The sequence below is a fragment of the Anomaloglossus baeobatrachus genome, chromosome 3 (genome assembly GCF_048569485.1).
Source record: "Anomaloglossus baeobatrachus isolate aAnoBae1 chromosome 3, aAnoBae1.hap1, whole genome shotgun sequence".
Lineage (NCBI taxonomy): Eukaryota > Metazoa > Chordata > Amphibia > Anura > Aromobatidae > Anomaloglossus > Anomaloglossus baeobatrachus.
Window position 1 is genome coordinate 78937278 of NC_134355.1, and position 72089 is coordinate 79009366.

Below are 72089 nucleotides of genomic sequence, written 5' to 3' on the forward strand. Positions count from 1 at the left end.
CTTCTATTGTGGAGACGCTTCACATAACATCTGTCTGCCCTAAACGTGAAAGGAGATTGGCTACTTCTGTTACTGTGGGTTCTTTGCAACCAAAGTTTCTTTTGTCAGTCACATTGATTTGCTCATTGTCTTCCTTTTCTGCATTTGCCTTTGTGGACTCAGGGGCAGCGCTCAATTTGATGGATTTTGGGTTTGCTAGGGATTGTGGTTTCCCCATGGTTCCTTTGCAAGCTCCTATTCCTTTAAGGGGCATTGATGCTACCCTTTGGCAGAAAAACCCCAATTTTGCACCCAGGTGCCTATGAGTTGCACCAGCGCATCAGGAAACTTGTACATTTTTAGTATTGCATAATCTACAGGATACCTTGGTACTGGTATTTCCGTGGTTGCAGACCCATAATCCAGTTCTTGACTGGAGATCCTTGTTGGTAGCTAGTTGGGGTTGTCAAGGTTTGCATCAGGACCTTTCCGTGTCGTCCACGTCTGCTCAGGTAGTTGATGTTCCGGCCTTCTTGTCTGGTTTCCGTGATGTATTTAATGACCAGGAATCTGATTCTCTGCCCCCACACCGGGACTGTGACTGTGCCTGTGCCATTGAGCTGGTGCCGGGTTGTAAATTTCCTAAGGGGCGGATTTTCAACTTGTCTGTGCCTGAACATGATGCCATGCGGTCATACATCAGGGAATCATTGGAGAAGGGGCACATTCGGCCCTCATCTTCTCCTTTGGATGCTGTCTTTTTCTTTGTTGCTAAGAAAGATGGGTCATTGAGGCCTTGTATTGATTACCGTCTTCTTAATAAAATTACGGTCAAATATCAGTACCCTTTGCCTCTGATGTCTGATCTTTTCTCTAGAGTGAAGAGCGCCAAATGGTTTACGAAACTGGATCTCAAGGGCGTGTATAACTCATCCGTATTAAGGAGGGTGATGAATGGAAGACGGCTTTTAATACTCCTGAGGGGCATTTTGAGTACCTAGTGATGCCTTTTGGGAACACTAATGCACCCTCCGTCTTCCAGGCCTTCATGAATGATATTTTTCGGGACCTTATTGGTAAATTTTTGATTGTGTATTTGGATGACATCTTGATTTTTTTCTGATGATTGGGACTCTCATGTTGGCAAGTACGGGCTGTTTTTCAGATACTTAAGGATCATGCACTGTACGTTAAGGGGTCAAAGTGCCTCTTTGGGGTGCAAAGGATTTCCTTTTTGGGCTTCATCTTGTCTCCCTCCGCTATCGAAATGGACCCGGTTAAGGTTCAGGCTATTTTTGACTGGGTGCAACCGACTTCTCTGAAATCCGTGCAGCAGTTTTTGGGGTTTGCTAATTTTTACCGTAAATTTATAGCCAACTTTTCTGCCATTGTCAAACCTCTGACAGATTTGACCAAGAAGGGAGCTGATGCAGAGCATTGGACCCCAGAGGCGATTGTGGCCTTCCAGGAGCTTAAAAGGCTATTCACTTCTGCCCCAGTCCTGCAGCAACCTGATGTGTCTCGCCCATTTCAAGTTGAGATCGATGCCTCAGAGATCGGAGCTGGAGCTGTTCTGTCTCAACGAGGCGCTACTTCGGGTAAACTTAAGCCCTGTGCCTTTTTCTCTCGGAAGTTTGCTCCTTCTGAACGGAATTATGATGTGGGGAACCGGGAATTATTGGCTATGAAGTGGGCATTTGAAGAGTGGAGGCATTGGTTGGAGGGGGCTAGACATCAAGTTGTGGTGCTTACGGACCACAAGAATCTTACCTATCTGGAATCGGCCAAGGTGGGCCAGGTGGGCTTTGTTTTTTACCCTGTTTAATTTTGTGGTCTCTTTTTTGCCGGGCACCAAGAATGTTAAGGCCGATGCCCTTTCCAGGAGTTTCTGTGCTGACTCTTTGGAGGTTGTCGAGCCGTCTACTATCCTGAATGATGGTGTAGTTTTCTCGGCCATTTCGCCTGATCTGCGGTTGGCACTGGCGGAATTTCAGGGGGATAAACCTGAGAGATGTCCTACAGGGAAACTGTTTGTCCCGGACCAATGGAGAGACTGAGTTGTCTCTGAGGTTCATTGCTCTATTTTGGCGGGTCATCCTGGCATTTTTGGTACTCGGGATCTTGTGAGCCACTCTTTTTGGTGGCCTTCCCCGGCCCGGGATGTCCGTCATTTTGTGCAGTCGTGTGGAGTTTGTTCTAGGTCCAAGCCCTGTTGTTCACGTTCTAGTTTGCTATTATTGCCTTTGCCGGTACCTAAGAAACCTTGGACGCACATCTCTATGGATTTTATTTCAGAGCTTCCCGTCTCTCAGAAAATGACTGTGATCTGTGATAATTCTACAAGATGGTCCACTTGGTTCCCCTATCTAAGTTGCCGTCTTCATCAGAGTTGGTGCCTTTGTTTTTCCAACATGTTGTTCGTTTGCATTGTATTCCGGAAAACATTGTTTCTGACAGAGGGGTGCAGTTTGTATCCAGGTTTTGGAGGATTTTTTTTGCTCCAAATTGGATGGTCAGCTGTCTTTCTCCTCGGCGTTTCATCCTCAGACCAACGGTCAGACTGAAAGGGCTAACCACACCCTGGAGACCTATTTACGGTGTTTTGTTTCTGCAGATCAAGATGACTGGGTTTCGTTTTTGCCTTTGGCTGAATTTGCCCTTAATAATAGAGCTAGCTCTACCACATTGGTGTCCCCCTTTTTCTGCAATGTTGGGTATCACCCCAGATTCCTCTCAGGGCAGCTTGAGGCGTCTGACTGTCCAGGGGTGGATTCGGTGGTAAACAGAATGCAGCAGATATGGGGGCAGGTAGTGGATAAATTATTTCCGTCCCAAGAAACTGCCCAAAAGTTTGCCAACCGGCGTCGGACTGTTGGTCCCCAGTTTAAAGTGGGGGACATGGTGTGGTTGTCCTCTAAAAATATTCCTGTGAGAGTTCCATCTCCTAAATTTAAGCCCAGATTTATTGGACCTTATAAGATTTCGGAGATTATCAACCCGGTATCTTTCCGTTTGACTCTGCCTGTGTCATTTAAGATTCACAATGTCTTCCATAAGTCCTTGTTGAAGAAACATGTGGAGCCAACCGTTCCTGCAGCAGCGCCTCTTGACCCTGATTTGGTACAAGGGGGTCTGGAGTATGAGGTTGAAAAAATTCTGGATTCCCGTCGCAGTAGGCATCAGCTTCAGTACCTTGTGAAATGGAAGGGTTATGGGCAGAGGATAACTCTTGGGTTGTGGCTTCTGACATTCATACGGACAGGTTGGTTCGCACCTTCCATCATGCTCATCCCGAGCGACCCGGTGGCGTTGGTGAGGGTTCGGTGACCCCTCCTCAAGGGGGGGTACTGTTGTGAATGTCAGTTATGCTTTGGCTGCTGGGAGGCTCCCTGTTGTGGCCAGGAATGGTTTGGACATAGACCAGGTGTGTTGAGCTATGGGAGTTTCCATTGCTAACTCTCTGCTTATTTAAATCCTGGTCTGATAGCAGGCTATGCCGGATGTCAGTTGTCCTTTGTTCACCAGCCTGCTTCATTCTGCTCCACACCACATCTACCCCAGATAAGTGCTTGCTCTTTATTTGTTGTTTGGTTCTTTTACTTTTATCTGGGTTTGTCTTTTGCTGTGGTTGTGTTCAGTTTATTGGCATGCAGGGATCTTCCCTCTCAGTTGCTTAGCTGGGAAACTCCCTGCAGTTCTGTTTGGAGTATAGCTCCTATAAGTCCATGTGTTTGTGGTTTTTTTTTTAATTTGTAATGATTCTTGTTTTCTGTTCATTGGTATGACAAGAGCGCCTGGTATAGGACGGAGTGCAGATCGTGCGATCTGAGGGCCTTTTTGTACTATCAGGAATTTGGAATTTTGCAGGGTTTTTCTCTGGCCACCATCAGCCCCTTTCCTGTCCTTTCCTATTTTAGTCAGTGGGGGCCTCACATTTTGCTAATCCTATCATCTATCTGTTTATTGTGTTTTCCTATATGACCGCAGTCTTTGAATGTGGGGGGCTTGCTATTCTTTGTCTATTTTCTGAGGCAGAGTTATTCATCTTTCCTTCCTTTAGGATAGCTAGTTCTCCGGCCAGGTTCGCGGTGCACAGGATGTTAGTTCACCCCTCGGCTACTTCTAGTTGTGATGGTTAGTAAGGGGATGGCAGCCAGATTAGTTGCCAATGCTCTTGTCACCTTTTACCAATGATTTATGGTGGTCTTCAATGGTTCCGGATCATAACAGGGTGGCCCGCCCCGGGCGGCACGTGTCAGGGGGGCGGCATTTTGGGGGTAAAAAATACGTCCACCTTAGATTTGGGGAGGAGGGGACCTCTGCTTGACCTCAGGAGGGGTGGTGTCTCCCCCCCAAACCTACGGAGGCTGTGATTGGCTGATGCCAATCACAGCCACTGTGATGTTTCAGCCATTGAAAATGGCTGAAACATTGAAATCCAGCCATGATCAGTGCAGCTATAGCACTGATCATTGGCTATAGCTGCATGAACTTTGTTTCACCCGCCCCCAGCTCTGATTGGAGAGATCGGCCTTGTGACCGATCTCTCCAATCTCCTTGGATCTGGGGCCAGTGACCTGTAGGTGACCACTTCCCTCAACTTCATTCCATCCGTGAAAGCTGAGGAGAGGGATCCCTGCAAGTGCCATTTGGTAAGTGCCCCCGATCCACCGCTGCGCCTGATCAGCCCCCGCAGCAGTAGGTGTGGGACCAGAGCTAAGCATTAATTAAACTTGTAAACCTACATCAAAGGAAAGTGATTTTATCAAAATGACAACACGCGGCTCACTAAGTTACATATCACTGGAATCAGTGTCTCTGCTCTCAGATGGGATAGCAAAAACTTGTTGACAGATTCTCTTTAAAGCTCTATCTATTATACATACAGTATATACTTTTTCTTGGTAAAGATATATATAATTTTAGAAAATTGCAGTTAATATTTGTATGTTCTAGTGTTGATGCCTTTGTTCACGTTGATATTGTTCACACCTATTATGTGTATGCCATGGAAGACAGGTAAGGTATTTTATTTTTAGTGCACTAAAATGTCTCCTTTAGAGGTGTATAGAAATATATATTTCTAAAGTGTGTCATTGATTTTTTTTGTTCTCTGTAGAAGCCAGTTACAAAGACGTGCTTTTCAAAAACCTCCACTACCGTTCAGCCCAGGAACATGCTGCAGCTTTTGTATGTAATGTTGAGTACTAAAGCTGGATCTTCATATATTAGATCATTGGTAGAAATGATCCAACAATAAACTCTTACATTGACCTATGGGGTTGGGGGTCATCCGTAACTATGATATTTGTGACCTATCCTATAGTGTTTCAATTTTAGGCTGGTGAAGGATCCAGGTTTTAAACCTAAGTGTTTTTAATATTACAAGAGACTACAAAGAGTCTCAGCCTTTTGCTTACACTCTGTTGTCAGACAACATGGAAAGGTGAACTTTTGTGATCTTTTACTTGGCTCGGTGGTGGTGATGTGTGGTCTGGTCACTATTGTTTCTGTATTTGTGAGACAGTGTGTCCTGGAGCCAAGGGGTATTTGCCTGGAATCAGAGAGGGCTGTTGGGCACCTACTGCAGCAGCAGTGGTTGCAATGCATTCATATACCTAGAAACCACCTTAAAAAGGTCACTTTGATATGACAGTGGGCTTACACACTTTGATTAAAATCTTAAATAAGAACCTCCTATTTGTTTTTGTAAATTTAGTAAATTTTGCTTAGAATTAGTAGACCAATGTGTAGTATTTATGAATGCACTTCATGTCTTTTTTTTTTTTTTTTTTTTTTACAAATATATCAAAAAGGTGTAGATTTTTAACCCAGATAGTGGCATTTCAAGTTAGGTTCCCAGTATATTGAGATATACCTTGCAATGGTGACCGGGCTCACATGCATTGGCCAGTGCTGAAGCTAAATATCTCTTTTTTTCAAATATTCCTATAGCAGTATTGCAATACCAGGGTTCCGTTATTCATTTTTAGTATTCTAGAGGGCAGCTGTATGTATTTTATAGTTATATTATTGTTTCACCTGGCACCCATTCACATCTGTTGGATGTGTGGGTCAGTCTTTTTGATATATTTTGTAGTGCATTTTTTTTTCTGACTGAGCCCTCTGACCTGTAACCAGGCAGTATTCATTCCCCTTTATAGTTGGAGTGTAGCTGCCCAGTCATATAGGTTTTTAACCTAGGTAGTGACATTTAAAGTTAGGGTCCCGGTATATTGAGATATACCTTGCCATGGTGACTGGGCTCACATGCATTGATCAAAACGTAAGCTAAATATCTTTTTTTTTTTTTTTTTAATATACCTATAGCAGTAATGCAATACCAGAGTTCCCTTATTCATTGTTAGCATTTTAGCGGGCAGCTGTATGTGTGGGTTTTTTTTTACAGTTATGTTCAAATTAATTAATTTACTTACTATCAACAGTCTGTCAGGACATGAAGGTCAGACAATCCAGAAAATTGCTAGATCCTTGAAGGTATGAAAACTATCAATGTCTTGATGAAACTGGCTGTAATAAGGATCACCCCAAGAATTACCTCTGCTGCAGAGGATAAGTTCTTCAGACTTACCAGCCTTAAAAACCACAAACTGACAGCATCTTAGATAAAAACTCTCATAAATGATGCATAGACCTCAAATAGAAGATATATCTCAACATCAATTATTCAAAGGAGACAGTAAGAACAGACCTTTATGGCTGAATTGTACAAAGAAGCAAGTCACTATTGAGGATCGCAAATAAGAAGGGGAGACTTGTTTTCGGCCAAGTATAACAATGACTGGACAGTAGAGCAGTTGACATCTGTAGCTCAGTGCTCAAATACAAGGGCTCAGCATCTCTGGAAACTCCTTCAAGACTGTTGACAGCCATTCCAGGTTATAACCTGATAAATCTATTTGCGATTAAAGCGGTTATCAGTTTAAAATGGGAGTACATTGAGGAATCTAGGATTTAACACATCTGGTTTATTTCGTGTGTGTGTGTGTGTGTGTGTGTGTGTGTGTGTGTGTGTGTTTTCTCCTTCCATCCATATGTGTTTTTCTGTGCTTTTGCTGCCTTCTTTCTGAATCTACAATGTGCACATTTCATTAAGAACAAGGAAACCATTGCATGAACAGGTATGTCCAAATATTTGGTACTATATTTTGTATTGTAATTCAGCCCCTATTTAAATAAATGGAGCTGAACAACAATACCAGTTATTAAAATTTTCAACACATACCGTAATGTTAGAGTGGACAGCAGGTAATAAAGAAATTCTCAGCCCTAACACTTGGAACAGTTATGTTCTGACCTAGCTGCTGTTCTTTCACAAAGTTTTAGTATAGCAATACATACAATAGGTGCCATATGAAGCATCTGACTCGGGCCCCGCTTTATATTCCAGGCTGCGCTGTTATATTACAAACCGCCATATTTGAGATCTTTATTAAGGTGATGAGATTGAATTGCAGGGAGACTCATATCTCGTGGTGTTTTATTCCCTGCATGCAATAACAGCAGTCAGAATACAATATCACTGTGTCACTGTAAGTTAATTACGGTACTTTTAGTAGCTATATCAATCATATATGCATTTGTGAGATTTTACCCAAAATAATCAGCGCAAAAGGCTTATCCGTTTTGTTTTCTTCACAGAACATTTATCTGTTTAATGATACATACACCTTTACGTTGAAATCTCATTTACATAAAATATTATTCTCTAGTTTTGCCCTCCGGCAATTGCATCTGATACTTATATTAATGCCTATTAACAGAAACCAAACACTGGATGCCTGGAGTTTCATTAACTTTATTCATCTTTAATTTATATGATTTACAGTTATGAAGATTTCTGAATTCAAGTGTGTGTAGAGAGAGATTGTGTGTCATTTGTCACTTTAAACCCACTGTAACAATTGTATTAGTATGTCAGATTCTATGTTACTCCATCCACCAGGCTTCAGAATCGCATAGAACCTCAAATGTTTATATACCTATATAGGTGTGTGTGTGTGTGTGTGTGTGTGTGTGTGTATGTATATATGTATGTATATATATATATATATATATATATATATATATATATATATATATATATATATATATATATATATGCTGTACATTTATGTGTGGTATATGTATATATATATAATTATACATATTTATGAAATTGTCCCAGAAAATGAAGTATTTCTCCCAGAAAATTATTGTACTCATGCACATTTTGCTCTATGCGTTTATTTCTTTTGTGTGTCTTGAGCAAGACAGAAAAAAACAAAGTAAAAAAGGCAAATTGGACATAATTTCACACAAAACCCCTAAATTGGGTCAGACAAAATTGTTGGCACTCACCTTAATATTTATTTACAGACCCTTTGGAATAAATAACTGCAATTAATCGTTTCCTATAACCATCAACAAGCTTCTTACACCTCTGAATTAGTGATGTGTCGGTCGTGAACGATCCGACACAAAGATCCGGCTCCCTGCTGTGAACGACAGGAGCCGGATCACCACTGTGAGCCGCTAAAATATCTAAACGGCTCTTTTAGCCTTCAAAACCCCGCCCACCCGTGGCTAAACTCCGCCTACTCAGCAATCTAATTGGGCTCTTGTAAGTGGGCGGGGCTTAGCCACGGGTGGGCAGGGTTTCAGCGGCGTTACTATAATCTTAAATATGTGTTCACCTGGGGTGAACACATATTTAATAAGGAGCAGAGAATGAGCTGAAAGAGCCGACTCTTTTTGGTGAACGGAGCCATGGGAACCAGATCACCAAAAAGAGCCGGACTGCCCATCACTACTCTGAACTGGAATGTTGGACCACTCTACTTTTGCAAACTGCTGCAGGACTCTCATATTTGAAGGCGACTTTTCCCAACAGTAATTTTAATATTGCTCTAAAGTGTTTAATGGGATTTAGATCTCGACTCATTGCTGGTCACTTCCAAACTCTCCAGAGCTTTGTTTCCATCCATTTCTGGGCGCTTTTTGAAGAATGTTTGGGGTCATTGTCCTGAGCAAATACTAAATATGAGTTCAGATTATTCATACCGAATACCTAGTACTAGTCAAGTGTTCGTCATGAATAACAAACCTAATGGAAGTCATTGGGGAACCAGAGCATTTTTCTTGAAGGTTTCTCAGAAAAATGTTCGAGTTCCTCGTTGACTTGCAATAGGTTCGTTATCCATGACAAATACTGGAATGGTACTAGGTATTCGGTACGTATAATCCTTCCCGAATATTAAGTATTCCCTGATCAATATTCATGATGCCTTGCACACAGTCAAGACACCCAGTGCTAGACGCAGCAAAATAACCCCAAAACATTTTTGAACCTCCACCATCTTTGACTGTAGGTACTATGTTCTCTTCTTTGTAGGTATCATATCCATTTTTTTTGTAAACAGTACAATGATGTGCTTTACCAAAAAACTCTATCTTGGTCTAATGTGTCCACAAGACGTTTTCCTAGGATATTTTTGGCTTACTCACATTTTGGCAAACTGCATTCTATCTTTTTTTTTAGTATGTGTCAGAAGTGGGGTCCTCATGGGTCTCCAGCCTTAGCATGTCATTTCATTCAATTATCTATGGATAGCTTGCACTGACACTGATGCACCCGGAGCTGCAGGATAGCTTGATTTTCTTTGGAACTTAATTGGGGCTGCTTAGCCACCATTCCAACTATCTTCTGTCTTAACCTTTTATCATTTTTTTCCTCTGCCTTCCAAGTCCAGGGAGATTATCTACAGTACTGTCTTGATTATGTGGCGCATCGTGGACAAATGAACATCAAGATCTCTGAAGATAGACTTGTAATCTTAAGATTGTTGATATTTTTCAACAATTTTGGTTCTCAAGTCCTCAGACACTTCACTTCTCCTCTTTCTGTTCTACATTGTGGCACATATGGACACATAATGCAAAGATTGAGTCAACTTCTGCTCTTTTTAATTTCATCTTCATGGACAAGAATGCTCCAGCTCATCGAGGTCGCATCATTAGTGAACAGCTGCTGGAAATTGGGGTACTTCCAATGGAGCAGCCAGCACTTCTCCTAACCTGAATCCCATAGAAAACCTATGGCATCAGCTAAGTCACCATGTAGAGGCTCGTAACTCTGTATCCGAGTACCTCAATAACCTGAGGGCCGCCCTGCAAGAATAGTGGCATGCCATATCTCAGCAGAAAACAACTCCACTTGTGAACAGCAGGAGACATCATTGTCATGGTGTAATTGATGCGCAAGGCCAGATGACAAGTTATTGAGACATTGATATTTTTTGGGGTATACCCACCACTGTTATTTCCTTTTGTTTCAATAAATTGTAAGGGAACCTGTCAGGTCCAATATACATCCAGAACCACGAGCAGTCCTGGGTGCATATTGCTAATCCCCGCCTAACAGTCCCTGTATACACTAGCATAGATAAAGAGATATTTAGAAAAAGTATTTCTAAAGATCTTTTACCATATGCTAATAAGCAAGGGGACTACTATTTCATTTACCTCCCCACCACCATCGCATCCGACGCTGGATTTTGGCTCAGTGCGCATGACTCCAGAGTTTCGGTCATGCGCACTACTTCAGTTTGAATCCAGGACTCGTACACCCGGCTTCATAGTGCGCATGACCAAAACTCCGGGGTCATGCGCACTGAGCCTAAATCCAGTGTCAGACACAATGGCGGCGGAGAGGTGAGTGAGATCATCCTGTGATGCTGCACATTCATTAGCATGATAGCACACCCACACAGGGACGTACTAATATATTAATGGAGCTAACACCCAGGAGACTAGTCCCCTCGCTAATTAGGATACGGTAAAAGATCTTTAGAAATACTAGTGTATACAGGGACGGTTAGGCAGGGATTAGAAATATGTACCCAGAACTGCTTGTGGTTTTGGGTGCATATTGAACCTGACAGATTCCCTTTAAGATATGGAAACCACCATTGTATGCTTCTACCTAAATTCCCTTCTTTCATGATAAAATATCACTGAACCATGAACTTTATACATTTTACATAAACTTCAATCGTAAGCCAAATAACACTAGCTTTTTGCGAGTTATAAACAAAAAGAACACACAGGAAAAAAGGTTGCATTTTTATCGTGATACATACGATAATATGAGTATAAATCCCTTATATAGTGCAACCATTGACTACATATCCATACTGGACAAATCGCATAATGGAAATGTGAAAAGGGAGAGGAAAAACGATCAAACGTCCATAAGGTGAAAGAGAAATCTTTTATTGACCAGTGCTGAAGTGGACACACAGATAAAATTAATATTAAAACACCAAACAAGGACCAACCGGCAATGAATATAGTCACAGAATTTAATAAATGCCAGACCTTGAACGAGCATTAGATGACATAATGATGATGTGTACATCGGCATACATGTAGATTTATAATGCGCATAACCACATATATCATAAATGTGGCGCTATAATACTAGCCCATATCACAAATAATAATACTGTCAAAGGACAAGCATTCATAATGTGCTTGATCATATATATCATGGGTACAGTACTACAGTGTTAGCCTATATTACAGACATTGCTGCTGTCAAATGTCTGGCATAAATCACGTGGATAAGTCTATATATATGCATGCCACTGTGTAGTTATGGCAAAAAAATTCACCACTGAATGAGGGAGTAAAGAAGGGACGATAACATAAGTCCCATAAGGCAGATTGGCCCAATTTAGCCCGCAGCATAGATCAAAGATAACGGTGGGTGATATATGTATAAACACAGAGCGGCAAGGAGCTTACCACGTGTATAGCAGGATGGAGGGTGATTAAGCCAGAAGATCAGCTTACCCAAGGATAACGGTGGATGATATAAATATAAGCACAGAGCGGCAAAGCAACTTACCACGTGTATAACAAGATGGAGGTTGATCAAGCCGGAAGATCCGCCTACCCGACGGCCGTTTCGGCAACCGCCTTCGTCAGGGCGGGTGGAGCTATGCTGCCTGGCCGGCTCTAATAAGAAGGACATGCACCAATTGCGATCCGGCATCACTTACGTGACGCATGCGTTGCCACAGCAACCCGCGACGCCAGCCGAACACCGCGTCAAGGGCCGGTGACGTCAGATCACATCATGTGATCCGACGAAACCAGCCCCCGTAGACACAGCAATCCGGAGGACGCCGCGTGCAAGGAGGCACGCATGCGTACAAGTGGTCCACATGGAGATAGGTTGTAAAATATAAGTGGGAATCGTGTTGGATTCTAATAGGGAGTTCTCAAAGGGATCTTAATATATATTGTTACATGGCATATAGAACATACATGCATCATAGGTCACAGTTTAGATTTCAATACAGAACCTTTAGTTATGGTTCTAAGTATACAGCAAATATACTGTTTTGAGGAATGTAGGACATATAAGACCATAATGATATCATAGCTATAGTAGTGGAAAACACAATCATATATCAGCAATAATATCATAATCACAAATGGACAAAAGGCCATATAGTTGTAGTCAAGGACTATACAAAGAATATATATTACATCGCACAAACACAGTATATATACAAACAAGAATCAGTCTAATATATACCAATATACATATAAAACAAGTCTGATTATACATGAATGCGGATATCAATTATGGATAATCATGATATTTTATGATAATGTATGATAGTGTGAAAGGGAGGGAGGGGGGGGGGAAAGGATTATGTGATAAGGTAGGCCACAAGCTAATAATACATAATAACACTCAAGTAGTACATAGTTATAGTTAAGAATAGGTAGGGCCATATACTAGTAGGAATTATCTTGCCTACGAGATCAAATTATATAGTATATTGCTATCCAATGACCGCCCATACTTATCCCTAGACCCGCCGCAACCCAAACCCATGACCCAAAAGCGAAGATTAATGATGACTATACTATTAGGTCACAATCTAGAGACCTTAATACAATATATAGATGGGGGGGGGGGAAGGGGAGGGAGGGTGGTCAAGATGAATGCGTAGTCCTTAGAATCCTGTTCTTCTGGAATCCGGAATGTAGCTATGTCCGAGAGAAAAGTTCCAAAAGTAGTGCCCATAACAATAATCAGCGAGCCTACAGAGAGCAGCATAGAAAAAGGTGCAATTAAAACCAAGTAAAAACAAGGAAACATAAAAAAATATAATTAAAAATCATGAAGGAGACCAGGGATTTATACTCATATTAGCGTATGCATCACGATAAAAATGCAACCTTTTTTCCTGTGTGTTCTTTTTGTTTATAACCTGCAGCATTTAACTGTGTTTGGCACAGACTATTACACAGGCAATATGGACTACAGAGCTAAAGAATCTGCTTGGCTCCAACAAATTGATCAGGCTTTTAGTGGACCAACAGTTTCGATTCCGTCAGGAGGAGACCACGATTTGGAGGACCTTTGGTCTGAAATCCAACGCATGCTAATTAAACGTACCAAACTATGGTGGAATCGTATGTTTTTGGAAAAGTATCTATCACATAACCTCATTCCACGAGGGCTCCGTATTCGGGTCACTCCTAGCTTCATTGTGGATGATGATGCTTTTATTTCCAAATGGGAAGAAGCGTGTAATACATGTTCCTGTACATTGATGAAACTACTGATTGGGTTAAACTCTGACTCCCTCACTACATTGGACCAATCTTTGGATGAGAAACAGACACTGTTTCGTACACTATGTCCTGAGGACAAAATTTTGACATATGAAACTCAGATTGAGAAAAAATTGGATACAATTGTAAAGAGGATCCATGAGGTCCAATTATCCAAACTTACTCGTGACAAAAAAGATTTCCCCCCTCTTCCCCCCCCCCCCTCCCTTCCACACTATCATACATTATCATAAAATATCATGATTATCCATAATTGATATCCGCATTCATGTATAATCAGACTTGTTTTATATGTATATTGGTATATATTAGACTGATTCTTGTTTGTATATATACTGTGTTTGTGCGATGTAATATATATTCTTTGTATAGTCCTTGACTACAACTATATGGCCTTTTGTCCATTTGTGATTATGATATTATTGCTGATATATGATTGTGTTTTCCACTACTATAGCTATGTTATCATTATGGTCTTATATGTCCTGCATTCCTCAAAACAGTATATTTGCTGTATACTTAGAACCATAACTAAAGGTTCTGTATTGAAATCTAAACTGTGACCTATGATGCATGTATGTTCTATATGCCATGTAACAATATATATTAAGATCCCTTTGAGAACTCCCTATTAGAATCCAACACGATTCCCACTTATATTTTACAACCTATCTCCATGTGGACCACTTGTACGCATGCGTGCCTCTTTGCACGCGGCGTCCTCCGGATTGCTGTGTCTACGGGGGCGGGTTTCGTCGGATCACATGATGTGATCTGACGTCACCGGCCCTTGATGCGGTGTTCGGCTGGCGTCGCGGGTTGCTGTGGCAACGCATGCGTCACGTAAGTGATGCCGGATCGCGATTGGTGCATGTCCTTCTTATTAGAGCCGGCCAGGCAGCATAGCTCCACCCCCCCTGACGAAGGCGGTTGCCGAAACGGCCGTCGGGTAGGCGGATCTTCCGGCTTGATCAACCTCCATCTTGTTATACACGTGGTAAGCTGCTTTGCCGCTCTGTGCTTATATTTATATCATCCACCGTTATCCTTGGGTAAGCTGATCTTCTGGCTTAATCACCCTCCATCCTGCTATACACGTGGTAAGCTCCTTGCCGCTCTGTGTTTATACGTATATCACCCACCGTTATCTTTGATCTATGCTGCGGGCTAAATTGGGGCAATCTGCCTTATGGGACTTATGTTATCATCCCTTCTTTACTCCCTCATTCAGTGGTGATTTTTTTTGCCATAGCTACACAGTGGCGTGCATATATATAGACTTATCCACGTGATTTATGCCAGACTTTTGACAGCAGCAATGTCTGTAATATAGGCTAACACTGTAGTACTGTACCCATGATATATATGATCAAGCACATTATGAATGCTTGTCCTTTGACAGTATTATTATTTGTGATATGGGCTAGTATTATAGCGCCACATTTATGATATATGTGGTTATGCGCATTATAAATCTACATGTATGCCGATGTACACATCATCATTATGTCATCTAATGCTCGTTCAAGGTCTGGCATTTATTAAATTCTGTGACTATATTCATTGCCGGTTGGTCCTTGTTTGGTGTTTTAATATTAATTTTATCTGTGTGTCCACTTCAGCACTGGTCAATAAAAGATTTCTTTTTCACCTTATGGACGTTTGATCGTTTTTCCTCTCCCTTTTCACATTTTTGCGAGTAGTGTATATAAGCTATTTGTGGGATTTGAGTTTCACAAATAGTAACTTAAAACGTTGAATCTTGCACATTCATGACTCACTTGTCCATCCTTAGGCCAGAGTCACACTTGTGTAACTCGCGCAAGTCTCGCATCACATCACCCAACACGGCCCGACACTCTCCGGACAGGAGCGTCTCAGCTGTACTTTTGGTGGTTGATAACTACAACATATTGATTGCACCTTACCAGGCTTGACGTTTTGCAGATGATGTGACCTGATCAACTAGCCATCAAAATTTGACCCTTGTTAAAGGTGCTCAGATCCTTGCCTATTTTTCTTGCTTCCAACACATAAGATTTGAATGACAACTGATAATTTGCTGCCTATTGTATCCCATTCCATGACAGGCACTATTGTAGCAGGAATCAAAGTTAATCACTTTGTGAATGTAAGAAAACCACGGCACTCAGCAAATCTATGCAATGAGGATACATTTTTAGACATCACTTTGGTGACAATTTTATCCACTTCAGATGTCACTGGTTTTAGTGTTCATTCATTCCTAGATTGTCTCTAATTTCCTATTGCTATTTCAAGGGCTGTTGTTCTATTCCACTTCACACTGCTTCACAGTATTAAATAGCAGAAGGAATGTGTCATCCCATAATACAGTTGTCTCTGGTAATATCACATCAGCATTTGCCCCTCTCCATTGAATAAGTAATATAATAAATTATCCTCTGGAGTACCTCTTTAAAAAAATATTTCCACCTGAACCCCGTACAAGATGCTAACTTGGGATCCCGATCCATGAGCCATGGGCAATATGTAATATTACAACAGGAAGTAAGATTGGACACACAACGCTTACCAAGCCGATATTGGGCTCTGTCACTACTCATCATGATTATCAGGAGAGATTTAATCTCGGAAAAGATTTTTTTCAGAATCTGTAAATCCATTTAAGAATGTTCTGTATTTTTATTAAATTGTAAATTGCATATATCTAGAACTAAGTTAGGGAAAACCTCTTTTGGCCTAGGTTCTTCATCACACTACATTATTTTAAGGGTTTGACCCAAAGAGAGCTTCTGAAAAAAAACTTTTGTACTTCTTTCTTTATATAATTATAATTCAATGAATCTATGGTGCTAGGCATCACCAATGTAGGAAAAAGGACAGTGGGATATGATAGGCAGCACGGTGGCTCAGTGGTTAGCACTGCAGTATTGCAGCGCTGGGGTCCTGGGTTCAAATCCCACCAAGGACACCATCTGCAAGGAGTTTGTATGTTCTCCCCATGCTTGCGTGGGTTTCCTCCGGGTACTCCGGTTTCCTCCCACATTCCAAAAACATACTCATAGGGAACCTAGATTGTGAGCCCCAATGGGGACAGAGTTGTCATGTATGTAAAGCTCTGTAGAATTAACAGCACTATATAAATAAATGAAATAAATATTATTATTATTATTATATCTACACAGGAAATATAGTATTATCATAGACTATAGTCATCCAATATCATCTTAGAAGGACATTGACCTCTAAATGTTAAAACTGGGCAAAATGAAGACCCTCCTCACCTGAATTTAAGAACAACCCCATTGTTTCAGGAGCTCCTTGATTTTTGTAGTTATTGTTAAGGCTTAAGCTGGGTTTACACACTGCAACATCTCAAACGACATCGCTGTAACGTCACCGGTTTTGTGACGCAATAGCGATGTTGTTTGCGATGTTGCAGTGTGTGAAACCTATCAGCGACCCGGCCCCTGCTGTGAAGTTGTAATCGTTACAAATCGTTCAGGACCATTCCTAGGTCCTTTGTTTCCCGCTGTGCAGCATGAAGTTTCAGTGTGTGAATCCTTTTCAGCGACTTTGTTAGCAACTTCCCTTTCAAAAGGCTGCTTATCAACGTCCCCAACAACCAGCTAGGTCGCTCTGCAGGTCCGGATCGCTGTTGAGTTGTTGGCCAGGTTTGCCTGTTTGAACGCTCACCAGAGACTTAGCAGAGACTTAGGGAGGTCGCTATTGCGTCACCAAACCGGTGACGTTACAGCGATGTCCTTTGCGATGTTGCAGCGTGTAAACCCAGCTTAAGAATTTAGGAACCAGATAGTCAAGGTTCTGAATAGTAATCAATATGGTTGACATGACAAACGTTAGAGTTCTCTGTACAGAAGAGGCTTGTAGCCCTTATTTTAAAATCTTGTTGACTAATGGACTAAATTGCTTTGATAAGAAAGTGTTCTCCATCCTAGTAATCTGCCCAAAGACCATGGGATGAATTGTACAGGTCACCTTCAGACAGAAGAGATCAGTGTTAACAAGTTGCCCACCCCCCAATTAAGATCTCAGTTAAGGCCCCTTTACACACTGCAACATCGCTAGTGATATCGCTGTAACGTCACTGGTTTTGTGACGTAATAGCGATCTCCCTAAAGTCTCTGTTGAGTCGCTGGTGAGCTGTCAAACAGGCAGATCTGGCCAACAACTCAGCAGCGATACAGACCTGCAGAACAACCTCGCTGGTCTTTGGGGATGTGTCACACAACAGGTACTTGACGACTCCCACCTATGTGTAGGCATGGTGTTTGGCGCTGAAGCCACCGATGAGTCCTTTTTACACGCCCCCCTCAGCTCCGATTGGTTAACGCTAGGGCGTTCTTATTGGTGACTCCCGAGCTTGGTCCTGAGCTTCTGTTGCATTGCTTAGCGGATCTTTGTAGAGTTCTGTGTGCGGTGACTCCACACTGGTTTATCTATATAGCATCAATACAGCTTCTATACAATACTCAACTCCATCTACAAGGTAAGCATCGTTAGTGGGTCTCAAATGTATGATATTTTTTTTAGCGATTCCTTTTTTTCCCTTTTTCATTCTCATTTGGGGGACTCTGTAGCGATTTCGTTGTTACTACTTTATAGGAATCTGCGATCATGCTGCCAAATCATTTGAGGTCTCTGTAGCGATTCCGTTGTTACTACTTAACTCTGCGATTATGCTTAAAAAAGCTTTACTGTACATGCCCTTTAGCATGGGTGGCCATTTTAGCATGGGCGGCCATTTTCTGCCACGTCCTACAAACACTAGTGCGGTTTGACTTGTTTTTTTTTTGTACTATGAAAAGGAAATGGAGGCCTTGGCTTTACTGTACATTCCCTTTAGCGTGGGCGGCCATTTTAGCATGGGCGGCCATTTTCTGCCACATTCTACAAACACTAGTGCGGTTTGACTTGGTTTTTTTTTGTACTATGAAAAGGAAATGGAGGCCTTGGCTTTACTGTACATTCCCTTTAGCATGGGCGGCCATTTTCTGCCACGTCCTACAAACACTAGTGTGGTTTGACTGGGGTTTTTTTTGTACTATGAAAAGGAAATGGAGGCCTTGGCTTTACTGTACATGCTCTTTAGCATGGGCGGCCATGGGTATTTTCTTAACTTTTGTAAAATGTAATAAGTATGTTCCGTTCTCAATGTTTCTTTTTCTTTTTTTCAGATGCCCTCTTCTCAGGAATTTACCCATGAACTTATTGAGTTATATCGCTCAATGCCTTGTTTATGGAGGATAAAATCGGCAGATTACACTAATAAATATGAAAAAAGGAGGCCTATCAAAAGCTTGTAGCCTTTTTTAAGCTGCACCAGCCAGATGACCCAGTCGATGAAAATGTAGTGAAAAGAAAACTTCAAGCTCTACGTACGGTTTACAGGAGAGAGCTAAAAAAGGTGGAGCAGTTGATTAAGTCCGGTACCGGAACGGATGACGTGTATACACCATGGTATTATGAGCTCCTGGCCTTCACAAGAGACCAAGAGCTACCCCGGAGAATGGAAGACCTCATGGATGAAAACCCTGACAAGGGGAGTTCGTCCCTTGCGGGTGATGTAAGTACCTTATTTTAGTCCTTGAAACAGCATTTCAAACAAATTCAAACAAAAGTTTGTAGGTATATGGTAAACTTTACTAGAAGATTGTAACTATGGGTTTCAATGATAAATTTTGCATATTCCTAAAGCTATCCCTTCCACTTCGTAAAAGTATACCCCTTCACTAGTTTCTGCCCACTCAGTTATCATAGCGTATAATGCCATTTCATATCTCGTACGAGTAGTATTCCATATCCCGTTATACTACTATTTCAAATCCCGTAGAACTAGTCCCGCCACTACCATTGATTTCCAGTGTGCGTGTACCCTTGTGAGTGCTGCTCATGATATCCAATGCAAACACATTTCTGTGGTGGGTTGGTGTTGAAAGATGTGAAGTAATATTTTGGTTTGGCGTTAACATGAATTTTCTGTTCACGCAGGAGCATATGCAAGATGCTGAAGAGGAATTGTCCACAAGTACTTGTGAAAATAGTGACAATGCCAGCTCGCAAATTTCAAGCGAGGACACTCATGACAAAGCTCCACCATGTCCATTACCTCAACGACTTACAGCATCGCGTAAACGAAAGGCTGGCCGGCCGCCATCTCCAGATCTGATAGGTTTGGCCAACAAAATCTTAAGTGTGCAGAACAGCTCCACTGTAGGCTGCTTTGCAAAACTTCTGGACGAGAGAATGTCCAAGCTAGAAGACACGCAAAGGAGCCACGTTGAAAGGATCGTGCTTGATGTACTGGCAAAAGCAGCAGCGGGAAAACTACAAGACACTTCAGTTGTAACTGAGAGCATTCAGCAAAATCCATATTCCCAGTACCCACAGTACAGCACACCCATGCATATAATTCAGCCTCGGCCACCATTGCACCCTGGCCCCCCACAGTTTCCACTCTTTCAAAACTCTTCCCAGTTACGTTCAACGCCCAGCCAACAATATGGAAACTCAGACGGCTACTACCAAGAGTTGTAGTTGTATTGTAAATTATCAGGTTTTCATACTTCTTTCGATATGTTGTGTTGATGTTTTTTGTTTTTTTTTTACTTTATTGATTGTATAGATACCATATGTGTGTTGTTTAAAATAAAACATTTTATTTTGTTTCAAAATTGTGGCCTGTGGGCATGATTGAAATAATGGTTGAGAGTGATGAAAGTTGTTTTTTTGGGGGTGAATAAGGACTTCAGACAATAGTGTATATAAATTCACACGTTATTTCACATACCTTCAAAAATTTATGAAGAAAATAGAAATCAAACAAAAAATTACAAAATTTACACAATGTATACCAATTAACCAATTATATACATAATATACAAAATACGAACACAACATATAGAACACATATACAAAAGATACACAAATCCAGCGGCCACTCTGCTGAAATGACAGCGCTCCCAATCCACGATGATGGTAGGCGGCCAAACGTTTGTGGCTGCGGTTTAGTGGCTGCCACCCTCTTGTTTGGCCTCCACATACCTCTCCAGCATCGCCTGTTGGTGGTCCATGAGTTGGTTTAACCGCCCCATGGCTTCAAGAATCCGGTTGTTATTAGCCACCAGACCTTCCAATGTCGAGATTTCTAAGTAGAAAATCATAATAGTTTACAAGGCTAATTTTTCCCAGCCTTGTAATTTGCACTTACTATTTTTCCACTTACGGTTTTGGGGTTCCACCGGTACCTCTTCGGCTTCCTCCTCTGCGTGAAGTGTTGACGGGCCCCACCCGTACCCACTAGCACCACCGGCTACAGAAACAAAGAACACTTCATAGTACACGACAGTCCTCCGTCCTTTTAACACACATGTATCCTTTCCTACTTGTCTGCAGTTTATGTTATGTGCTGCACCTACCAGAAGGTGAGCCAGCACCCAAGTCCACTGGGGAGAATGCCCTTGTGGGGCTGGTGGACCCAGACGATGCCGCTTCTGTAGGTGGGGAACCATCTGTTGGCGGCATAGCTGGTGGAGCTGGAGGCGGCCTTGCTGGTGGAGCTGGAGGCGGCCTTGCTGGTGGAGCTGAAGGCGCTGGAACATCTTCAGGTGGTCCTAGGGATAGGCGATAACTAATAATTAGCGGAACACTAATTTAACTCTCATCGGCACATTTAAACATTCCCATCAAGACCGCTTCGCTCAATGGTCGCTGTAAACCACGGCGCCAATGAGCAAAGAGGCTTGCGCCTTGGCGAGAAATTTGTGATTCAAATCTCCCGTCAAGCCGCGCCACACTTGGCGGATTGTTCGCGGTCGACCGTGGCAACCAATGAGCTGCGATGACTTTAAATGAAGCGCGAACAGCGTTCATTGGTCGCCACCGATGGCGCTCAGCCAATGAGCAAAGCTCTTGGCTTGGAACAGAGCTGAGCCACCATACTGTACAAAGCACTAAGCCAATAAATAGTGAATAAAGCACTAAGCCCCTATATACCGTATATAGGACTGAGCCCTTATATACAGTTTATAGCACTGAGCCCTTATATACAGTTTATAGCACTGAGCCCTTATATACAGTATATAGGACTGAGCCCTTATATACAGTATATAGGACTGGGCCCTTATATACAGTATATAGCACTGAGCCCTTATATACAGTATATAGGACTCAGCCACTATATACAGTATATAGGACTGAGCCCTTATATACAGTATATAGGACTGATCCACTATATACAGTATATAGCACTGAGCCCTTCTATACAGTATATAGGACAAAGCCACAATATACAGTATATAGCACTGAGCCCTTATATACAGTATATAGCACTGAGCCCTTATATACAGTATATAGGACTGAGCCCTTATATACAGTATATAGCACTGAACCCTTCTATACAGTATATAGGACTCAGCCACTATATACACTATATAGCACTGAGCCCTTATATACAATATATAGCACTGAGCCAACTTATGTTATGTGCTGCACTTACCAGAAGGTGAGGCAGCACCCAAGTCCGCTGGGGAGAATGCCCCTGGGCTGGTGGTCCCAGACGTTGCCGCTTCTGGAGGGGGTGTGGTTTGTGGCGTGTGGGAACCGTCTGTCGGCGGCATAGCTGGTGGAGCTGGAGGAGGCCTTGCGGGTGGAGCTGGAGGAACTGGAACATCTTCTGGTGGTCCTAGGGATAGGTGTTAGCTAATATTTAGCGGAATTCTAATTTAAGTAAGTAGATTATTATAGTTTATTATAGTTTAGTATAATTATTATAGTTGACTTGAGGGGTGGGGGTTAGGGGTGGGGCTTAGCCTAGGGAGAATGGGGGGCAGGGGAGCCAGCAATGGACATGGTAAGAGGCGAGTATCATGAGGAGGAACTTTTTTTAATACAGTTGCGGTAATTGGCGCCACTTTTAAACCGCCTGTCACAGAGTGTGCAGCCCTGGGGGGAGGCGGGGGGGGCAAAGCCACCGCCCCTAGGGTGTAGCACAAGTCTCCATGTACCTAATAAAGCTCCATGTACTTGGAGCTCAAGTGGACAGCGTGGTCGGGGTTAATAAGTAAACCCCACTTCACTACACCCGGTCTACAGAACTCACGGCGATGTCTCTGCCTCTGTTCCCGGATTCTGGCGATAAGATCCCCACACTTGAATCGCAGATCCGCCAGTTTTTTCCGGATCTGCTTTATGGTCCGCTCCACTCCGAACTTGCGCTGCAGGCCGCGGGCGATCCTCCGAAGGACCACCTGTTTATGGCGAACAGGATGCTCATGCTCCCCATCATAATCCCAATCATCGATTTTTGAGATTAAGTACACCACTTCAGCCTGCCCCCAGGGTAAGGAACGTCATGTCGCCGCCTATAAACAAAAACGCCCATCAGACTTCCTTTGACGCCGGGAATAGCGTCATGACGTCACGGGGCGCTAGCGTCACTTTAAGAGTGCAGCTGCGTCTCCGTCTGCCGGGAACGCAGTAGCGTCGCCAGAAGGGAACGTTGGTGTGTGCACTGTTATTGTACAAGTGTGAATGTCTATGTATCTATCTAATAGATAGATGTATAGATATGGAATTAGGCATGTATTTGTATATATGTATGTCGGATAGTATGTATGTGTGTGTGTGTATATATATATATATATATATATATATATATATATATATATATATATATTTGCGTATATGTGTGTGCATATTATACATATTCATATAAATATGTATGTGTACATGGATGAATGTTTACATAAGAGTACACGGATGTATATGCGTGTATGTGTATATATGTATATATATATATATATATATATATATATATGTTTCTGAATATGCATGTGTATACATATTTACAAACTGCTTAGTAGTGAAACAATGACAAAAAAAGCTGTGCTAAAATAAAAAAAAAAGTTTATTGGACGTATCAATACAGAAAATAAAAAGTAGTGTATCAGTAGGCAACTATAACATCTGCTTAGCGAACTATAATACCTGCTGCTGCCAAGTAACAGCACCTTAAAATATTGACAGTACTTTTCACGGCAGGTCTTCGCATCATGCGTGTTTCTTCCGTGTGCGAATGTTTGCAGGCCTGCAATAGCAGCAGTGTCTTGACGCCATTCACCGGGCTCCACTGCCCCATTGGCCGTATCCACAGAGTCCACAAAGCCAGGTGGACTGTACGCAACAGTATCGTGCTGGCGTAGAAAGTTGTGCAACACGCAACACGCCAAAACAACAGAGTCTATTGACTCTAGCTTCAAGTTAATAGACGTGTGGAAAACTCTAAAGCGATTTGCCATAATACCAAAGGCATTTTCTACAACACGTCGCGCCCTTGATAAGCGGTAATTATAAATATGTCTTTCATCCGTAAGAGTTTTCTGGGGGAATGGTTTGATAAGATTTGGATGAAGCGGGAAGGCTTCATCGCCGATAAACACAAAATTAAGGTTGCCGGTAGTCTCAGTTTGGAGGCAAGTTCAGGTCACCGTTCAGCAATCGCTCTCCAAAACGTGTGTGCTCTAAAACACCACCATCGGAAACCCTCCCGTTCATGCCAACATCAAAATTTATGAATTCGTAGTTGGCGTTAACAAGGGCCATCAGGATGATGCTGAAATAGCCTTTATAGTTATAGAAATGGGATCCGGAGTTGTGGGATTGGGTGATGCGCACATGTTTCCCGTCCAATGCCCCACCGCAGTTCGGGAACTGCCAAATTCGCTCAAAATCAGAAGCAATTTTTTTCCATTCCTCCTGTGTTTTGGGAAACCGCACGTAGGAACGTAGACTTTGAACAATCGTTCTGCATGTCTCTGGAATTAGAATGGTCAGAAGGGAACTTGAAACTGCAGCTGAAAAATGCAGGTCCTGCAGTGAGCGTCCAGTGGCTAGGAATCTCAGCGTGACTGCCAATATTTCATCTGCAGGGACAGCAGCACGCATCAGTGTATCCTTCCGCTGAATGAGTGGCGTAACCATTTCCAGCAACATTTTGAAGGACTCCTCTGACATCTGACATCCACAGATAGTTTTGGAAATCTTGAGGATCCTTGTCCTGAAACTCTCTCAAAAGTTGGATGTGGGATATTTCGGACCTCTTCAGCAACCACTCTCTGGTCCACATGTGACGCTTTCGTTTGGAACGCCTCTCAAGCATCCTTGCATTATCTCGTCAGCAATGCAGCAACAACAGCAGGCTCTGCATCGGTCATGATGACTGCTAAAATACAATGTAAAGATGAGAGAAGTTGCAACAAAATCATTAAACATGTACATGTTAAATGTCAATGAGAACTGTATTCCATGTATGTGAACAGATACTGCACAGACCTCCAGTATGGGTGTTTGCACAGATAGAAGGCAAGCCCTCCATTTGCTAGCCAGTGTAGAAGCATGACAACAATACAAAATAGGAGTTATGGATTGCACATGTCATAAAATAAAATGGAAACGCTATAAAGATCAGAATGTGATCACTACAAAAATCAGAATGTGATCGCTACAAAAATCAGAATGTGATCGCTACAAAAATGATGCTTACCGTAATATATATTGACTTTAAAGTATTGCAGACCAGCACGCTCAGGAACAGGGTAGCTTTGAAACAAAGGACGGAAGAGCTTTAAGTTGCCTTCTATTCAGTGAAAGCCACCAATCAGAAACGCTACAGCGACCACCAATCGGAGGTAAGGGGGCGGGAAAGGGAACGCTATAGCATGCCTACGGGCTGGGTTCACAAAAGCGGTGACGTTACAGCGATGTAGTTTGCGATGTTGCAGTGTGTAAAGGGGCCTTAATATACTGAAATGCCTTGGTTTAAATATTGTATTATCTGGTTTGTGTTCTGCAGCAGTGGGTTAGCTGCAGACAAGGTCAACTATTGGGGCCAGCCCAGGATTGGAAGAGTTAAGTAAGCACAAGAAATGCAGTTCCTGTTGTTATGCAGATAGGAAAGAGTATGAGAAATGGAAACACTGATGATTTGGCTCCTTCAAGACCTCCATTCAAATGAGTGTTTGTGTGCCAAGAAAGGGAGGCCATATCAGATAGCATGTTCTGAAGGAAATAAGGACTAAGTGGCAGCAGATGTATTCCTGAACTCAGGTGAGGGGGCCTAAAGCAAGGATTGAGGGAAAGACAAAATCTTTATAGGGCCAAAAGCAATGGCTAATGGGAAGATTGATTCACTATCTCAGGCAATGGTGCCTAAGCAAGGAGTAGCCAAAAGGAAGGATTCCTTATCTCAGACAAGAGGGGTCTACAGAAACATTATCTATATTAGATAAGAAGCTAGAGTACAGCCAGGTCAGAGGGTCATAGAGGGGAAGATGGCTAGGCTGGGACACAATGTTTTCTACAGAGAATTGAAGATACAGTCACACAGCAAGGAGCATGTGGCTCTCATCGAATGGGCTCTGAGAATAGTAGTGAGGGGACAAACCTCAGCCAAGGAGGTCTTCAATAAGCAATCTGGAACTCATACTAGGCTGGGAGGGGCCGTAGCGACAGACCTTAACTCATGCAGCCCACACAGGGGAATATAGAGGTTCCCATAATGGTTTTCTGGACAGTTGTAATTTGTAGTGGAAGCAACGTATTCCCATGTGTACCTGGAGGTTCCTGCCTCTGGATTGTGCAGGAGAAGTATTCTTAAAGTGGTGTGCCCTGCTATCTGATGTATATACTTCACAACAAGTTGTTCAGTAAAGAAAGGTTTATTTTCAGACTCTGGTCTCCCTCATTCATCTCTAATCCATCTGGTCCTGGCCTGACACGTGAAGCGACAGCATGCGGTCTTTAGAGGCGTATCATCGAGGTAATAGCAGTACTCAGGCAGAACCCCAGTTTGCTGTAGCGCAGCCGGGCGTGGATGATGCGCACCTTGGTCACAGCTGTCACCCTGCTTGTTGCACTAGGAGCAGAGCTGTGGCCTGAGTCTACCTGGCTCATTAGTTCCATGGTTGACACAATCCATCAGGTGCAACAATTTCTCATTAAGACTTTACACATGAATCCCTTCTGTCTTTTTTACTTTTTCCTCCTGTTGTGTTTATAATGTAGAACTTTATTCCATTTCCAATCATTATTATTATTCTGACAGTTACTATATCATTAGGAAATTTGAATTCTTTGCCCTCTACATAAGATGCTGATACCTCTCTACAGGGAAATGAGGAGCAGGTAAAAATATTAGTATAATTCTGGGCAGTATGAGTTTTATTGCTTATTAATGTGCACTGCAGGTCTAAAGTCTGAACAATAAGCTTATAATATCCATTATTATGGGCAAGACGGGAGAATGCATTAGTAGGCATTTTAGAACCATAGGATTTCAGTTTATCCTTCTAAATATGCAAAATCCATGATCTACCGAGCCAAGTGGTGCATGAAATGGAGCAGTAACCAGTCCCAAAACATTTAGAAAAGTTCTATCCAGCATACATTGCAAGGTTCAATAAAAAAATTCCATTTATTAGATTAATTAAAAATCATCAGTACAAATATGCAAAAAATACATCTGTAGAGTGTATGATGGGGTTACTCACTCTGCTTGCTTCTCATTTGCATTGAAGTAGACACAGGAAGAAGTTTGTATAAAGCACCCTGGCTGCTTTATTTTCACTCCATAAGGCTACATTCACACGACCGTTCCGTTTTTGCAAAAAAACGGAAGGAGAGTTACATGCAGTTTAGGGTGTCTGGCCAGATGCTGGTCTCCATATAAGGTCTATGGGGAACAGAATCTGGGGCAAAGGGGTAGGAGCAAGTACTACAAACTCAGCGATCACCGGCGTGGCTGTCACACTTCTCCTGCGGCAGCTCCTTGATCTTCCCGAGCCGGCAGCTCATTAGGCTCATACATTATCACTCCTCCCCCTGTCTGTGATTGGTTATAGTCAGATGCGCCCCCACCCTGAGTGACAGCTGTCTGACTGGAACCAATCACAGCCGTCAGTGGGCAGGTCTATATCGTACAGTATAATAAATAATTTAAAAAAACAGCGTGCAATCCCCCCCAATTTTGAAACCAACCAAGATAAAGTCTCAAAGCTACTGGCTGGTATTCTCAGGCTTGGGAGACCCCATAGCCCCCCTGGCTAAAAATATGAGCCAGCAGTCGGCCGGAATTGCCGCATCCATTAGATGTGACAGTCCCAGAACTTTACCCGGCTTATCCCGATGCCCTGGTGCGGTGGCAATCGGGGTAATATATGGGGTTTATACCAGCAGTGTAATGTCACAGCGTCTATCAGATACCCGACATCACTAACCCAGTCAATAATATAAAAAAATAGACAAACAAATTTTTATTTGAAAAAATGCTCCTCAAAACATTCTCTCTTTCACCAATTTATTGGAAAGAAAAAACAAATCCAGGTCCGGCATAATCCAATAAGGGGGTCCCATGACGATCCATACTCACTGTCCCAGTGAAAGAATAACAGAATGTTCCCCATTGGCTGGGAGAGCAGTGCAGTGACCTGAGCTAACATCATTAGGTCAGCCCAGGTCACTGCAGGGCATGACCAGCGCTGACTTCACTATGTTAGCTAGGTACATTACCTGCGATGATAGAAGCCGCTGTACTGCCGATGTAAGTGCTCGTCACTGAGTTCAATGACCACCGCGTTCACAATTGAAGTATCACGCCTAGTCACAGTCTCGGGCCGCCCAAGATGATGTGAGAACGCGGCGGGCATAGAAGTCAGTATCAAGCGCTGACGTCAGGAGTGCAGGAATTCATCACCGCAGGTAATGAACCTTATTAACCTCTTGACGGCAACGCTTATCAACCCCGCAGCTGCTCGCACTGCTGTGCGGGCACCTGCTGATACTTCAGTGCGGGCAGATGCTGAAACACTGCTGTGCGGGCAGCTGCTGATGTGATGTGGCCTGGTAGAGTGCTTTGACCTCTTTAAGGGGTGGGGGGGGTTCATTGTGGAACCGAGCTTTGCTGCTGCGACTGCCCCCGACTACCTTAGAGAGTAATGGTAGCGGAACCCGACTACTCTAATGTATAAAGTTATGGTTTATACTGCTGATAATGCTGCTGGCGTTGATGTTTATATGCAAATGTTGAAAATGCTGATTTACATGCCTACCAATTAACCGTATACCTCACCTGATTTGCAGTTTTGCACTTTGATAATATTAAAAATGGACCATGGCTGTAGAACTGGCAGCAGCCAGCATGAACTTGTGCCTTTTGTATATAATGCGCCCAGTGCGACTACCAGAGTCGTGTTTTGCACCTCCAGGACTTCAATACTGTCACCATGGACTGACAAGAGGATCGAGACGGTGCACATCAGGATTAGAGGTGGCACCAGGGATCCAGGTTGTTTGGCAGGAAGGAGCTGCAGCAGAGTAGGCTTAGCCACCAACTACCGCTACAACCGGTAGCATTCCCCGTTGTTCTGATTACTGGAGGCTGAGAGTTTCCAACATTTAAGAGAATTGCCTCCGCTATGTGGGATGAATATTTATACAATAATCTTAAAAAAAGAAAAATAAAACCTCTGGGTGTCCTGTAGCTCGGGGATGAGCTACGTTTAACCAAGGGAGAATGTGACGCCCCTAACTCTATCAGGGTGTCACAGGAAACTGCATCCCTGTTGTTATGGTGCAGAACTCACCCTCCATGGTTCTACGATCCTAACTACTGGTATTGTTTCCATCAGCACTCAAATCCTAACCACACCTTACACCACACCCTGTCAGGCACACCAGTGGGTGGTCTAGCTGGAATAGGGCCACCCACCTAGGGGTCAGGCAGACTGGTGGGAGGGAAGGACGTCAGTGTTTAGAGTAGCTCTCAAAGAGTGAGGAGCTCCCTGTGTGACCTTGTTCAGGTCACAGATGGTGGTCTGGGACCAGAGGAGTCGGAGACCCGGTCGCAGGGTGTTGGGAGAGGGTGCCTAGACTTAGTTTTGGAGCATGATCGGCAAGAGAATTCCAGTAACTGGACCTGTACCGAGCACGGCAGGGTACAGGACCCTAGATCAGGGAGTAGCTTCACGCAACCTGATAATTCACCTGTGGAGGATAGTCTCTTTATGAACTTTCCTCAAGAGCTCAGAGATCGAAGGCATCAACACAAAGAGGGGGATAGGGCCTTCCAGCTTATGCAGCCCACTGAAATCCCAAGTGTCAGCCATCGAGAACACAGCTCCACTATATCAATATAGTGAACGAGACCCTGACAGCTTCAGGCTGAAGGGTCACTCAGGGACATCTACACAATTGTGCATGGAGGTAGGCTCCAGACCACTAATCAATACCAGAGGGGACGGACACCCGGACGAGCTCCCCAGAGTGGCAGCGGCACCCAGAGACTTGGTTTACCTCTGTGTCAGAGTCTGCTTAATGATTGCACCAACATCTTCACAGCCTGAGTGAGTACACCCGCCTCCCCGGGTCCTGCCTGCCCGCATAGCCTGCACAACACTATCCGCCACTTATCTCCAGAGCCCCGGGGCCTCCCCTACCCATGGAGGCATCATCATCTGGCTGCCCCACTCCATCTTTCCCTGAGTACCCCCATCGGCAGCTGCGGTACTCCCTTACCGCACACCATGGATGGCGTCACAAACTCTCCCCTGTAAATATCACCCCCCTTTTTGATCGAGCAGCCGCTGAGCCCCGGGTCCGGGGACCCTCGAGCCACAGCAAATCTTGGATCCGAGCAGTTCGACTGCTGCAGGGGCGGCACACTGACACACTAGTGTGGGCAGATGCTGACAGAATGCAGTGCAAGCAGCCACGGAGCTGGTGAGAAGCAAGACACAGACTGCAGGGCCACCCAATGGAAGTCACACGGAAGTGCTTCTGTGACGGCCTGGCCTATCAGGTCGTCACAAGGGTGCTGTGCAACCTGCCCTTCTGCATGGTACCCGCTCCTCCTTGGTTACGGGTCCTGTCACTTGGTGTTGCTACCAACAGGTTTACACAAGTCCTGAGGAACACTCTGCACCACACCCACCAAACACCCATTGGGCAGCCTGAGGGGAATAGGGCCACCCAGATGGAGGGCTGGTAGAAGGAGGGCAGAAGTGTCAGTGCAGTAGGGAGTTGAAGTTTAGCAGTGACAGAGAGAGGTCACGCTGCGGAGCTGGGCTCCTGTATCCGTCCCAGGTGCCAGACGTTGGCCTGGCCAGAGAGGAGCTGTAACCCCGGTCACAGGGGGTAATGGCAGGGAGCGCAGTGCTGCTACAGAGAGCAGGCCGGCTGCCTTGTGCTACAACAGGGGCCAGGGCACGACGGGGTACGTGGACCCTAGGCTGGGAAGTAGCTTCACGCAGCCCAGTAATTCACCCGACAGGAACGGAATCTTCAGGAACCGTTCCCCACCCGCTCCAGAATCGGGGTACTAGCGCAACGAGGGGGATAGGACTTCCCACAACCGTCCAGAAAATCCCAAGCGTGAACCCTGAGAGCAAGCTCACCCTGCTAGCCATGCAGGTGAGCGGGACCTGAAATGCTCCAAGTGTAAGGAATCCACACGTAGGACACACAGTGCCAAGGTACAAGGCTTTAGGCCAACAGGCAACACCAAGAGGACACGGACCCAGCGTGCCCGGCCAAAGACCACAGGGTGCTCAAGAGTTTGGTTTACCTGATGTCAGCGTCAGGGACTTTGGACTGTGTGAGTACACGTTGCCCTTTGCACCCGTCAGGTTCCCCCACGCCAACCATCACCGGACCCTGGGACACCACTCCCCTGCCCACGGAAGGGTTAACAACTTCAGCTGCCACACACCAGCGTCCACGGGCTCCCAAAACCGGAAGCGGTGGTCCCTCACGTTACCACACACCGTGGGTGGCGTCACGAACATTATCCCCAAAATCACCAACATTCCCCCTTTTATTTCTGAGGGTGCCACGCGACGCCGCCTCGGATCCGGAGACCCCTCGAGCCACTGCGGATCCGGGTCCAAGCATCCAGTCGGCTGTCGCGGGGGCGGTACACTTCCGTGCAGCTCCGGGGATTGTGTGGACCCATTGACTTGTATTGAGTCACAGTCCGTTATTGCGAAACAGAATAGGACATCTTCCATAATAACGGAAAGGACATACGGCATCTGATCTGTTTTTTTTGTAGGATCAGATGCACACAGAAGTGCTTCCGTATACCATCCGATCCTACACAAAAGACATTGAAATGATGGTCCTGTTAGTAGGTCCGCAAAAAAACAACTAAACAGGACAGACGGCACGGTCGTCTGAATGAGCCCTAAAGCATGCCACTAGTACAGAAAACAAACAGCATTTAAATGCAGGAATATAGAAAACACATTCCAAATGTCAGCCCTTCAGAGACAGTCCAGTATATAAGTCCCAACAGAGACTTCTCACAAGAGGTCTGCTTACCTCCGCACACTGACCCCGGTCAGTATATCGAACCACCTTTCAGAGGTTCATTCCTGAAGGTATCAAAACACCTCCACACACAGACCATGTGCCAAACAAACTTACACCATTTTAAAAGCTTGATACACACCCATGGGTGGAGGTATGTGGATAGCCAGACCTGCCCATCTCTCAGTCTATCCATAAGACCTGTCCCTGGAATGCCCTAATAAACCTTGTGGCACTACAAGTCCTAGAGCAGATATCAAGGCTTACACCACTTTTGAGGTACACACCCTCATGTTAAACATTTAATCTGTAATCCATGGGTTCTTAATAATGATAATTTAATAAGAGTGTAATATATCAATATAGTAATAATGATTAGGAACCTATGGGCTAGGGTATAATATGTAACCGTCTATACAGGTGTATTTTTTTACACTCTTGTTTCAATGATTTTGAATGAATAAATGCCATTTTTTTTTTTATCAAACCTTGGGATGAGTGCTGGATACATCTTTTCTACATTTTAAAATTATACATGCCTTACAGGTGAAGCCTAAAGAATCAAGGATTCCCGATGATTGATAGATTCCTATAGCAGGTTGTCATTTATATAATGCCATTATCTGACTATTATTGAACCTTTGTGGAGTGTTGGTTCAGTCATATTCCTTGTAATCACAGCTATTTTTGTTCTGCAGAAAATCCTTCCCTTGCATACATTGATACAATATACACTTCCCTAATGACCAAACCAATTTCAGTTTACATTTATTCCGCAATGTGGTGATGCTACTTTCCATGTAATCAAATTTTAGGTGATTGCTTTTTGATGAAAAAAAAAAAAAGGCTCACAACATTCCCACGATATTCTGATAGAACTGAAATTGTGTATTTGGACCCAGCAGTTGCCCGCAATATAACTTGTGGGTAATAAATGTATACTATTATACTTTTGTGGCTTCTTGTCAATTTTCATTGTGTCTTTGTGTAATCAATTTTTTAACATTCTATACTCATTTTATTTGTATTTTTTTATTTTAACTGAAGCATTGTTTAAAGGAGCCTTATTTTCAGGAAATAGTATTTAGTTAACACAGGGCATGCCTTTATTGTTTAAGATAGCTTTTATTGCACACTGGACCAGTTACCGGCGTCCCCACACTGTCCTGCCCCCTAGTCCCAGCAGGAATGCCGGCAAACACCTTTCCAGCCGCTCAGCGGTAGCTCCTGTGTCCCCAATTCATGCCGCCAGTTCCCAGGGTCTGCGAAGGCCACGCTGTTTCCCTGGGAGCGCACTTAGGATATGCACATAAGCGCACACTTATTCTTAAAGGACTAGCTTGCCCTAACCTGGAAGTGTCTCTCAGCCTATAGCAGAGATGCAGTAGGTATTTAAGGCACCCTCCTTTTATGGGAGCTGCCTGGTCAACAAGGTCTATCCTTAGAGAAGGAGACACAGAAATGTAGAAAAAATTCCACAGAAAACCGATGGTCAAAATATATATTTATTGGTTAAAAAGACAGAGACCGCCACAATGGCAGTACAAACCAGAAGACAGTGGAAAAAATGGTAACAATATGGTTAAAGATAAGACACATGTGAAACCTAGCCCCGACACGCACGTTTTGGTGTCACCTTCGGCATTCCTGACGAAGGTGATGCCGAAACGTGCGCGTCGGGACTGGGTGTCACATGTGCGGGCAAGTTCTCCATGTCCAGGTCTCCTCTGATCAGGTATCCTTTCTAAATCACCCATTACTCCTACTATTCCTATTGTTTGTTTCCCAAGTGGTCACCGCTTGGGGTTGTGCACCATGGTGTGCTAAGGCCACTAGTGTTTTATTGCCTTTGGCACACCATTGCTTGCACATACCCCACGTGCTGCCCCCTCTCTCTCTCTAATTGTTTTCTGATTACATAGTCACTTTACATAAGACTGACAGTTACATCATGTCATGCCATTTATTTCCCAGTTCTGCATCTTTTTACCTTTACTAACAAACAATATATACGGTATACTGCAGAATTGTGTATTCCACATTTTGTCATATTCCTTTTTCCTGGTCACACATCTATATTATCTTTAACCATATTGTTACCATTTTTGCCACTGTTTGGTCCTGGACTGTTTATTTCAATGTCATATATTACAGTTTCTGCCCCCATGTTTTGCACTGCATGTGGTGCCCTTGTCTTCTGGTTTATACTGCCATTGTGGCGGTCTGTGTCTTTTTAACCAATAAATATATTTTTGACCTCATCGGTTTTCTGTGGATTTTTTTTCTATATTCATGTGTCTCCTATGTATTCTCCGTAGGTCATTCTATATCCTTACAACCCATACACCTCTTTATTATTCAACTTTGATATATGTATTTACTTATGTTGGTACTATGTACAGTTGCTTTTTTTGATCCCTCTCTGTATTCTATCCTTAGTGAAGCATTTCTAGTTGTCAAGTCCCTTCCCATGTGCTGTATTTCATGCTGTGTGTTCCAATATGAGTCTGTGTTCTAGAACCCACTGTACATGCTGCACCCAGCTGTACCAGCCATGCCCACTGTACCGGTCATATCTGCCATACCTGCTGCACTACCTGTTCCCTCCTTGCCTGCTGTAGCAGCTGTACCTGATGCACCAGTAAGTACCTGTCATCCCAGCTTCACCTGCCATATCAGCCGAATCATCCTTACCTGCTGGTCCCTGCCATCCAATCTGCATCAGCCATCCTAGTTGCACTGGTCCAAATGAGATACTGTCCGTATCCCTGACCACTGGGGCCAGTCATACCTGCTGCACTACCTGTTCCCTCCTTGCCTGCTGTAGCAGCTGTACCTGATGCACCAGTAAGTACCTGTCATCCCAGCTTCACCTGCCATATCAGCCGAATCATCCTTACCTGCTGGTCCCTGCCATCCAATCTGCATCAGCCATCCTAGTTGCACTGGTCCAAATGAGATACTGTCCGTATCCCTGACCACTGGGGCCAGTTGTTGCAGTTCTGTCTCTCTCTGAGTTGCAGCTGGTGGCTACCGGCAGCCAAACCCAATCTCACCATCAGAGACTCTGGTGAAAACTGGGTGTGTGTCAAAGTCACGCCCTTCAGGTGGGTCAGTGCTTCAGCCCAGTGTTTCCACTCCTGCTCACACCGCGAGCATACCATCCACAAGTTGTGACCTCCGGCATAATTCAAAGTGGAGGCCACTGGACAAATCTACATTGTGTTTGATGACCATAATGTGAAGCGAGTGAGGAAACCTGAAGTCAACACAGTCTGCCATACACTGCTGTATAAAGTCAGAACTACATTTCCATCATCAATTCGCAGTCGCTGTGTACGTTGTGTCTTGACACTGAACAGTGGTTGTCAGGACACAGTACAACACTGGCAACGTGGAGCCCAGGCACTAGGAGGATGTTCGCTCTTGACCTCTGCTACATACCTCACAAGTTTGAAAGATTGGAAAAAATACCATGTATTATAGTACACACCGTACAATATCCCTTTCATGATTCCTACAGAGTATGATGCAGTCACAGACAGTTCCCTGACACAAAATGAAGCCCCCTTTCCACAGAGTAGCTTCTGTATCCCGCACACCCAACAGTCAGCCATCCTTTTTGTTTTTTGAAACACCTTAATAAATTCCAGTGCCCTGTCACATTCTCCGCCATGCTCATCTGTTTCACATGACCAGAGGGTCTCTGTAGGTCCTTCAGTTTCCACCCAGATGGAATGGTGCAGCAGAGAGCTGACGGGTCCCTTCTCCACCATTAGTAGTGAGGCCACAGAAGGCTCCTGCAGACAGTCTGAGTCTATAGTGTGACGCAGTGTGACTGACAGCTGGTAGACCACACCTTTCATAGATAAATGGGACTCCAGAAGAAAGGGGTCCCCTTGTGGATGTGTGCCTTGGGAAATGCCCATTTTGCAACCCCTCTCTAGTTACCAATATCAGATCTGATTATACAAGATGAGTGTGGGGCTATAAAGTACAAATATGTTTTACATGTGTTTGTGACTTATATAAAATTTGAAAATCAATTTTATTTATCTTTATATTATTTTAGGCTGTCGTGATTTTTTTTATTGTTAATTAAATTACTGTTTTTTAGCCCCCTAAGGAAACTTTTAACTTTAACTTTTAACTGCTTTTTTATCATAAAGTACTTGCATATGTCTATATATTGTAGGGATTTACTTGCTTTTAAGCAACTGATAGCGTGTACACAGGCGCATACGGTAGTTCCTTGGGCAAACAGGCAAGTTTATTAAAGTGACACAGCAAAATGGAAAACAAACAGCCTCTGACATAAAGGTACAAATAAACAGTCCATATACATGCAAATACGTGCTAACCCGTTCAAACAAATGTCCAGCTCTCACTGCAGGATGCACAATGTCAGTCTTTACCAGTCTGCAGATCAGGTTCCATACCAAGGCCCAGAGATCTTTACATTCACTTGTTACTCACAAGCTCCAAGACCACTCAGGCTCTGATCCACTGTCCACCATTATCCTTTCTTAACACCAGACTGCTTAGCTTCTGAGTGCTTAGTTGACTCTCCACTGAACACCCAACCTGGTTCTCTAGCCATAGCTAGCTTGGTGCATTTAAATAACCCAGTCATACCTGACTTTGCTATCATATATACACAACTATTCCAAATTATTATGCAAATTTGATTTGTGTCATAAAGATTTATTTTTCATTTTTTCAAAAACCCATTAATGGATGTGTCTCAGGGCTCTTTGGATCACTGAAATAAATCGAAAACACCTGTGATAATTAGTTTGCCAGGTGAGGCCAATGAAAGGTAAACTAAGTTTAAAAAAAACAGAAAAAACAATAGTGGTAAAGAATCCATTACCTGAATAATGCTTGGCTGGATTGCAGGAGCCCTCAAGTGCGGTGTCTCCTACGCCTGACGTACGCTTCATTGATGAAGCCACCGCGAAACGCGCGTCAGGCATAGGGCACACAGCACTTGGGTGCTCCTGCAATCCAGCCAAGCATTAGTCAGGTAGTTGATTCTTTACCACTATTGTTTTTTTAATTTATTACACCCGGATATGCTTTAATACTGATTCATTTATAAGTACTTACATCTCCTTGTAGCTCCTCCTCAGTATAGTATTAGTACACTTTTTTTTTTGTTACATGCAGGTATAGGGCTTGAACTCTTGGTGTCTTCCACTTACATGCATATGTGATTGTGATATAATTTTGTGACTTAAAAAGTAGCTTGTACGTTTTCTCAGGCTTTTTTGCTGTACTGTGGCATAATGTTTACATACATTGTTCTTTAATATGAGTGGTAATTTCATATTTTCCATTAATTAGTGTAACCTCTGTGCATGCTTTACCAATTGAAGTAATTAATAGTTTACAATTATATGTATATTTTTGTGAGGTGTCCCCATTTCGTCCTACTTGTGAAGTATTTTCCTTGTATTTTTAGCCATTTTTATAAAAAAAATTCCTTTAAATTATTTAATAAAAATTATATATTTTAATTTTGGTGTTTGCCTCATAACTGTGGTTCTTATTCAGACCTCAGTTGGTGGTATTACATAAAAAAAATTAGACTGTAGTTTGCCAAAATGTATGTGAGTAAGCCAAAATCCTTCTGGGAAAGTGTTTTGTGGAAAGATAAGACCAAGATAGCAATTTTTGGTAAAGCATATCATTCTGTTTACCGAAAATATAATGAGGCCAAAAAGAAAAGAACACAGTACCTATAGTCAAATATGGTGGAGGTTCAAATATTTTTTGAGGTTTTAATGCCTCAGGCGCTGGGAGCCCTGAATTTGTGCAAAGGATTATGAAATCTGAAGATTACCAAAGGATTTTGGTTTGCAATGTAGTGCCCAGTGTCAGAAAGCTTGGTTTGTGTCCTAGGTGATGGGTCCAGCAGGACAATGACCCCAAGCATACTATAATAAGCCCCAGAAATGGATGGAAACAAAACACTAGAAAGTTCTAAAGTGGCTAGGAATTCATCTAGCTCTAAATCACATTAAACATCTGTGGAGAGATCCTAAAATTGCTGTTGGGAGAAGGCGCCTTCAAATATGATCGACCTGGAGCAGTTTGCAAAAGAAGAGTCCAAAATCAAAATTCCAGTTGAGAGGGGTAAGAAGCTTGTTGATGCTTATAGGAAGTGATTGACTGCAGTTATTTATTCCAAAGAGTGTGCAACCAAATATGAAGTTGAGGGAGTCAACAATTTTGTCTGGCCTATTTTTGGAGCATTGTGTGAAATTATGTCCAATTTGTCTTTTTTTGCAGTTTGTTTTGTGTTCTTCCTATATAAAAGGAATAATCAGGTGTATAAGAAAACGTGAAACTGCAATAATTTTATGGGAGAAATACTTAATTTTCTGCAACAATTTAAAGCGCGCCAAAGCTTTTGGCCCTCACTGCATACAGTGCCTTGCGAAAGTATTCGGCCCCTTTGAATTTTTCAACCTTTTCCCACATTTCAGGCTTCAAACATAAAGATAAAAAATAAATAAATTTAGAGTGAAGAATCAACAACAAGTGGGACACAATTGTGAAGTTGAATGATATTTATTGCTTATTTTAAACTTTTATAAAAAATAATAAACTGAAAATTTGGGCGTGCAATATTATTCGGCCCCTTTAAGTTAATACTTTGTAGCGCAACCTTTTGATGCAATTACAGCTCCAAGTCGCTTGGGGTATGTGTCGATCAGTTTTGCACATCGAGAGACTGAAATTCTTGCCCATTCTTCCTTCGCAAACAGCTGGAGCTGAGTGAGGTTGAATGGAGAGCGTTTGTGAACAGCAGTTTTCAGCTCTTTCCACAGATTCTCGATTGGATTCAGGTCTGGACTTTGACTTGGCCATTCTAACACCTGGATACGTTTATTTGTGAACCATTCCATTGTAGATTTTGCTTTATGTTTGGGATCATTGTCTTGTTGAAAGACAAATCTCTGTCCCAGTCTCAGGCCTTTTGCAGACTCCAACAGGTTTTCTTCAAGAATGGTCCTGTATTTGGCTCCATCCTTCTTACCATCAATTTTACCATCTTCCCTGTACCTGCTGAAGAAAAGCAGGCCCAAACCATGATGCTGCCAGCACCATGTTTGACAGTGGGAATGGTGTGTTCAGGGTGATGAGCTGTGTTGCTTTTACGCCAAACATATCGTTTGGCATTATGCCCAAATAGTTCGATTTTGGTTTCATCTTACCAGAGCACCTTCTTCCACATGTTTGGTGTGACTCCCAGGTGGTTTGTGGCAAACTTTAAACAACACTTTTTATGGATATCTTTGAGAAATGGCTTTCTTCTTGCCACTCTTACATAAAGGTCAGATTTGTGCAGTGTACGACTAATTGTTGTCCTATGCACAGACTCTCCCACCTCAGCTGTAGATCTCTGCAGTTCATCCAGAGTGATCATGGGCCTCTTGGCTGCATCTCTAATCAGTCTTCTCCTTGTTTGAGATGACATTTTTGAGGGACGGCAGGGTCTTTGTAGATTTGCAGTGGTATGATACTCCTTCCATTTCAATATGATCGCTTGCACAGTGCTTCTTGAGATGTTTAAAGTTGTGGAAATCTTTTTATAACCAAATCCAGCTTTACACTTCTCCACAACAGTATCACGGACCTGCCTGTTGTGTTCCTTGGTCTTCATGATGCTCTCTATGCTTTAAACAGAACACTGAGACTATCACAGAACAGGTGCATTTATATAGAGACTTGATTACACACAGGTGGCTTAGGCTAATTTCACACTTGCATTGAACGGCATCGGTTGCATTGCATTGTGTGACGGATACAACGGATGTGTTGCATATAGTGGCACAACGGATCGTACAAAACAACGGAATCTGCTTTTTTTTTTTACAGTTTTACCGATGGCAGACTATTGTGAACGATCAGCTGATCCCCCGTCTGCCGGGAGATCAGCTGATCGCTCACAGCAGCCGGTCGCCGGATGATCAGCTGATCGCTGACAGCAGCTGGTCGCCGGGTGATCAGCTGATTGTTCGGCCGCCGAGAATGTGTGCGGGGGGCGGAGTGCGGGGGGCAGAGTGTGGAGTGGGTGGAGCCGGGCGAGGCCATGGCGCTGAGGACGTCAGTGCCGCGGGGACTGCATCGCTGGGGACAGGTGAGTGTGTGCGCGCGTGTACATGCAGAGTGCGGGAGGTGGCGGAGCCGAGCGAGGAAGTGTCGGGCTCCCTCCACACGTATCCAGGGTAAATATCGGGTAACTAAGCAAAGCACTTTGCTTAGTTACCCGATATTTACCTTGGTTACCAGCGCTGGCTCCTTGCACATGTAGCCAGGGTAAATATCGGGTAACTAGGCAAAACACTTTTACATGTTTACTGGTTACATGTGCAGGGAACCAGAGAGAGCATGCGCAGCAAAATCCTAAGGATTCCGCTGCTTAAAAAACGTTACATGCTGCGTTCCTTCTGCCCGGCGGAAGCAATGCAGCGTCGGCCAGCGGAAGCAACGCAGGTCCATCACTCGCAATCCGTCGTCCATACAAGTCTATGGGAAGCAGTGGAATCCGTTAACGGATTCCGCTGTTTTCCAAAACGGTGGATTTCAACTGAAGGAAAACAACACAACTAGCCTTATATTTACCATTATCAGTCATTTAGGACAACATTGGATCATTCAGAGATCCGCAATGAACTTCTGGAGTGAGTTTGCTGCACTGAAAGTAAAGGGGACGAATAATATAGTACGCCGCAATGTTCAGTTTATTATTTTTTTTACAAAAGTTTAAAATAAGCAATACATTTCGTTCAACTTCACATTTGTGTCCCACCTGTTCTTTATTCTTCACCATAACATTAAAATTTTTATCTTTATGTTTGAAGCCTGAAATGTGGGAAAAGGTTGAAAAACTCAAGGGAGCCGAATACTTTCGCAAAGCACTGTATGTCTTCACAAATATATATACCATCATGAGTCCATACATTCTAGGTTCCACCACACACAGACATGCACACGTTTCATTCACATCCATTGGTCTGTCTGTGTCATATTGGACGGGTCCTCCGGGGAGAGATGCTCTTTGTAACCGCTTATACTCTGACCAAGAGATGGGGATTCTGAACACAGAACTGTTAATTAATATAAGGAGTCATCTAAAAATATTGAATAACATAGGTTTTACAAATTGGAGAGTCAGTAAGAAGAACATTGTCATAGGATCATCTAGTTAAATGTAATTTTAACCAAGATCGCCTATATACTTCAAACTAAAGTCTATTTTTACACGAAGAAAGTTAATCCTGGTGAGCCGCGATGAGTGATGGCTGGTTGCAGGCAGATGCTGTCATATAGGCTGGGGGCATGTCTGACTGCAACCAATCACAGACACATGGCCGGCTGTTGGGTGGGGTAAACAGTGCCTATGGATGAGCAATGATGAGCAGCCTAGCCTAGAGAGGTCACAGGAGCAGTGTACAGCCACGTGGAGGCAGCCTACAGCCGCGATGGAGCCTTGGTAAGTAGGTAAGTATGTAGCTCTTGCTTCATTCTTATTTTCTTTATTTTTGTTTTTTTTCCTCTTAATTTCGCAAGCGCCAGATCCAGATCAAACACCTGGAATACTGAGCCCATGTTCTCAAAGGCATGCGGATCTGGACTTTTACAGTCCGAGTCCACCCATTACTGGTTTTATCATGTTCAAATCTGATTCCTTTTTTGCCGCTTCAATATCACGGACATGTTCGTGAACCCTTGTTTTAAGTTCACGGGTTGTTAGCCCTACATAGATTTTTGGACATGAACTTGTCACATAGTATATCACTGCTCTTGTTAAGCAGGAGATACTATGTGTAATTACAAATGTTTTTGTATCATCAGAATTGGCTAAATGTGTTGCGTGCTCAATATTTGGACATATCCGCCACAAGGTTTGCTTCCCCATCGTGGACGTGATTCAAGATTAAATGGATTTTTTACAATATAATTGTAATGACTGGTTACCAGAGTATCACATAGATTACATCCACGATGTGCAGTCACGCTCATTTGTGCGGATAGATGTAGTTCCAAAATAGGATCAGATAATAACACTGGCCAAATTTTCCAAGCTTTCTTTCATTAGTTGCCAATGAGAATGGTAGTCTGTTATAAATCTCACCTTTTTATTTGAAGATTGTTTTGAGGTGGAATATAGTAATTTTTGTTGTTTGGATCTCTTGGCACATTTATATGCTTGATAGATAGTTTTATTGTTGTAGCATCGTTCCTGAAATTGGGGTTTTAGCATGCCAGCCTTTTTTTCAAAATTGGCATCAGTCGAGCAAATCCTTCTCTTACATAAAAATTGTTTAGTTGCTATATTTTTTTATCATTTGCGGGGACGTGAAGAAGTCCCAAATAGGTATGAATTTACAGCAGTTGTATTCTATGTATGTCTGTTTGTAAATGATGGGAAGAGTCACTCCTGATTGTCACATCCAAAAAATCAATAGAATATTCATCATAGCTGAAAGTTAAATGGATATTTTGATCCAGGTCATTGAGGAATGAGTTTAGTTCTTGTATAGTATCTTGCCAAATGAAAAAGATATCATTGACGAACCATTCCCAAAAGAGAACACGGTTCAATAAGGCGTTGGAATCTGACAAAAATAGATCCTCTCTCACATGGCCCCAGGAACAAGGAATGGATCAAGTAGGTTATGTCATGCAACTGAGATGTTATATAAAAGTATTGTGCCAGACCTAGCAAGCGCAAAGAAGTTTGAACCTCTGCAGTCTGGAGAAGATAGAGTATATCACAAAAGTAAGTACACTCCTCACTTTTTTAATTTTTTATTGTATCTTTTCATGGGACAACACTGAAAATATGACACTTTGATACAATGTAAAGCACTCAGTGTACAGCTTGTATAACAGTGTAAATTTGCTGTGCCCTCTAAATAACTCAACACACAGACATTAAGGTCTAAACCGCTGGCAACAAAAGTGAATACACCCCTAAGTGAAAATGTTCAAATTGTGCCAAAAGTGTCAATATTTTGTGTGGTCACCATTATTTTTAACCACTGCCTTAACTCTCTTGGGCATAGAGTTCACTAGAGCTTCATAGGAGCTACTGGAATCCTCTTCCATCCTCCATGATGATATCCTGGAGCTGGTGGCTGTTAGAGACCTTTTGCTCCTGCACCTTCCATTTGAGGAGGCCCCAAAGATGCTCAATAGGGTTTAGGTCTGGAGACTTGCTTGACAGTTCAGCAAGTTTACTCTCAGTTTCTTTAGCAAGGCAATGCTCATCCTGGAGGTGTGTTTGGGGTTGTTATCATGTTGGAATACTGCCCTGTGGCCCAGTTTCCGAAGGGAGGGGATCATGGTCTGCTTCAGGATGTCACAGTACATGTTGGCATTCATGGTTCCCTCAATGAACTGTAGCTCTCCACAGCCAAAAGTACTCATGCAGCCCAAACCATGACACTCCCACCACCTCGCTTGACTGTAGGCGAGACACACTTGTCTTTGTACTTTTCACTTGGTTACCACAACACACGCTTGCCACCATCTGAACCAAATAAGTTTATCTTTTTCTCATCACACCACAGGACATGGTTCCAGTAATTCATGTCCTTAGTCTGCTTGTCTTCATCAAACGGTTTACGGGCTTTCTTGTACATTATCTTTAGAAGAGGCTTCCTTCTGGGACTACAGCTATGCAGACCAATTTTCTGCACTGTGCGGCGTATGGTTTGAGCACTGAAAGGCTGACCCCATACCTCTTTAACCTCTGCAGCAATGCTGGCAGCTCTCATACATCTATTTTAAAAAGACAACCTCTGGATATGTAGCTGAGCACGTGCGCTTAACGTCTTTGGGCGATCATGGTGAGGCCTGTTCTGAAAGGAACCTCTATTTTTAAACCGCTGTATGATATTGGCAACCATGCTACAGCTCGGTTTCAGGGTGTAGGCAATCTTCTTATCCAGGCAATCTGTATGTGGCTCAACAATTGTTTTTTCAGATCCTCAGAGAATTCTTTGCCATAAGGAGCCATGTTGAACTTCCAGTGACCAGTATGAGAGAGTGTGTGAGCGATAACACCAAATTTACCACACCTATGCCCCATGGAGACCTTGTAACATTAATGAGTCACATTACACCAGAGAGGAGAAATGGCTAATTGGTCACAATTTGGCCATTTTTTTTAGGGGTGTACTTACGTTTCTTGCCAGTGGTTTAGACATTAAGGGCTGCATTCTGAGTTATTTAGAGGGCACCAAATTTACACTGTTATACAAGCTGCACACTGACTACTTTACATTGCATTAAAAGTGTATCAAAAGAGTCATATCTTCAGTGTTGTCCCATGAAAAGATATAATAGAAAAATTATAAAAATGCAAGGGGTGTACTTACTTTTGTGATATACTGTTTGTCTGTGAAGCAATATTCCTGCTATCAACTATATATACTGTTTACCTAGTTTTCTAGTAAAATTGAGTTTCTCCTTCCTTGACCTGTGCGAGGGTTCTCTACTGGTGTGACAGCTGAGAGTATATGGTCCCCAGGGAAATTAACGGAAAAATGTGACATTAGGCGTACTGTTAAAAGAAACAATTTCTCTGCTATATAGGGTCACAGTGAAAGATCTTGGCTACTGTGACCATGACAAGTTCATACATAGAGGGTCAAGAAGACAGAGTAGACATATAACAATGACAACAACAAACATTTGAATTGCACTCTCATTCTCAATTAACTCCAAGGAATCTCCACTGTACGTTGAATTAGTGTCTCCTACATATGAAGGCACTAACAAGTAATGGTGATATCACCAGGAAACCAGCAAATCAGCAGTCACCTCTAGGTCCTGATTAGCGAACAGAGAACCCGAACTGTTAAGTTCGTGGTTTGTACTGGACACCTAGAGTCTGGTGCAGATCTCCAAACATGGACTTCCAAAAGGACATCCGTGTTACTGTTGTGGTTCGCCAGCTAAATAAAGTCACCTGGCCCTGTTCAAGAGGTGGAAGAGACCATATGCACTAATGCCTAAACACTTCTTGTGTTGGAGGATGAGTATATGGGAGAGTTAGTGCACACCATCAGCGGACCACTGCAGCACATCTCTAAGAAAAGGAAACCCAATTGCCAACTGCTGCGTCTTTCGGCAGTGTGCAGGCTAGCAAATAGGGCAGGCCTGAGGTCTGGATGGAAGATGATTCTGGGGACCCCACATAGAGCGAAGGTTTTTGTGACGCCCTGGCAAAACCAGGTAGTCACAGATAGGCCCCCGCACAACACCCTTCCATCACTTAGGAAACTCACAGCCGACCTGAAACCCTAGTCCCCCCCTTAGGGAAAGATAGACACATCAGTAGGTGGGACCAGGCGGTTGGGCATGCCTACCTAGGGGTATAGACAGCCCGGGGCGGGAAAACAAGTAGTGCAGTTTGTAGTTCAAGTTGAGAGGAGTGTGGGCTGGAGCTAGGTGTAGCTCCAGCAGAGGAGGTTCAAGTTGAACGGTACCAGGGTTGGAGCCCTGGTGCCTTTGGCTAGGTGGCAGACGTGGTCTCCGTCAGCAGGAGACGGGAAGACGGCTCGGCAGAACCGAGGTAGACCGGGACAGGGTTGTAGCCCGCCGGTACTGACACGGGGAACCAACCCGGAAACCGGAGCACAAAGGGCGGTACTCGGACCCTGAAGCCAGGACCGGAAACCAGTGGCCTGGTTAATTAACCGATTGAGGTCAGGACTAGACGTCCTGTCCCACCCAAAGTCCCTCATAGAATACAACAGCCACCTATAGGGATAGGAGGTCACCGCCAGGGCCCATAGATCCCACGGGCCAGCGTCTTCGGGCATGGCTCCTTAGGCCACATCCAGCTGGGAAAGGACTCCTGAGTTCCAGACCAGGCAGTCCACCATTCACAAAACTAGTGCAGAGGAAATTTTCAGAAGTCGCCATTTTTGCCGCCATTTTTAGGCGCGAAAACTGCAGCCCAGCGTTTTCTTCCCCGAGAAAGGGCGCAAAGCTGAAGCCCCGCCCCCTGGGAACACGGCCGGAAGGTGAACCCCGAGGTTGTAAAACGAAACTAACAGGCCGAAAAAGAGAGTGCTGGAAAAAGACCAAGGGGGGGCGGGTGCAGAACCTGCAGCATGTGACCCGAGCAGATAAAGGGCAGAGACTCCAGGACTCTGCCACCCTCTTGTTCCTGGATACCAACCCCGCAACATGGCCGACGAGTCTGGCAAGCCCTCAGTGGAGAAGCCCGTGCCCGGAACAGCCGCTTGGGTGGAAGCCCAGACGGAGCGCATGTGTCACAGAATCCAGGCGCAGGCGAGCTTCTTGCTGAAGCGATGGACGGCTGAGATGGCAGAGTTGGCTGCAGCCGTTCAGGCCCATGAAGTGGAGGCAGCCTCGGAGGAGCGGGTAAGCGACCACGCCCCTATGTCCCCCAGGGACCGGCCGACCAGGCTGAGGGGCCCGGTCTGCCCCTGCCCGCCATGCTGCCTCCCTTGCCACCCGCACCTGTTGCTAACACCCCACTCGGTCCGCTGCCCCCAGCAACGGCAGCGGTACCTGTCTCATCTGCCCGTGAAGACCCGCCAGCAGAAGCCGCCAGCAGCAAGCCCGTCACTGCCCCGGCACCCGTACCAGCTCCACGCCAGCGTACAGCCCGGAAGGTGTCCCGTCCGGTCCCAGAGGAAGCAGCTCCCACAATGACGATGGCCCCGGCAATCCGCCCGGCCGCAGCGGAGACAGTCCCCGACCAGAAGCCAGCACCGCCAGAGACACTGACCGCTCCCAAGCTCCCGGCCTCGGCTGAGGCACAGCAGGAATACACCTGCGGGGTAGCAGAGCGGGCCATGTCACAGCAGGGCTCTCCATTGCCAAAGGTGCCGGTCGTAGTCGGCATGAAGGGACTTCGGCTGGGCCCGGCCCCTGCGCAGGTAGAAGTGGAGTCTGCATCGGATACTCCATACTGGGAGAGGCAGCGGCGCCAGCTGGGCAAGGAGATTGCAACCCAGGAGAAAAGGAAGGCGAAGGTCCTGTCCCGGACCTACAGTGAAAAGGACCATCTCAGGAACGGCACTTTCCGGGTGCGGGGCCCGACATACCAAGGCCAGGTCCGGCACTTTAACCCCCAGAAGGAGTGGGGCTTTATTAATGAGCCGGGCCTGGAGGCCGAGATCTTCATGTCCCGGAGGGACGTGGCCCCTCACTTGCCTGTTGGCCACCCAGACCGGGATCTGGAGCCTGGAAATTGGTGTCATACACCCGTCATTGCGGAGAGAGGGGGTGGTTCGCCCTGGATGTAAAGAGATGGGTGAGCGAAGGAGAAAGGTACTACCTCCGCCCCTTTCCAGCCCCGAAAATGATGTTTAGGTAGCGGTTCCCAGGCTACCCTAAGTTGAAGTCCCCGTTGGGACCATCTGTGTTCCCGTTTTACAGTTGAAGGACCATGACCGTGAACTGGCAGGCCAACCCATAAACTTTTGGGTCTTGTAAATAGTCCCTGACCAACCTTCTCACCTGCCGCAGTCTCTGGAGAGGCTGGTTGGAGGAAGGGCCTGCGGTAGAGCCCGCCGAGGCCCAGTCACCAGCAAAACCGGTGACTACCCTCCTGGTCAGGGGTCCCCTGGACGTGGGGCCCTTGAAAAAGACTGCCGGGTAAGGAACTTTTTACCCGGCCCGTACGGGCAACACCCGGACCTGTCCTGGACTTGGGCAAGGGGTGCGGACCAGTGCTTAGCGGTGTCACCAGGGGGCAGGTTGTTTTGGGTGGGGGTGAGGTGAGAAGGACCCGGTCCATCCCGTCCCGGTTTTAAATGTGCAACGTTTAAGAAAAGTGCCTCCCGTAAGGGAAGAAACCAAATATACTTCAATGTAAATATGTTAGTATACTTGTACTCGGTTTTACCCTTTTTCATCTTTTTCAGTTCCTGTTCAATAAACGTTGGTGGTCGGACAGCCCATGGACGGTCTGTATTAAACCAAGGGGGAATGTGACGCCCTGGCCAAACCAGGTAGTCACAGATAGGAAACACACAGATGACCTGAAACCCTAGTTACCCCCCTTAGGGAAAGATAGACACACCATAGACAACAGCCCACCGATAGGGATAGGAGGTCACCGTCAGGGCCCATAGATCCCACGGGCCAGCGTCTGCGGGCACGGCTCCTTAGGCCACATCCAGTCAGGAGCAGACTCCTGAGTTCCAGACCAGGCAGTCCACCATTCACAAAACTAGTGCAGAGGAAAAGGACAGTGACCACCAGCCTGGGTGGGTTACCTGAATGCAACCGGCCGTGGTGGCCGGCCACCAGCACCTTTGGTTTACCGAAAGACTCATGGGATTCATTTACTGTGAGTAACCAAACACCCCCCTGCCTGCTCAGGCGCATCGGCCCTTGCCATCGCCATACCTTGCACAAAGAAACTGGGTCCCGGGGCAACCATCCCTACCCACGGAGGGGTTAACATCCAGATGCCACTCCATCTCCCTCGGGTGCCCCATAACAGCAGCGGTGGTGTCCCACTTCACCACACACTGTGGGGGGTGTCACGAACTTAATACGGCCTAGCCCGTACATAAACGTCCCCCTTTTTATTCGGCTTGTCTGCGAGACCCCCGGGTCCGGAGACCCTCGAGCCACCCCCCCTTAGAAGGTCCGGATCCGAGCAGAGGCGGCTGCTGGCGCGGGGCAGCACATTTTCATATTGACATGCGCAGTTCGTAGGAAGAAGAGGTGGTTACGCTGACCTAGATGCACAGCAAAAGATAAAGCAGAGTGCGAAAGCCCAGCAACCAGCCCCTAATCAGTATGTTGGCTGTTACCGGCCACCGCGGTGAGAAAATGAGCACACCAAAGCAAGCTCTAAGGAGCTCCCTGGAGAGGTATTTCTTCAGGCAATGTGCTGACCAGAAGGGATGGATGGTTTGTATGATAGGAAGTCAGAGCCTGAAGCAAGGCATAAATGTTCTGAACCTGAGCACCACCTGCATGCAAGGCATCTGAATTTGAAGCACGAGCTGCAGTGGAGTATACACATTAAAAACCAGAAGAGATCTGAAGCTCCTCTCTTCTGCTGGTCTCGACTTCTTTCTTACACTCATGAACAGTGCCATTTGCCTCCCCACAATGAGAGGATGTAACAGTACCGCCACCATCAGCAGTGTCACTCAGCATCTCCACACTGTTCTATGGAAGTATTCAGCTCTCCATCCCCCAAACCCTGGAGAGAAATAAGAAATACCCCCTTACCCACCCATGAGCCCTGGCCCTGAACGAAATTACTGGAATTTGAGATGCTGCCATTCCGGCTGGTAGAGAAGGACAATTTTAAAAAAGGGATGTTGGTGGTTGTCCCGTTTTACATTGTTCCCAGTCACCACTACTTTTCCAGGCGGACCATCCCTGCCCTGCCGACACATGTTGCAGACAACATCAGGCATGCACTGTGCAATGCCATCAGTGGCAAAGTCCTCATAACCACTGATATGTGGACCAGTAAAACCTCATTAACTGCTCACTGGGTAAATGTAGAGGAAGCTAGGCAACAGGCAGAAGGCATTCTAGTGCATGTGGGTAATATCTATCCCGGGTCAGGAGGGGGTTAACCTGCTGGTTCCTTCACAAAACACACACAAACAACAGCAGGTGCTTACTCACAGGGGGTTGGACTAGGGCAGACAGGATAGCCAGCCATCATGAAGCATGGGACTTCCCCAGTCGCTAGGACAACCACCGGGGGCGGGCACCACATGGGGTAGAAGTAGGAGCAACCAACACACTTAGAGCAGAACCTTCCTGGGCACAGCTTGGGATAACATCTAGCACTGACAACTGGAGTAAGTGTTTCTCTCTCTTCGTTGGCTCCAGATAGCTACAGAGGGACACTTCACTAACAGACTTTCATGGGCACCGGCGGTGACCGCCGACGGATCCTGGATCTGCTGGAGCCCATCGTGGCAGAGAACAGTACTCTGGGGCAGCGTCTGAACAACTTGTGAGTAAAAAGATTTGGAACCGCAGCCCCTGCCTCTGCCTCTCCTTTACCGGCGCCGACGCCCAGTGCTGCGGCGCCAACGGTGACTACCACCACCCTTGTCATCCTCCTCGGGGTAATCCCGCTTTGCCTGTGGGGAGCGACACCATCCCGGCTGCACCCAACATCTGCCCCGGTGAGAGACCCTGCAGCGGCCTGGGGCCGCGTACCACCAATGGCGTCACAATCCTAATAGCCTTTTCTAACCTCCAACTACTACCTCCATCTTCCCTGCCACCCTCCTTTCTGTATGCCTCAGGGTAACTGAACCGGGCCAGGCCACCCCAAGTAGGTTAAAACACCTGCACCGTGGGGTGCGACACATGTCCTACCAGCACTGAGGATTGCTGGACATTTCTCTGTTCATGTTGCCTCCTCCTGCTAATCCACTTCCTCTACTGGCTCCTCATCTGGTCAGAGTAACCAACTTCAGCACAGCCACGGGGAAACAACAGCAGGCTGTTCTGAAACCCATCTGTCTGTTGCACAAATCGTGTGGAAGGAATTAAACAACAGACAGAAAGTGGTTGTGGATGCTAATCCTCAAGTCCGACCTGTTGGTGTGTAACAACGGGCAAAATCTTGTAGCAGCTCTTAGCCTAGGCAGTTTGACACAGATCCCTTGCCTGGTGCATGTGCTGAATTTGGTGCTGCAGAGATTATTTAGAAATTACTCAATTATGGCAGAGCTGCTGCTGAAAGTGCAGGCAGTGTCCACGCACTTTTGGCTCTCTCACCCTGATGCTGGTCGCCTGTTTGCATTGCAGCATACCTGTTGCCTTACTGCTCACCGCCTTTCATTTATTGGAGAGATGTCGCGGGCGGAGGAGGGGACGCCGCGCTCTCCCACTGCTCGGGTCCGGCTGTCGCGGCTGCGACCTGCTACTGCTTGGTGGCTCGAGCGATGGGCCACCAAGCAGCAGCAGGTCGCAGCCGCGGCAGCCGGACCCGAGCGATGGGCCGGATCCCGGGGACTCTAGCGGCGCTCCTCGCCCGTGAGTGAAAGGGGTTTAGGTGTGGGGATTGTTTATTGTCCGTGACGCCACCCACGGTTGTGGTGATTGAGTGTACACCACCGCTGCTCTGGCTGGGGATCCCGGGAGTGATGGTATGGAGCAGCCAGTTGTTGTGTTGCCCCTCCGTGGGTAGGGGATTGGTGGTCCCGGGGCCCAGTGATGGGGGATGGGATGGTGGACAGGCGGGCTAGGGGGCCTGTGGAGGTGCAGGGGCGCAGGGGCAGCGCTGTGCCACACGGCACGGAGGTACTCACTCAGCCAGTAAACACGACACAGTTCTCGGTAAACAAACGGCTGGTTGGACGGGTCCCTCAGACGGTTACGTTGCCGATGTCCCCTGCAGTTGACGGTGACGGTCTCTTCCCTGCACCTATGTGTTGTTGTTTGGTAGCGATGGGTTCCCACCGGTAACCCGCTCCCCAGCTTGGATATGAACCGGAGGAGCTCCACTCTTGCCCGTAGGCGCTGGCCCTGGGAAACTGGTGCCTTGTTGGTGGCGATGTCTCCCCTTAACGGTTGGACTGTTGCCTTCAAACGGGACTAGGTTGTTGGGAGACAGTCGTCCCCTTCACTGACGGATTTGGCAAATTATGGCGACTCCTAGCCTTGCCGGGATCCAAAAGGCCCCTGCCCTGGTGCTGACTAATCTTCGTATACCGCTCCGGTACCGCCGGGTCACCACCCGTCCACGGTCCTTTCGGCAACCTCCAATCAGTCTCGCCTGCAGACGGTCACCGCCGTCTGCCAACCTTGCTGTCTCAGTCTTGGGCACACACCCGGACCAACTTCAGGCTTCTTGCTGTCACTACTCCTACTTTCCTCCTTTACCACTTCACCAGCTTCACTTCACTTCCTTTCACTTTCAACTCTCAACTCTATCTCATCTTCACTCATCACTCTAGCTCTTCCCTGAGCTAACTGCCTGGTTTTCCCGCCTCCAGGGCTGTGAACTCCTCGGTGGGTGGAGCCAACCGCCTGGCCCACCCCCTGGTGTGGACACCAGCCCCTGGAGGAAGGCAACAAGGATTTTAGTTTTGACTTTGTGTGTACCTGCAGGGAATGTGGGGTGCGTGTTGTGTTCTGTGACCCCTGGCTTGCCCAGGGCGTCACAGAGACTTTGCAAGCAGCTGCAGGCAATACTAGGATTTCAGCTGCAGCACACACTGGTGAGTCGCTCTGCAGAACAACACCACTTCACCACCAACAAGTAGGCCTCCATGCAGACCCTGTGTGCCATGTTACACTGCTTCAAATACTCCCCCCAACATGGCCAGTGCAATCATCAGCGTTATTATCCCACTTGTATACCTCCTTGAAAAAGCACTTGAGGCCATGATGGATGAGCTTGTTGCACAAGAGGAAGAGGAGCAGGAGAAACAGGGTTATTGTCATCATTATCAGGGCTGTCATCCACAAAGGGCTTCCAGGGTGGGTTCATGTACCGACAGCGGCCAGGTACACGACTGTCTAACCAGAGGACATTTTTGGAGGAGGATGAGGAAAAGGAGGAACTGTTTTCACAGCAGGGTGGCACTAAAATGTGCTCAGGGGCATCAGTGAAGCATGGCTGGGGGATACAGAGGACTCAGCCCACATACTTTCGACTGAGGACAGCTTGTCGTTGCCTCTGCAAAACCTGGCACACATGAGCTAATACATGCTGCTGTGCTTGCGGAAAGACCAGTGAGTTTTCAGGATTGTGACCAGTGCTGATTACTGGGTGACCACTGTGCTGGATCCATACTACAACGACAACATACCATCATTACTTCTGTCACGGGAGCGGAATCTGAAACTGGCTGACTACATGCGCATGCTGGTAGAGGCACTAGTGATGTCATTCTCACCTGGTAGTGGGGACTCAGCAGAAGAACAAGGCAGTGGAGGAGGAGGAAGTTGCCCATGCAGCTGGTGTACTGGCACCACCTTGGAAGAGAGGGTTATCATGTCCCAAATATGAAAAAAAATCATCAGCAACACACCACAACATCCGCCACCACCATCTGATATGGTCCGTTTTAACAGGACGCAGTTATTCAACAACATGGTGGAAGAGTTTGTGTCCACACGTCTATTCATTCTAAGTGATTGGTCTGCCCCATTTAACTTCTGTGTTTTCAAATTGGACATAAATTGGCCTGAGCTTGCCCTTTACGCATCAGTGGTTCTGGCCTACTCTTCTGCAAGTGTATTATCGGAACATATGTTTATCACTGAAGGGGGTGTGGTCAGGGACAGGCTCATCCACCGCCAATGGCTGACTAGACCACTATAACAGCCGTAGCAAGCCATTGGTACACTCTATTTGCCATTTACAATGTTTTGGGCCTCACAAAATAAATAAAATTAAAAATGGGGTGGCTATCTCCTTCTCTGCTTCTTCCACCTACAGCGCCAGGTCCATCTGAACTTTCTTCTTCTTCATTTGGACTTCCTCCTCCTGGTTCAATTTTTTTTTTTTATTCTATCTTCATTTATGTCATTTTCCTAAACAAACCCCCTTCCACCCAAAAAAAAGAACGGTTTTGGCTCCCTCTTCCACCTCTTCCACCTTCACGGTCACTTCCACCTCCGCTTCCAGTTAGATCTCCACCTCCTGGTTCAATTTTGTTTTTTCCTATAGTATTTTAAAAGGGTTCTGGTTGCTCTGTAGGTCAACTGTGAAAACAGGATCAGTAATGGCCTTTTTGAAAGTTGTTGCTCTATGAGGTAACTGTAACAATCTTAGCCGTGTGGATCACCTCTTAAAACAGGTTCTGTAGGGGCTTTTTGAAAATTGTTACTGTGTGGGTAAACTCTGCCATTCCTGGCTGTCTGGGTCAACTCTGAAAACAGGGTCTGTAATGGCTTTTTTGAGAATTGTTGCTCTATGTGAGAACCCTAATAATCTTAGCTGTGTGGGTCAACTGAGAAAACATGCTCTGTAGGGGATTTTTTGTAAATTGATGCTCTGTGGGGGAACTCTGACAATTTTGGATGTGTGGGTCAACTGGGAAAACAGGCTCTGTAGGGGCTTCTATATAAAATTATTGAGAGGGAACTCAGAAATCAGTCTCTGTGGGGATATTCTTAACATTTTTAGTTTAATTATTTACTTCAAATATAACCATAACAGAACCCCTTTAAGTTATTTCCTTATCCAAATTTATAAGCAGGGCAATTGTTTTACCCCTTTTGCTACCTCCTATCATTTTCTATGACCATTTTACAGAACATAGGTTGTGGTCTTCTTTGATTTGAATGGAGTTCGTGGTCCAGGGTCAAATTTGGGTCAAGTTCGAGGGCCGAACCCAAGTTTTAACTAAAGTCCGGGTGATCACAGCAAACCAGAACATCCATGGGTCGCTCAAGTCATCACTAGTCATGATGTGTTATGGGGGGAGGGATAACAGAATCAAGGGTTGACAAAGTTAACTACTGAAATTGCCAACATTGTGCATGTGCCTTTAAAGAAATTGTGGGATAGACCTTAGATAAGAATTCATGTAGCAAGGATCTTATCCTGCAGGGACCGGGTGATGATGGATATTTATATAGTGACGTTAAGCCATGCAGTTCATTAGAGATAGGAATAACAAGTATTCCATTGCGTCAATCTAGAGATAACATGTATTTTATTTGATGGACTTACAATCTGTTTCTGCTTCTAAATGGAGCCTTTAATATATTTCTGAAGAGTTTTATTTCTGGAAGTAATGTGCTCTCAGCGGGTGTCACAAAATATCATTTATTCAGTAAATGTACAAATGGTAATAAATACAGTGTAATAATAACACTGAGAGGAGCAAATGGCACCTTGATGCTGCAAAAATCTAACAAAGCTGACACGTGATTACAGAGCGAGCAGGAAACTCCTACGGAGGCGCTAAGACTAAAAGCATATTTAATAAAAATGTCTCACTCATCGGGTGGCAGCGGCTTCAGTTATCTCAAACATTATGCAGGTTTCTGGTGTACAAGTTTATAGATGATAAGTAATGGCACCGAGCAGTCACTTTCCATGATTTATTTACAGAAACTCCAGATCCTAAACATTAACTTTCTTAAAGAACCTGGAAAAATTCTTAAAAGAATTGAAAGGTTTTGCAGATCGCTCCTGTTGGTTGTTCCCATGAATCTTTCCATGTCAGGGGGATATACAGCAAAGAGCGGCACTGTGCAGCTGGAACCATCGTGTTGACTGGCATTGTTTGAACTTTTGTAGGACAATGGTTGCTGACCCTGCTTTGGGGTCATTGGTTGGTTGGTATATATAAAGGTACCGTCACACTAAGCGACGCTCCAGCGATCCCACCAGCAACCTGACCTGGCAGGGATTGCTGGAGCGTCGCTACACGGTTTGCTGGTGAGCTGTCACACAGGCAGATCTCACCAGCGACCAGTGACCAGCCCCAGCCAGCAGCGACGCGTGGAAGCATGCTGCGCTTGGTAACTAAGGTAAATATTGGGTAACCAATCTGATATTTACCTTGGTTAACAGCACACACCGCTTAGCGCTGGCTCCCTGCACTCCTAGCCAGAGTACACATTGGGTTAATTACCCGATGTGTAGTCTGGCTATGTGTGCAGGGAGCAGGGAGCCAGCACTGGCAGTGTGAGAGCGGCGGATGCTGGTAACGAAGGTAAATATTGGGTAACCAAGGAAAGGGCTTCTTGGTTACCTGATATTTACATTGGTTACCAGCGTCCGCAGAAGCCGGCTCCTGCTCACTGCACATTCAGTTGTTGCTCTGTCGCTGTCACACACAGTGATGTGCGCTTCACAGCGGGAGAGCAACAACTAAAAAATGGTCCAGGACATTCAGCAACAACCAACGACCTCACAGCAGGGGCCAGGTTGTTGCTGGATGTCACACACAGCAACATCACTAGCAACATCGCTGCTACATCACAAAAGTCGTGCCTCAGCAGCGATGTTGCTAGCGATGTTGCTTAGTGTGATGTTATCTTAAGTCTGCATAAGAGTAATTACTCATTTAGGTTGGACACTCCTTTTATAATAAACTATAGCAGGTTTGACTGAGGTGACAATTGCCAGTCTACCTGCTATTCTAGTATCTGAACCCGGTTAGTCTTAACTGTGTGTTTCAGATAGGCTTCAAAAATAAGTGTGGAATTGTTAATTAAAGTTTTTAAGGATAGACCAATAAAGGTTATATTTTATTATACTGTCCACACAGCCACTAAATTCTTATTATTAGTGGATGGACGTTAGGTCGCTACAGTGACGGGTCATTGATTGGCACTGTTATGGGGTCACTTTGTAATTTGCAATGTGCAATGTGGTTGGTACAGTTATGGGAGAACTGTGGGACAGTATAAGTTCTATTTTAAATATCCTAATACAAGGGACTGCTCAGACGTTTTTGGCTTTACCAGAAAGAAACGAGATAGGATGATGAAACTTTACATTTATTCCACATACTCTCCACTGATGTCAACATACTTCTTACATCGGTATTCCAAGTTCTGTAAGCCTAGCAAAAAGAATGATTTAATTTGTGCCCCAAACCAGACATCCGTAGCAGCCATGGCATCAGAAATGGTGTGAAATGTGGTACCCTTGAGGTTTGGAAACAGATGATAGTCAGAAAGAGCTAGATCTGATGAATAAGGTGGGTGGTCAACCAGCTAGAAACCCAGCTCTGCCAGTTTTGCCATGTTTGAATGGCTCCCACTGGGGGTAACAACAGCATGATCGGATGTAGTGGGCACCAAAAAAATAAATAAATGAAAAACGCTATCCAACCGCCCCCTGGAAGTGATTTGTTTGAGGCTGACTGCATGTGGGTTGAGACCTGAACTGCCCAATCAGTAACTTCTATTGGGGTTCAGGTCAATTCCGTGTCCCTAATGGAACTTTAGCTAAAGTCCGGAGAAGTCGCTGATCCAAACTTCAACAGGTCCGCTCATCTTTATTCACATCTAGATTCTGGATTTAAAGATGACCTGTCATCAAGTTAAATATCCAGGTTTTGTTCATAGTTTATTCCTGCTGCTCCCCTGAGTATTCCACTTTTTTATTTATTTTTTTAATCCAGCAAAGATATAGATCTTTTTGTACAGTACTCATTTTTAAGCACTTTCCCAAGGAGGCTGGCTTAGCAGATTCTCTTGGAGAATGTCTGTAAACTACTCTGTATTTTTACCAAGTGGGCACTGTCTTCTTTGTAATGATCATAAAATTTGCACTACATAATAAAAAAAACATCGCTCTGGAACAGTAAGGCGAATTAAAAAAAAAAAATAATAATAATTATAAGAAAATATTCAGAAGCAATAAAAACAAAAAAAGGTCCTCCTTAAAGAGACCTTCTACCCTGGCACCGAAAAATAACAGTATCTTTGTCTTGTATAGTCACTCTTCCTGGTGCCCTCCATTTGCTTTTGCAGCTTCCTCCACTGAGACTGGCAATCCACTCCTTAACTGCGGCTCTGGAGGAAAGGCGGCAGAGGCATGAATCAGATTTACCACTCTGATTTCAATACTATTTGAATTTATTAGGACAAGAACACAACTCTCAGAGGAGACAAATATATATATATTTTTAGAAATATCACAAAAAAAATTACATTTGTCATTTTTGTAACTGTAGAAACTCATAAAAAAAGTAAAATCAGTAAAAAATAAGCAGTATAAAAATAATAAATAAAAAAAGTCAAAATAGCTCTTCTGACGCATGCTGCTATCTTAAGAAAAAAAAGTTAAATTAAGTGCTATGTGCTACGTACACCAAAATTAAGCAAATATCTACAACTCGTTCTGCAATAAATACCATCTTATGCTATAGCAACATAAAAAAAAAGTTATGGTTGTCAGAATGAGAGGAAGGAACATCATCTGTTCAATCGTGGAGTTAATTTCATATAAACAAATGTGCCTTTATTAATCCCAACTCAGTGATAATCCATGCTCTGCCGAGAATTTTTAGTGGTCTTTTTTTCTACCCCTGACCTTGATTAGTTCTAGCGGTTACAGATTGTTAATTGTTTTCATTGATATTTTCATCATAAACTGAATAAGTCAGAGATGAGAAATTTAGACTGACGGACATTTATCAAGTTGTCAATTTATGGCTTTCATGTTAATTTATAGGAAGTGGGAACCAATTGTTTCCTGAGGATTTTTTTTTTTTTATAATTTGTTCATAATGCTTGGGATACTGAAATGTAAACTGTAATGTAAACCAAAGGAAAACATCAAGTACATTTTCAGAAAAATTGTAATTTTTTTTTTAATTACGGTACTTAATTTCACTTTAACTCTGTACAAGAAATGTATTAATAAATAGGAGACAAGCCTACGACTTCCAACACCCACAATAAGAGTCTGGAAGAGAAAAAAAAGAAACAACAAAACCATGCCTTTCGTCAGACTAAAGGCCGCTTTACACACTGCGATATCAGTACCGATATCGCCAGCGTGCGTACCCGCCCCCATCGGTTGTGCGACACGGGCCAATCACTGGCCGTGTTGCACAACATCGCCCGGACCCGTCACACAGACTTACCTTCCCTGCGACGTCGTTGTGACCGGCGAACCGCCTCCTTTCTAAGGGGGTGGTTTGTTCAGCGTCACTGCAACGTCACAGCAGCGTCACTGAACCGCCGCCCAATAGAAGCTGAGGGGCGGAGATGAGCGGGACGTAACATCCCGCCCACCTCCTTCCTTCCGCATTGTGGCCGGGACGCAGGTAAGGTGAGGTTCCTCGTTCCTGTGGTGTCACAAGGAGCGAAGTGTGCTGCCGCAGGAACGAGGAACAACTTCGTTACTGCTGCAGTAACGATATTTGAGAATGGACCCCCATGTCACCGATAAGCGATTTTTCACGTTTTTGCGACGATGAAAAAAAATCGCTCATAGGTGTCACACGCAACGGCATCGCTAAAGCGACCGGATGTGCGTCACAAATTCCGTGACCCCAACAAGATCACTTGAGCAATGTCGTAGCGTGTAAAGCCCGCTTGATTCTACAGATTAGTGAAGAGAGCGAGCACAAAAATGCTTGAGTGCTCCATACTTGAATCAAGCAGGTCTACCTCTCGGACGGGCTCGACTCAAGCAATGAGTATAATAGAAGTCAATGGGAAACTTGAGCATTTTTCTGGAAGACCCCACCAGGGGGGCTGAAGGGGGTCAGGAAATTTACTGAAATCGATAGAAACAGCACTCAAATTGAATGGGAACAACATGTGGACGATGCTTAGATGCCTCTCTGACTCCCAGGTCTCTGCTGGAAACAATCTTGTCCGCGTATTACTCCACTTTTACAAACTGACAATAAAACATGACAGACCGAAGATAAAATGGATTTTACAGGAAAAAATGTTAGGAATGATGCTTTCCTGTAAAATGACTTGTATATAAGACAAATTAAAAAAGAAAGAAAAGAAAAGCTTCCTTCGCCCCTTAACCCCTTTTCGACATGTTATGTACCCGTATGTCCTCATGGTTAATGTGTTCCTTACGTCCTGGTGATTGTGCAGGCACAAGAGCTGTGCCAAACGTGATCGCTGCCGGGAACTCCGTATTTCTAACAGCTGAGCCCTGGTTCTCACAGCCAGGGTTGGTTCCAGCACTGTCCTTGGCTGTTTAACCCTCTAAATGCCGCAATTGATATCGATTGCGCATTTAGGGGTCTGGGAGAGGAATCATGCTCCCTCTCCCCTTAGATCAGTGCACTCGTGATGCTACATCAGAGGGGTTTTTTTTGGGGTAATAAAGATGGAGTCCGAAATGTCTTCTGTTTTATTTCTAATAAAATATTTTTTTCTCTGTATTGTTGTTTTATTTTACTGTTAAAATAACAGACAATCACAGACGCTGTCACAGAGTGGGCATCTGTGATTGGGTACTGGAATCACCTGAAACCAGCCCATACATTCTAGCATTTAGAATATATGGGCAGATTTCAGGTTACTCTAACAGCCAATCACAGACGCCAATTCTGCGTGACAGCATCTGAGATTGGCTGTTGGTTCCCTGACACATATAGTAGTGTAAAAATCTAATATATAAAGCGGAGTGTGTGTGTGTGTGTGTGTGTGTGTGTGTGTCCGCTAAAGGAATCCGCACCATCGCATTTACAATCACGAAATTTTGCCCAGACGCTTCATGTGACCCAGGGAACGTCGTAGACAATGTTTTGACAGGAAAATTTAACCCCGCGCTTTACAGTTAAGGCTACTTTACACACTGCGATATCGGGCGCGATCTCGTTCGTTAGTGCGATGTGTGTTCATCGCTGTGGGTCCATGTTTTAGTCGTGTGCTTACGGTCACATGTCGCAATCTCTTTTATATTCACCTTCAAAGCTATCTCGTTTCACGATGTAATGAGGAACATAATCATCGTTGTGTAGCGGTCTCACCGCATGGATTTCCATTTCTCATGGCGATATGGGCGTTGGTTCCCCACACAAAGTGCATCTTGATGTAGTAGAATTGTAAACTCGCTACGCCCCTTCTTGCCTCGACTCATTTGTTTAATCAGCGCTATTGATTTTCATTGGATGTTGGTAGTATAAATGTGCGCAGATGCGTTTTCATTCTTCCAGCTTTTGTCTAACCATTAGCGTTTGTCCTCGCACAAGGGAATTTGTCAAAAAGCTGCCATCAGGACTTGCGAATCTTTGCTGCAAGGTATGTGTTATAGTATTTACTCACTTTGGATAATGTTTTTTTTTTTTTAATTTTTTTTTAACATACTATATTTTGTTTTTTTCCAGACAATAAATCTTTTTGTAAAATATGATTCTTATTCTTATTGGTCACACTAATGTTTGACGGCTTTAAACTAACTAATTTGGATGGCTGTAATCTTGATAAAGATACAATAATGGTTATTATTATATATATAACTGTCATGAAAAAAACAAACACGAATACATTCATAATATAGGCTTTTTAAAAACTGATAAGAAACCAAATTAAAAACAACAAACATATTTAAATAAAAATAAAAAAAAAAAAATAAATTTAAAAAAAATTAAAGGAAAAAAAAAAATGAAAAAAAAAAATAAAAAAAATAAAAACTCACATGCGAAGTTTATCTCACGGACAAATGACGCCAAACTATACGCCGGACACGGAGCCAGCAGGACATGTCCAAAACCTAGGAAATGAACCGACCAAATGGAACAACGCTAAAAGGATGTTTGCGTATTACATATATTAAGGTCCAATCATGGAGCAGATGCGTTAGCAAATAGGAAACAAGTAGGCGTATTGAACATTTAAACTACCATACACGCCCGTATCGATGATGACGCAAGAGGCAACAATTTTTTAAGTCGCTTTAGTAGTGTCACACGTAACGAAAAGTATGTTGAAAGGAACGAGCAACGATAGTTCCAAAGAAAAAGCAACGATTTTTGAGAATAAGTACCCGTGTCGACGATTAGCGATAAATCACGCTTTTGCGACGATTTTACATCGCTGAACGCTGTTACACAAAGCAATCTCGGTAACGATTACGGAAGTGCGTCACCAAAACTGTGACCCCAACGACAACGCTCGGGCGATATCGCAGTGTGTAAAGCCTGCTTTACTCTCCTAAAAGCATGCATCCATTAAAGTCAATCAATGGAGCCTGGAACTACAGTTTTTTAAGAGCAGCTGCGATTGGTTGCTATAGGAACAAAGGACAGTGGTAGTATAAGAAGCTTATGTGTGAGGTAATATGATGTCAGTAGGGAGACAGATGGTGAAAGACAGATGGGGAAAGAGACATACAGAGACAGACGGGGAAAGAGACATACAGAGACAGACGGGGAAAGAGACATACAGAGACATACGGGGAAAGAGACATACAGAGACAGACGGGGAAAGAGACATACAGAGACAGACGGTGAAAGAGACATACAGAGACAGACGGTGAAAGAGACATGCAGAGACAGACGGTGAAAGAGACATAAAGAGACAGACGGGGAAAGAGACATACGGGGAAAGACATACAGAGACAGACGGTGAAAGAGACATACAGAGACAGACGGTGAAAGAGACATACAGAGACAGACGGGGAAAGAGACAGACGGTGAAAGACATACAGAGACAGACGGTGAAAGACATACAGAGACAGATGGTGAAAGAGACATACAGAGACAGACGGTGAAAGAGACATACAGACAGACGGGGAAAGAGACATACGGGGAAAGAGACATACAGAGACAGACGGTGAAAGAGACATACAGAGACAGACGGTGAAAGAGACATACAGAGACAGACGGGGAAAGAGACATACAGAGACAGACGGGGAAAGAGACATACAGAGACAGACGGGGAAAGAGACATACAGAGACAGACGTGGAAAGAGACATACAGAGACAGACGTGGAAAGAGACATACGGGGAAAGAGACAGACCTGGAAAGAGACAGATAGGGCAAGAGAGAGACCGACAGACATAGAGACAGAGATAGAGAGAGATAGACACAGGATAAAGAGACAGAGACAGACAGAGATAAAGACAGAGACTGATACAAAGACAGACAGAGAGATAGAAACAGACAGACAGAGACATAGACACAGACAGACAAGGAAGGAGACAGACAGAGAGACAGACAGACAGCGGCAGACAGACTGGGAGAGCAACAGAGAGACCGTTACTATCCCGGGCAATGCCTGGGTACAACAGCAAGTAAATAAATAATTTAAATAAAAGCAATCTCGGTAACGATTACGGAAGTGCGTCACCAAAACTGTGACCCCAACGACAACGCTCGGGCGATATCGCAGTGTGTAAAGCCCGCTTTACTCTCCTAAAAGCATGCATCCATTAAAGTCAATCAATGGAGCCTGGAACTACAGTTTTTTAATAGCAGCTGCGATTGGTTGCTATAGGAACAAAGGACAGTGGTAGTATAAGAAGCTTATGTGTGAGGTAATATGATGTCAGTAGGGAGACAGATGGTGAAAGAGACAGATGGGGAAAGAGACATACAGAGACAGACGGGGAAAGAGACATACAGAGACAGACGGGGAAAGAGACATACAGAGACAGACGGGGAAAGAGACATACAGAGACAGACGGGGAAAGAGACATACAGAGACAGACGGTGAAAGAGACATGCAGAGACAGACGGTGAAAGAGACATAAAGAGACAGACGGGGAAAGAGACATACGGGGAAAGACATACAGAGACAGACGGTGAAAGAGACATACAGAGACAGACGGTGAAAGAGACATACAGAGACAGACGGGGAAAGAGACAGACGGTGAAAGACATACAGAGACAGACGGTGAAAGACATACAGAGACAGATGGTGAAAGAGACATACAGAGACAGACGGTGAAAGAGACATACAGAGACAGACGGTGAAAGAGACATACAGAGACAGACGGGGAAAGAGACATACAGAGACAGACGGGGAAAGAGACATACGGTGAAAGAGACATACAGAGACAGACGGTGAAAGAGACATACAGAGACAGACGGTGAAATACATACAGAGACAGACGGTGAAAGAGACATACAGAGACAGACGGGGAAAGAGACATACAGAGACAGACGGGGAAAGAGACATACAGAGACAGACGGGGAAAGAAACATACAGAGACAGACGTGGAAAGAGACATACAGAGACAGACGTGGAAAGAGACATACAGAGACAGACGTGGAAAGAGACATACAGAGACAGACGGGGAAAGAGACAGACGGGGAAAGAGACAGACGGGGAAAGAGACAGACGGGGAAAGAGACAGACGGGGAAAGAGACAGGCGGGGAAAGAGACAGACAGAGACAGACGGTGAAAGAGACATACAGAGACAGACTGTGAAAGAGACATACAGAGACAGACGGTGAAAGAGACATACAGAGACAGACGGTGAAAGAGACATACAGAGACAGACGGGGAAAGAGACAGATGGTGAAAGAGACATACAGAGACATATGGGGAAAGAGATATACAGAGACAGACGGGGAAAGAGACATACGGGGAAAGAGACATACAGAGACAGACGGTGAAAGAGACATACAGAGACAGACGGTGAAAGAGACATACAGAGACAGACGGTGAAAGAGACATACAGAGACAGACGGTGAAAGAGACATACAGAGACAGACGGGGAAAGACATACAGAGACAGACGGTGAAAGACATACAGAGACAGATGGTGAAAGACATACAGAGACAGACGGTGAAAGAGACATACAGAGACAGACGGTGAAAGAGACATACAGAGACAGACGGGGAAAGAGACATACAGAGACAGACGGGGAAAGAGACAGACGGGGAAAGAGACATACAGAGACAGACGGTGAAAGAGACATACAGAGACAGACGGTGAAAGACATACAGAGACAGACGGTGAAAGAGACATACAGAGACAGACGGGGAAAGAGACATACAGAGACAGACGGGGAAAGAGACATACAGAGACAGACGGGGAAAGAGACATACAGAGACAGACGTGGAAAGAGACATACAGAGACAGACGTGGAAAGAGACATACAGAGACAGACGTGGAAAGAGACATACGGGGAAAGAGACAGACCTGGAAAGAGACAGATAGGGCAAGAGAGAGACCGACAGACATAGAGACAGAGATAGAGAGAGAGATAGACACAGGATAAAGAGACAGAGACAGACAGAGATAAAGACAGAGACTGATACAAAGACAGACAGAGAGATAGAAACAGACAGACAGAGACATAGACACAGACAGACAAGGAAGGAGACAGACAGAGAGACAGACAGACAGCGGCAGACAGACTGGGAGAGCAACAGAGAGACCGTTACTATCCCGGGCAATGCCTGGGTACAACAGCAAGTAAATAAATAATTTAAATAAAAGCAATCTCGGTAACGATTACGGAAGTGCGTCACCTAAACTGTGACCCCAACGACAACGCTCGGGCGATATCGCAGTGTGTAAAGCCCGCTTTACTCTCCTAAAAGCATGCATCCATTAAAGTCAATCAATGGAGCCTGGAACTACAGTTTTTTAATAGCAGCTGCGATTGGTTGCTATAGGAACAAAGGACAGTGGTAGTATAAGAAGCTTATGTGTGAGGTAATATGATGTCAGTAGGGAGACAGATGGTGAAAGAGACAGATGGGGAAAGAGACATACAGAGACAGACGGTGAAAGAGACATACAGAGACAGATGGTGAAAGAGACATACAGAGACAGACGGGGAAAGAGACATACAGAGACAGACGGGGAAAGAGACATACAGAGACAGACGGTGAAAGAGACATACAGAGACAGACGGTGAAAGAGACATGCAGAGACAGACGGTGAAAGAGACATAAAGAGACAGACGGGGAAAGAGACATACGGGGAAAGACATACAGAGACAGACGGTGAAAGAGACATACAGAGACAGACGGTGAAAGAGACATACAGAGACAGACGGTGAAAGAGACATACAGAGACAGACGGTGAAAGAGACATAAAGAGACAGACGGGGAAAGAGACAGACGGTGAAAGACATACAGAGACAGACGGTGAAAGACATACAGAGACAGACGGTGAAAGAGACATACAGAGACAGACGGTGAAAGAGACATACAGAGACAGACGGTGAAAGAGACATACAGAGACAGACGGGGAAAGAGACATACAGAGACAGACGGGGAAAGAGACATACGGGGAAAGAGACATACAGAGACAGACGGTGAAAAAGACATACAGAGACAGACGGTGAAAGAGACATACAGAGACAGACGGTGAAAGACATACAGAGACAGACGGTGAAAGAGACATACAGAGACAGACGGGGAAAGAGACATACAGAGACAGACGGGGAAAGAGACATACAGAGAGACAGACAGACAGCGGCAGACAGACTGGGAGAGCAACAGAGAGACCGTTACTATCCCGGGCAATGCCTGGGTACAACAGCAAGTAAATAAATAATTTAAATAAAAGCAATCTCGGTAACGATTACGGAAGTGCGTCACCTAAACTGTGACCCCAACGACAACGCTCGGGCGATATCGCAGTGTGTAAAGCCCGCTTTACTCTCCTAAAAGCATGCATCCATTAAAGTCAATCAATGGAGCCTGGAACTACAGTTTTTTAATAGCAGCTGCGATTGGTTGCTATAGGAACAAAGGACAGTGGTAGTATAAGAAGCTTATGTGTGAGGTAATATGATGTCAGTAGGGAGACAGATGGTGAAAGAGACAGATGGGGAAAGAGACATACAGAGACAGACGGTGAAAGAGACATACAGAGACAGATGGTGAAAGAGACATACAGAGACAGACGGGGAAAGAGACATACAGAGACAGACGGGGAAAGAGACATACAGAGACAGACGGTGAAAGAGACATACAGAGACAGACGGTGAAAGAGACATGCAGAGACAGACGGTGAAAGAGACATAAAGAGACAGACGGGGAAAGAGACATACGGGGAAAGACATACAGAGACAGACGGTGAAAGAGACATACAGAGACAGACGGTGAAAGAGACATACAGAGACAGACGGTGAAAGAGACATACAGAGACAGACGGTGAAAGAGACATAAAGAGACAGACGGGGAAAGAGACAGACGGTGAAAGACATACAGAGACAGACGGTGAAAGACATACAGAGACAGACGGTGAAAGAGACATACAGAGACAGACGGTGAAAGAGACATACAGAGACAGACGGTGAAAGAGACATACAGAGACAGACGGGGAAAGAGACATACAGAGACAGACGGGGAAAGAGACATACGGTGAAAGACATACAGAGACAGACGGTGAAAGAGACATACAGAGACAGACGGTGAAAGACATACAGAGACAGACGGTGAAAGACATACAGAGACAGACGGTGAAAGAGACATACAGAGACAGACGGTGAAAGACATACAGAGACAGACGGTGAAAGAGACATACAGAGACAGACGGGGAAAGAGACATACAGAGACAGACGGGGAAAGAGACATACAGAGACAGACGGGGAAAGAGACATACAGAGACAGACGTGGAAAGAGACATACAGAGACAGACGGGGAAAGAGACAGACGGGGAAAGAGACAGACGGGGAAAGAGACAGATGGGGAAAGAGACAGACGGGGAAAGAGACAGACGGGGAAAGAGACAGAGACAGACGGTGAAAGAGACATACAGAGACAGACTGTGAAAGAGACATACAGAGACAGACGGTGAAAGAGACATACAGAGACAGACGGGGAAAGAGACATACGGGGAAAGACATACAGAGACAGACGGTGAAAGAGACATACAGAGACAGACGGGGAAAGAGACAGATGGTGAAAGAGACATACAGAGACATATGGGGAAAGAGATATACAGAGACAGACGGGGAAAGAGACATACGGGGAAAGAGACATACAGAGACAGACGGTGAAAGAGACATACAGAGACAGACGGTGAAAGAGACATACAGAGACAGACGGGGAAAGAGACAGACGGTGAAAGACATACAGAGACAGACGGTGAAAGAGACATACAGAGACAGACGGGGAAAGAAACATACAGAGACAGACGTGGAAAGAGACATACAGAGACAGACGGTGAAAGAGACATACAGAGACAGACGGGGAAAGAGACATACGGGGAAAGAGACATACAGAGACAGACGGTGAAAGACATACAGAGACAGACGGTGAAAGAGACATACAGAGACAGACGGTGAAAGAGACATACAGAGACAGACGGGGAAAGAGACATACAGAGACAGACGTGGAAAGAGACATACAGTGACAGACGTGGAAAGAGACATACAGAGACAGACGTGGAAAGAGACATACAGAGACAGACGGGGAAAGAGACAGACGGGGAAAGAGACAGACGGGGAAAGAGACAGACGGGGAAAGAGACAGACGGGGAAAGAGACAGACGGGGAAAGAGACAGACGGGGAAAGAGACAGACGGGGAAAGAGACAGACGGGGAAAGAGACATACAGAGACAGACGGTGAAAGAGACATACAGAGACAGACGGTGAAAGAGACATACAGAGACAGACGGGGAAAGAGACAGACGGGGAAAGAGACAGACGGGGAAAGAGACAGACGGGGAAAGAGACAGACGGGGAAAGAGACAGACGGGGAAAGAGACAGACGGGGACAGAGACAGACGGGGACAGAGACAGACGGGGACAGAGACAGACGGGGACAGAGACAGACGGGGACAGAGACAGACGGGGACAGAGACAGACGGGGAAAGAGACAGACGGGGAAAGAGACAGACGGGGACAGAGACAGACGGGGACAGAGACAGACGGGGACAGAGACAGACGGGGACAGAGACAGACGGGGAAAGAGACAGACGGGGAAAGAGACAGACGGGGAAAGAGACAGACGGGGAAAGAGACAGACGGGGAAAGAGACAGACGGGGAAAGAGACAGACGGGGACAGAGACAGATGGGGACAGAGACAGACGGGGACAGAGACAGACGGGGACAGAGACAGACGGGGACAGAGACAGACGGGGACAGAGACAGACGTGGAAAGAGACAGACGGGGAAAGAGACAGACGGGGAAAGAGACAGACCTGGAAAGAGACAGATAGGGCAAGAGAGAGACCGACAGACATAGAGACAGAGATAGAGAGAGAGATAGACACAGGATAAAGAGACAGAGACAGACAGAGATAAAGACAGAGACTGATACAAAGACAGACAGAGAGATAGAAACAGACAGACAGAGACATAGACACAGACAGACAAGGAAGGAGACAGACAGAGAGACAGACAGACAGCGGCAGACAGACTGGGAGAGCAACAGAGAGACCGTTACTATCCCGGGCAATGCCTGGGTACAACAGCAAGTAAATAAATAATTTTAAAAAATGACCTAGCACTCCGCAGTATTTTTGATTCTCAGCGCAAATAAAGCAGACGGCTATGGGCTGCCACCCCCATCTGCCTGGCTTTACCTTGGTTGGCAAACAAAATACAGGGAAGCCCATTATTTTTTTTATTAAATTATTAAAAAAAAATAATTAAAAAAAAAAATGTGTGGGCTCCCGCCGTATCTTGATTGTGAGTCAGATAAAACCAGGCAGCTGGGGGCTGGGATTCCCTGCAGCCCACAGCCGCCCCTGGAAATGGCGCATTATATCTTAGCACCATTTCTAGGTGCTTTACCCGGCTTGTCAAGCAGCCCTGATGGCGGTGGCATGCTGGGTACTAAGCCCAAAATTCATGGTGTCAAGCCAAATTAGACATTGCCACCATGAATTTTTAGTAAACAGTAAAAGAAAAACACAAGACAGAATTTTTTTTTATTAGAAATAAAACAAAAAAAAACCATTTAGAGAGTCCATCTTTATTCTAAAAAAATCCCTTGTCCGACGTAGTACACAGAGAGAGCAATGTTAGCTCTGCTTCATCGCTCTGTGCAGACAAATGTCTGTACAGAGCAAGAAGCAGGCTAACAGTGACAGTCTCAGTTCAATCCATGGCTAAGCCATGGATTCGAGTGAACCCTGACAATACCGTGAACTTGGCCGAAAACAGCTGAAGACTGCCAAGTGACGAGCAGTGCAGTGAATACCATCAGAAGTTAATGATCGGACCCAGAAACAGAAGCGGCCGGCAGACATCGGATGAGCGGATCTGCAGGATGCGTTGCGTTAGCAGTAAGTATAATGACAATATTTAATATTATTAACTATCTTCTTTATTTTACAGACCCCCTCCCACATCCCATAACTGTAAAGGGTGCTTTACACGCTGCGACATCACTAGCGATGTCATGCGCGATAGCACCCACCCACGTTGCGTCGTCATGGGGGGTGATCGCTGCCGTAGTGAACAATATCGCTACGGCAGCGTCACATGCACATACCTGCTTAGCGACGTCGCTGGAGACACCGAACAATCTCTCCTTTAAAGGGGAGGTTCGTTCGGCGTCACTAAGCGGCCGCCCAATAGCAGAGGAGGGAGCGGAGATGAGCGGCCGGAACATGCCGCCCACCTCCGTCCTTCCTCATTGCCGGTGGACGCAGGTAAGGAGACGTTCGGCGTTCCTGCGGTGTCACACATAGCAATGTGTGATGCCGCAGGAACGACGAACAACCAGCGGCATGCACAACCAACGATATGATAAGGAGCGACGTGTCAACGGTCAACGATTTTTGACGTTTTTGCGATCGTTGACGGTCGCTCCTTTTAGTCACACACAACGATATCGCTAACGACGCCGGATGTGCGTCACGAACACCATTACCCCCGACGATATATCATTAGCGATATCGTTGTGTGTAAAATACGCTAAAGGCCACTTTACACACACAGATAAATCTGCGGCAGATCTGTGGTTGCAGTGAAATTGTGGACAATCAGTGCCAGGTTTGTGGCTGTGTACAAATGGAACAATATGTCCATGATTTCACTGCAACCACAGATCTGCCAAAGATTTATCTCTGTGTGTAAAGTGGCCTTTAAAGTCCAAGTTTGGGTTTCGGAAGCAAGTTTGCTTTATCTCAGAACCCGAATTCGAACTTTACAAAAAGTTCGGGCGAGTCTCCTGAACACGAACATCGTGGGGGGTTCGTCCATCACTAATACTGACTTGAAGAATAAAGCTGTCTTATGTTTATGACACGATGAACGGCGTAAAATATAGCAACAAAACAATTCCTGACTTGCTGTTTCCGACTCCGATGCTGTTCATCATTTTACACGTCTTTTTAGGCATGCAGGAGGTACTGAACTAGGGGGAGAGCAATAGAGAGAAGCTTCCCCACAGAGCCCGTGCAATGATTTAGCATCCACATACGTGCCACTGACTGCTCACAAAACTCTGCAAAATCAAAAGCGCAACACCTGAAATAACCTAACACTGCAGTAACTTCAAGGAACAAATATTAAACACCAAATATATTTATACATATTATATCACTTCTCATTATATAAATATAAACAGTGATCTTCTTTTGGTGATAAACAACCTGCAAATTATTTTATTAATTTACTTTGCTTTATAATGTAATAATAATTCTAACAATATATTAATAGAAACTATTAAATGGAAGACTAAGATATAGCAAAACCTTTACCATTGGGATAACAATGTACTGGATATCCCCTCATGTCTGCAGCCTATAAAACAGTCACCATGAAAAATGGCGCAATATTATTAATGGTCTGGGACTGAATTCCCAACTTCTATTTTGTTAGATAAATTGCTATGAGATTATGGTACCGTACAATCTCAATTTAAGCATTGCATCCGGAGAAGCTGAATACTCAGTGGTTGCTGAATGAACCTACAAATATCGACTACCAGGAAATCATTTTTATTCTTATAGTTGCAAACAGGAATATTTGTTTTTATGGGCAATTTAACTGGTTAAAGTTTATTATTTTGCCGTAAAAGAGCACAATAAGTCTGAATTTCTTGTCCTTATTTGAATCTTTTCTAATAGCTTAAAAAAAAAATATTGCTTAAAGTTATATACCCTCATATAAACAAGCATTTGTTAAATTTCCAGGTCACAGGAACTTGAGCTGACATAATTTTTTCAGGGGGCAAAAAACTCCTGCATACAGTCCTGGATGGAGTATGCTGAGCCTTGTAGTTCTGCAGCTGCTGTCTGTCTGTATGGAGAAGAGCAGACAGCATCTGCAGAACTACAAGGCTCAGCATACTCCATCCAGGACTGTATGCAGAAGTTTTTTGCCCACCAAAAAAATGACGTGGGCTTTGCCATATTTTTGTATGCTAGCCAGGTACAGCAGGCAGCCACGGGCTGCCTCCACCCCCAGTTGCCTATTTGTACCCGGCTGGGAACCAAAAATATAGGGAAGCCCGTTTTTTTTAATTATTTCACTTATTTCATGAAATAATTAAAAAACAAATGACGTGGGCTTCGCCCCATTTTTGTGTCTCGCCAGGTACAACTAGGCAGCTGGGGATTGGAATCCGCAGAACAGGTTAGCCCGAGGTTTCTGGGCGCCTCTGCTGCAAATTGCAGTCCGCAGCCGCCCCAGAAAATGGCGCTTTCATAGAAGCGCCATCATCTGGCGCTGTATCCAACTCTTCCAACAGCCCTGAAGCCGGGTGGCTTGCTGGGTAATAATGAGTTAATACTAGCTTTGTTTTACTAGCTAGTATTAAGCCAG